This window comes from Dermatophagoides pteronyssinus, unplaced genomic scaffold (genome assembly GCF_027571235.1).
Source record: "Dermatophagoides pteronyssinus isolate colony J.1.1.1.1 unplaced genomic scaffold, Derpt_VIB-CSIC_2022.12 sq0025, whole genome shotgun sequence".
NCBI classification, from domain to species: domain Eukaryota; kingdom Metazoa; phylum Arthropoda; class Arachnida; order Sarcoptiformes; family Pyroglyphidae; genus Dermatophagoides; species Dermatophagoides pteronyssinus.
Genome location: NW_027461549.1, coordinates 1 through 70062, shown reverse-complemented (window position 1 = coordinate 70062; position 70062 = coordinate 1). Strand labels below are relative to the sequence as shown.

General features: G+C 29.0%; 15 protein-coding genes and 1 long non-coding RNA gene across 19 annotated transcripts; 8 read left to right on the top strand and 8 right to left on the bottom strand.

Moving 5' to 3' along the window:
- The first annotated feature begins 128 nt into the window (after positions 1–128).
- LOC113797205 (uncharacterized) lies at positions 129–8780 on the top strand. Its single transcript, XM_027347547.2, has 2 exons — positions 129–888; positions 4409–8780. Exon 2 carries the CDS (start codon positions 4526–4528, stop codon positions 8294–8296), a length of 3771 nt encoding a protein of 1256 aa, XP_027203348.2. The 5' UTR covers positions 129–888; positions 4409–4525; the 3' UTR covers positions 8297–8780.
- Positions 8781–9974: 1194 nt separating this feature from the next.
- On the bottom strand, positions 9975–13994 carry LOC113797188 (solute carrier family 15 member 2-like). Of its 2 annotated transcripts, none has more exons than XM_027347529.2 (5): positions 13835–13994; positions 12545–12668; positions 11886–12466; positions 11740–11820; positions 9975–11681 (listed from the first exon to the last, which is right to left on the bottom strand). In XM_027347529.2, exons 1-5 carry the CDS (start codon positions 13841–13843, stop codon positions 10329–10331), a joined length of 2148 nt encoding a protein of 715 aa, XP_027203330.2. In that variant the 5' UTR covers positions 13844–13994; the 3' UTR covers positions 9975–10328. The 2 variants fall into 2 exon arrangements, with proteins under 2 accessions (XP_027203330.2, XP_027203329.2); XM_027347528.2 differs by lacking the exon at positions 13835–13994 and adding an exon at positions 12740–12981.
- A 522-nt stretch (positions 13995–14516) lies between these two features.
- On the top strand, positions 14517–15319 carry LOC142645849 (uncharacterized). Its single transcript, XR_012846886.1, has 2 exons — positions 14517–14629; positions 14742–15319. It is a non-coding gene; the product is annotated as an uncharacterized LOC142645849 (long non-coding RNA).
- Phb1 (prohibitin 1) lies at positions 15307–16528 on the bottom strand. Its single transcript, XM_027347531.2, has 3 exons — positions 16280–16528; positions 15794–16215; positions 15307–15732 (listed from the first exon to the last, which is right to left on the bottom strand). The coding sequence occupies exons 1-3, from the start codon at positions 16365–16367 to the stop codon at positions 15421–15423; spliced, it is 822 nt and encodes a 273-aa protein (XP_027203332.1). The 5' UTR covers positions 16368–16528; the 3' UTR covers positions 15307–15420.
- Positions 16529–16727: 199 nt separating this feature from the next.
- bchs (WD repeat and FYVE domain containing 3 bchs) lies at positions 16728–29828 on the top strand. The gene is made up of 4 exons (XM_075823263.1): positions 16728–26685; positions 26749–27184; positions 27269–29225; positions 29308–29828. The coding sequence occupies exons 1-4, from the start codon at positions 17800–17802 to the stop codon at positions 29417–29419; spliced, it is 11391 nt and encodes a 3796-aa protein (XP_075679378.1). The 5' UTR covers positions 16728–17799; the 3' UTR covers positions 29420–29828.
- Positions 29829–32455: 2627 nt separating this feature from the next.
- IP3K1 (inositol-trisphosphate 3-kinase-like protein) lies at positions 32456–37508 on the top strand. 2 transcript variants are annotated; one of them, XM_027347539.2, is made up of 4 exons: positions 34855–34879; positions 35422–35627; positions 35750–36562; positions 36619–37508. In XM_027347539.2, the coding sequence occupies exons 1-4, from the start codon at positions 34870–34872 to the stop codon at positions 37021–37023; spliced, it is 1434 nt and encodes a 477-aa protein (XP_027203340.2). In that variant the 5' UTR covers positions 34855–34869; the 3' UTR covers positions 37024–37508. The 2 variants fall into 2 exon arrangements, with proteins under 2 accessions (XP_027203341.1, XP_027203340.2); XM_027347540.2 differs by lacking the exons at positions 34855–34879; positions 35422–35627 and adding an exon at positions 32456–33102.
- LOC113797196 (activin receptor type-1-like) lies at positions 37126–39153 on the bottom strand. Its single transcript, XM_027347538.2, has 3 exons — positions 38923–39153; positions 37541–38866; positions 37126–37465 (listed from the first exon to the last, which is right to left on the bottom strand). The coding sequence occupies exons 1-3, from the start codon at positions 39019–39021 to the stop codon at positions 37298–37300; spliced, it is 1593 nt and encodes a 530-aa protein (XP_027203339.1). The 5' UTR covers positions 39022–39153; the 3' UTR covers positions 37126–37297.
- An 18-nt stretch (positions 39154–39171) lies between these two features.
- veli (L27 and PDZ_signaling domain-containing protein veli) lies at positions 39172–40255 on the top strand. The gene is made up of 2 exons (XM_027347545.2): positions 39172–39401; positions 39468–40255. Exons 1-2 carry the CDS (start codon positions 39304–39306, stop codon positions 39973–39975), a joined length of 606 nt encoding a protein of 201 aa, XP_027203346.2. The 5' UTR covers positions 39172–39303; the 3' UTR covers positions 39976–40255.
- Positions 40143–41400, bottom strand: LOC113797201 (LETM1 domain-containing protein 1). The gene is made up of 2 exons (XM_027347544.2): positions 40421–41400; positions 40143–40347 (listed from the first exon to the last, which is right to left on the bottom strand). The coding sequence occupies exons 1-2, from the start codon at positions 41295–41297 to the stop codon at positions 40262–40264; spliced, it is 963 nt and encodes a 320-aa protein (XP_027203345.2). The 5' UTR covers positions 41298–41400; the 3' UTR covers positions 40143–40261.
- Positions 41401–41451: 51 nt separating this feature from the next.
- On the bottom strand, positions 41452–52471 carry Nf1 (neurofibromin 1). Its single transcript, XM_075823264.1, has 7 exons — positions 51446–52471; positions 51180–51359; positions 50048–51100; positions 42967–49812; positions 42798–42898; positions 42587–42726; positions 41452–42531 (listed from the first exon to the last, which is right to left on the bottom strand). Exons 1-7 carry the CDS (start codon positions 51647–51649, stop codon positions 41993–41995), a joined length of 9063 nt encoding a protein of 3020 aa, XP_075679379.1. The 5' UTR covers positions 51650–52471; the 3' UTR covers positions 41452–41992.
- A 1183-nt stretch (positions 52472–53654) lies between these two features.
- Lis-1 (LisH and WD40 domain-containing Lis-1) lies at positions 53655–56251 on the top strand. Its single transcript, XM_027347541.2, has 6 exons — positions 53655–54427; positions 54507–54585; positions 54664–55314; positions 55372–55542; positions 55600–55855; positions 55922–56251. The coding sequence occupies exons 1-6, from the start codon at positions 54390–54392 to the stop codon at positions 55993–55995; spliced, it is 1269 nt and encodes a 422-aa protein (XP_027203342.1). The 5' UTR covers positions 53655–54389; the 3' UTR covers positions 55996–56251.
- Positions 56252–56629: 378 nt separating this feature from the next.
- RfC4 (replication factor C subunit RfC4) lies at positions 56630–58133 on the top strand. Its single transcript, XM_027347546.2, has one exon. It carries the CDS (start codon positions 56937–56939, stop codon positions 57912–57914), a length of 978 nt encoding a protein of 325 aa, XP_027203347.2. The 5' UTR covers positions 56630–56936; the 3' UTR covers positions 57915–58133.
- Positions 58132–59452, top strand: LOC113797199 (TBC1 domain family member 20). Its single transcript, XM_027347542.2, has one exon. The coding sequence runs from the start codon at positions 58156–58158 to the stop codon at positions 59299–59301; it is 1146 nt and encodes a 381-aa protein (XP_027203343.2). The 5' UTR covers positions 58132–58155; the 3' UTR covers positions 59302–59452.
- On the bottom strand, positions 58809–60702 carry Zip102B (Zinc/iron regulated transporter-related protein 102B). Its single transcript, XM_027347543.2, has 2 exons — positions 59925–60702; positions 58809–59861 (listed from the first exon to the last, which is right to left on the bottom strand). The coding sequence occupies exons 1-2, from the start codon at positions 60487–60489 to the stop codon at positions 59443–59445; spliced, it is 984 nt and encodes a 327-aa protein (XP_027203344.1). The 5' UTR covers positions 60490–60702; the 3' UTR covers positions 58809–59442.
- Positions 60703–60806: 104 nt separating this feature from the next.
- Positions 60807–63844, bottom strand: LOC113797195 (uncharacterized). Of its 2 annotated transcripts, none has more exons than XM_075823265.1 (3): positions 63527–63844; positions 62769–62911; positions 60807–62701 (listed from the first exon to the last, which is right to left on the bottom strand). In XM_075823265.1, exons 1-3 carry the CDS (start codon positions 63718–63720, stop codon positions 60885–60887), a joined length of 2154 nt encoding a protein of 717 aa, XP_075679380.1. In that variant the 5' UTR covers positions 63721–63844; the 3' UTR covers positions 60807–60884. The 2 variants fall into 2 exon arrangements, with proteins under 2 accessions (XP_075679380.1, XP_027203337.2); XM_027347536.2 differs by lacking the exon at positions 63527–63844 and adding an exon at positions 63184–63479.
- A 721-nt stretch (positions 63845–64565) lies between these two features.
- Positions 64566–67295, bottom strand: LOC113797206 (choline O-acetyltransferase-like). Its single transcript, XM_075823266.1, has 6 exons — positions 66947–67295; positions 66704–66876; positions 66481–66646; positions 65402–66415; positions 65161–65223; positions 64566–64998 (listed from the first exon to the last, which is right to left on the bottom strand). Exons 2-6 carry the CDS (start codon positions 66850–66852, stop codon positions 64612–64614), a joined length of 1779 nt encoding a protein of 592 aa, XP_075679381.1. The 5' UTR covers positions 66853–66876; positions 66947–67295; the 3' UTR covers positions 64566–64611.
- Between the last annotated feature and the right edge of the window lie 2767 nt (positions 67296–70062).

The following is a 70062-nucleotide window of genomic DNA, read 5'->3' as shown; positions in this document are numbered from 1 at the left end:
GTGTGCGTTAGTGTCTGTGTTATAGACAACACACATATGAAGATAACAATCAAAGAACCAGAACCAGAGAGAATCACAGAACAGACCAGAATTTCATCATCATCATCATTAGATGAAGAAGATTCTGCGTGCTAAAGGTACCATTCGCCCCCCACAAACACTTTCTCATTCATCAACCAGAATAGATAGAAATGGAAAGACAACCCAACCACCACCACCAAAAAGTTTTAAAAACCAAAATTATCGTGCGCGCCAAGAGAGAGAGAGAGAGAGAGAGAAAACAGCCGATAGCTTATTTTATTTTAGGTATTTTTTTTTCTTTCTTTCTTGATCATGATCGTCATCAACATCAACAAATAATAATAATAACAACAACAACATGAGGATGATGATGATGACGAAAATGACGAAGAAGACGATGTTGATATTGTTGTTTCTGTTTCTTCTGCTGTTGTTGATGATGATGATGATGATGATCTTGGATCGCCGCACACCTTGAACTTGAAAAAAATATATTTTTTTTTCTTCTTGTTTGCAATGATTGTGTGTGTGTGCGATTTTTGTTTCATCATCATCATCATCATGATCATCATGATCAACAACATCAACATTATCAACGTTATAATATTTTTATTTTATTTTATATTTTTCATTCGATTAGATTAGACATGTTATTTTTTTTGGTTATATAATGATCATCATTGAAAGATAGTCAAAAATTCTTCAATCATTTTTGGTCATTCAATGTCTATCGATGTCTTTTGTTTGGTTTGGTCAATCAATGATTCCAAAATAGTTATCCATACACACTAAAGTTATCGAAAGTTGGAATTCCAGGTGACTGAATTTGATCATCATTGAAAAAATCATTTTTTCTTTCTATTGCCGGTAAGTTTGAAATTTTTTTTTCATTTGTTATGTTGCATGCATCTAATTAGTGTTCCATGATGGAATGTTGTAAGGGTCATTTTGGTCATTTAATTTGATCCAATGAAATTTCAGAAAAAAAGCAAGCAAAAACTTTTTCAATGCTTCTTGGTTGAATGGTTGAAAGGCTTGAATAAAATGATGGCCACTTGTTAACTCGATTGATTGATTTGATCAATGAATTCGTTTTATTTTTCCGTTCTTCGTTTTCGTTTTTTAAAGAATTTTTCTCGGGAAAAAAATTCCATTGAAAATTTGTTTTTTTTCAGAAAATATTTTCCATTTCAAAAAAAGTTTTGCAAACAAACGAAAAATTCCCTTGAAAAATAACTGCCCTTGAACTTGAAAAGTAAAATTCCACCGTTTTCTCCCCCAACGAATTCCTGAGCAAAAAAAATCAGGAAAAGGTGAAAGGTTGAATTATTCTGTACAGAATTAACAACAACAAAAATAATGATTTATCTGGAAATTCAAAAAAAAAAAAAATGAAAAAATGAAAACCCAGATTGTTTTTTCTTTTCTGGTTGCAAAATAATGACAAACAAACAAGCAACAGCCAGAGAGAGAGAGAATAATATTTTTCCCAATCCAGAACCTAGAATCAAAAAGAAAATAATAAGAAAAAATACTAAGAAAGAAAGAAAAATCTGAAGAAGAAAAAAAAATACTAAAATGAAAATCGCCAACAAAACAGTGAAAAACAAAAAACAAAAAACACAACCAAAAAAAAAAAAGAAAAAACCAAAGGAATGGCAAATATCTATGGTTCGGTTTAGTTTTGTATTTTTTTTTCTATCTTTCTTTCTTGATTCAGTTCGGTTCGGTTATATAATATTGACGTCAAACAATTCCCGGGAACCGAAACCGAGAAAAAGCAAAACTTGTATATATGATTATTGTATGTACAGTGTGTGTGTGTGTGTTGGTGGTGGTGTCTGCATAGATTATTTTATATAAAACCAGACAGCCAAAACAGAATCGAACAGAATAACAGAATCGCACAGGAGAACTTCGGCTTTAAATCAGGCGAAAAAAGAAAGAAATGATGATATTCAAAGACCGGACAAAACGAGAGAAAAAAAAGTAAAAATTAAGTCGAAAAAAAAGATGAAGAAAGAAAGAAAGATGAAGAAAGAAAAAATTAAATTCTTATGATGACGCCCGTATGAATTTTTTTTGCCCAATTCACATGATGATGATTATAAATCCAGAATCATCATCATTATTATTTAATCTTGTTGTTGTTGTTGTTACATTTAGTGGTTGGTTGGTTGGTTGGATTTTTTCGATTTTTGTTTCTTTTTGGTAGGCGTTTATCGCCTTTTGTAAATATTACATTTGAAACAAAAAAAAACCAGTGAAAAAAAATGAAAGATGTTATTTAGTTTTAGGCGTGTGTATTGATCTATCATTTATCCCATTTATCATTCCATTTATCATTCCATTTGCTTATTTCAATTAGAAATTTCAGCTTTTTTTTACTGGTTACCCCTATTCTCCTCCCATTTGCTTAATTGTATTTGAGTGCATGATATGATGAAAGAGAGAGAGAGAGAGAGAGAGAGAGAGGGAGAGAGAGAGAGAAAGAGAGAGAGAGAAAGAGAGAGCAAAGATCAAATTTGATCTTTGAAAAATTATAGATTCCAAAATAGTGCAATATGATGATGATGATTTTCTAATTCTGATTCTGATAACATAATTATCAAATCACAAAGAATCCAGTGTTGATGAAATTTCAAAAAAAAAAAATTGGCCAATTTTTTTTTTTTTTTTTTTGGGTTCTGGTTGTTGTCTTAATTCAAATGAATCAGGCGCAATTTGCGTCATTACCCATTTTCAAAAAAAAAAAAAAAAAATGATATTTTGTTTTTTTTTTCTTCTGTGTGTGTACCTATTTGGTTATATTGAGAGCACGAGAATCTCATCCTCTCATTTAAAATGATCAAGAAAAAAAAATATTTTTTTCTTTCTTTTCTGGATCATTGATGATTGGATATCACTATGTTTTTTTTTCTGATATTTTTTTTACTGTTTGACGTCATTCGGGAAAAAATATATATTTTTTCTTTTCGGCTACTGATGAATGATGTTGATGGACAAATAATTTTTTTTCCTATCCGGGATTCATCTTCATCAGTGAGTGTGTGAGTGTGTGTGTGGGATTTTATTTTTGGAACATAGACCATATAGTGAACATTAAAACAGTCCCAGAAAACATTGATTCTATATTGGCTTTTTTGTTCATTTGCTTCAGTTGTTGTTGTCGTTTTCGTTGACATATAGAATAACACCCACGCAATAGCGCCCACAGTTGAAATAGTAGTTGGGAAACAAAAAAAAAATCCTAATATGGTGAATGGGAAAAACGTTATTATTTTTCAATGTCAATGTCGAAACAATTTGTTTTTGCTTTTCTCTTCTCGCTTTCATTTTACATTTCCAATGGCAATCCAAAACATTCGCATCAATAACAAATTGATTATGTCCAGATGAAAGAGGGGGCATCTAAATAGGGGGGAATTGGAAGAAAATCAATCAGATCGATTTGCTTACCTTTTGGTTCGAATGATCTTTGATCTTTGACATAAGAATGGTCAAAAATCAAGAAATAAAATCAAATCAGTTTTTTCCCAGAAAAACAAAAACAGAAACACATAGCGAAAACGAAAGATTCAATATTCATTTCTAATTGAATCTATATAGAGATTATTCTATAGATGTATACAAATCATTGATATTTGTATTGCCCTGCAGTGGTTTTCTCTACATCTCTCTCCATCTCTCTCTGTGTGTTTAAAATAAATTATTTTGGCTGAAAATGGCAAACAGAAGAAGAAGAAAAAAAAACGATATCATTGATAATGATGATAATGATGTTGATGATGATGGTAGTTGTGGGTGTAGTGTTAACAAAAAAAAATTTCTTCCACCATTTTTTTTTTAATCATTTCGAATGTTTAAGTGGTTGAATGGTGATTTGACGAACGAATTGCAACCCTGACAGCAAATTGGATTCGAATTTAGCTTTTTTTTTCTTCTTCAAAAATGATATTATCATCATCATTGAATGAATGGTCATAATGAAATTCAAATGCCCGTGGGCAATTATCGTTGGCGGCGGTGGCGGTGGCTGTGGCGGCAGTAAATGTTGTTGGTGGATAAATTTTTGGTTGGTTGGTTGTTTTCGATGTTGTTGTTGTTGAATAAATTTTTTGATGGAAAAAATATAAGATTTGTTGATTGGAGGCAACAACTCGATCTTCTTTTTCAATCGCCATTCCACGGATGTGTTTATGTCGATCATTTTTATCAGCGAAAACAGAAAAACAAAAATTTTTGATGTTTTAATGATGATCATCATTTTTCTCTTGGTGATTCTATTCGAAACGATAAATTCAATTTTTTGTTTAATGAGAAAAATAAAATTATATTTTTTTCCAACTTACCTGATTTTCATGTTTTTTTTCACCTGTAAATACAGGGTATATTTGGCGTGTGAAATTCAAGGAAGATATTTTTCTTTTTTTGTTGGAAAACATTATGACAAGAAGAAAGCAACAACAAAAACAAATTACAAATAGATAGAATTTATAACCAAATGTCGAATCGTGTACCATTATCAAAAACAACAACCAAAACAACCAAAATTAAAACATCGACAACCCAGCAACCACCATTATCATCATCTTTAACCACTATTTCCACTTCCCGTTCTATTTCAACTACCATTAATCCAATTACCTCGATCAATATTTCAACTCAGTCCCCATCATCATCATCATCATCAATACAAACATTCGATTCGACTATTTCGACTTCAGTAGGAATCACACAACCACTATTATCAACAACAACAACAACAATATCCTCTTCAATAATAATGCCTTCATTAGTACATAATACCAAACGTAAACGTTTGGATGCTGTTGTAAATAAACTTTCATTATCAAAAATATTTAATCCATCTACATTATCATTATTATCATCCACATCTTCATCATCATCATCATCATCATCATCGCCAACAACAACAACAGCAATGTCGACAACTATATCGACAGAAGCAGCCACAACAACAACATCAATAATTAATCCATCATCGACTGATATAATCGATTATGATGATGATGACGATTCACCAGAATTAACAACAGCAACAACCATGGAACCAATGATAATTGAAACAAAATCATCATCATCACCATCACCAAAAAAACAATTATCATTAGATTCTGAAATGAGCTTGAATGTTGGTAATTTAAATCTAAATATTTCGAATGAAAAATTTCAAACACAGCCACCAACATCAACAACATTATCATCCTCATCATCATCATCGAACATATCATGTCCATTAAAATATTCAAAATCTGAACAAATTGATAATCAAATGGCTACTTGTTCAACAATAACATTAACATCATTGAAAAATACTCCACCCACAACAACAACAACATTAACAAAATATGCAGGTGAAATTATTGTTTCGGGCAATATTTTTGTTGAAAAAGAAAAATATTTTGATGATAAACAGCAACAGCAACAGAAGAAGAAAAAAGAAGATAATGACCATGAAGTTGTTGGCGGTGATGGTGAACGATCATTTTCAGGACCTAGATCATCAACATCAGGTAGCAACAAGCTACCAGTGATGATCACATCATCGTCGACTACAATCGACTACAGTAGTCGATCAGGTAATTTGTTTTCAACTTTATCATCATCGTCGTCGTCGTCTTCATCTTCTTCGTCTTCTTCATCGTCGACAGCTACAGTCAAAAACTTGAATACGAATGAACAACAACAAAATTATGAACAGGAATCTCAATTAACATCAACAACAACAACAGCAACAGCAACAGAAAAAATTTCATTTAAAAATGAAGAAAAAAATGATAAAGGCAAACTCTTAAGTCACGATTTACAGAGGCCAAAACAACAACAACAACTGCAACAAGAAGAGGCCAAAACTATTGGTGAAAATTCAACTTTGACGTCGTCTTCATCATCATCATCATCATCGACGGCGGCAACGGCAACGGTGGCCAAATTCCAGCAGCAGCAAAAGCAGAAGCAACAGGTGACCGATCATCATCATCATCATCAACAACAGAAGCCATTGCCACCGTCGTTGAAACAACAACAACAACAACAAGAAGGCTGTTTTGATGACGAGAATGAATACCAGCAGCAACAGAAGCAGCAACTAAATCTAAATAAGCAACAGGTCAATGTTGAATCAACAACAACAACATTGGCCATTCAGTCGATTTCGACCGGCGAATCGATCGTATCGACATCGACGATATCACAACCTTCACCATCACAATCATCATCATCATCATCATTAATAAAACCATTTAAATTACCATTATTTGATTGTTTACCATCATTTCAATGTAAATGTCAACATTGTCATCATCAACATCAACAGCAGCAACAACAACAACAACATTCGATTCGAATACCAACAACAACTAGCATAATATCAATGCCAACTAGTTCAACACCATCGACCATCATTATGACGGGTCATCATAATCATCATCATCATCAACAACAACAATATTGGCCACAATCAACATCAACATCAACATCATCATCGGCATTATCATCAACAACAACAACAACATCGGCTTCATCATCATCATCATCAACAGCAATATGGTTTAATAATTTAAAAAAATTTACATCAACCGGTGGTGATGAACGTTCATTATCACCAACCGCATCAACAACAACACCACCAGTTATGTTGGGTAAATGTTTATCACCACCGATATTGGAATCGGCACGTATACCAAATTATAAGAAACAGATTTTATCATCTGCATTAAAACAACAACAACAACAACAACAACAAAAACAATCATTAACATCCTGTATTGATTTAATAATACCACCGGGTAAAAAACGTAGCTATTCTGATTCCGATGTACTAGTCGCTGATTATTTAACAATGAATGCAAAAGCATTAGCTGAAGCTGCCGCAGCAGTTAAAAGTAACACTGCCGTACAACAAGAGGAACCAATTCCATTGATTGGATCCGGTATGACGATGATTCAAGATAAAAAAATACGATCATTGCCAAAACCATTATTATTATCTACTAAAACACCATCAACAACAACAACAACAGCAACATATCAACATCAACATCAACAAGAATGTCCATTAGATTTATCACGTAAAACAATAATAACTAAACATCATCATCCGCATACAATACCATCATTGACAGCTATTTCAACAACAATGCTCAATACTCCTGTAGCAATAGCTACTACTTCTGCTCATTATCTATCATCATCATTATCATCAACATCATCATCATCATCATCAGCAAAAACAACATCATCATCATCATCATCATATACACCGAATATATTTTTTAATGAATCTGATCCTAATACGCCAAATATTTCTTCGATTACATTTCCTTTTCCTTCAACAACATCGACATCGACAACATCCGAATCAGCATCATCATTATTATTGAAATATTCAAATTTATTATTAACAACAGCAACAGCAACAACAACAAAATCATTGACATCATCATCGGTACCATCACTTACATCATCATCATCAACAAATTTACAAATAATATCACCGAAAAAAACTAAATATTCTTCACAAATATTATCATCAACAACATCGACAACATTATCACCACCGATTGGACAATCAATTAAAACATCGAAAACACCGATAACAACAATAGCCGATGATATAATAACAAGTACAACATATCAACGTCAATCAACAAAAAAATCATTCAAATCAAAAAGTACAGAATCATTTTCAATAACAACTGGTTCGACAACAGCTAATATTCCGACCGGATCTTCGAATATTTCTGATAATAAAAGTTATTCATTAACCGATCTTATTGTTGATAATAATAATCAACGTAATCAACGTGGTTCATCATCATCATCATCATTTCAATGTACAATTTGTAATGAAACATTTGCCCAACATGATCGTCTTGCTAAACATATTGCAAGTAGACATAAAAATCGTCAACAATGTGATTCGATAACGAAAAAATATCTATGTGAAATATGTCATCGTTCGTTTGCACGTAGTGATATGTTATCAAGACATGGACGTGTACATACCGGTATTAAACCATATGCATGCGATATTTGTGATCAGGCATTTTCACGATCGGATCATTTGCATACACATTTACGTACACATTCGGGTGAAAAACCATATCGTTGTGAATTTCGTAATTGTGGTTATGCTGCATGTCGTCGTGATATGATTTCTCGTCATATGCGTACACATTTTCGTTATGAAAATACAAATCAACAACAACAACAATCATCATCTTCAGGTGCCACCGGTGATGATATTTAATTGATCCAACAACCAAAAAACAAACAAAAAATCATATCGAAAACCGGAACAGGACCTCAAAATGAAACTAAAATGAAAATCCAAATAATCCACACACAAACACTGTCCACCTAGAAAAATAATTTATTTTTTCATTCAATTTTTGTTTTGTTGTTTTTCCTAAAAAAATTATATATTTTTTTAATGAAATTTGTAATTTGAAACAAACAAAACACTCACAACAAAACCAAATAATGATTATCCAGTGATCTCTCTTTTGAATTGTCGCCATATTTTTCTTCTTTTGCTTTTATTTTTTTAATCCTTTATCCAAATGATGATTATTTTTTTTTAATGAAATGAAACCAATTTTGCCATAAATTTTGTTAATCTGTGTGTTATTAACCCAATATTTCTTTCTTTAATATTTTTTTAATACCTTTTTTATGTTCTTCTTCTTTATATATCATATATAAATGAAATAAAATACAAATTTTGAACGAAATTTTTGTTACAAAATCTTTTTTTGCTCGTTGCCGTACCCGAAAAAAACAACAAGATGAAAGAATTTTGATTGTTATCGTCATCGTCATCATCATGGTACATGGAACAAAAACAACAAAAAAAAAGGTTAAAAGTCAATGATAATCATAGGGCTTTTATATGAACATACTACCATATTTAAATCGATGATGATCATTTTGTTTTGTTACTTTGGTTGAAATATTGAAAAAAAAACAACAACCAAAACTACAAATGAGTGGGTGTTGATGGTGATCAAAGATGATCATTATAATCACCATTATCATCATCATCGTGATTATTACCCTCCGACCAAACACCCTTTATGTTTTGTGTTCGAAATTTTTTAACGTTCGATTGAGAAAAAAAACGACCTATATATAGCAAAATAGTCGATAACCTGTCATTATAGCCATATTTTGTTTTGTTTCAAAACAAAAAAAAAAACATTCGATCGAATGTTTTTTCTTGTTGAAAAAATTCATCAATTTCATTTTCGTTTGAAAATATAATTTCAAATTAAATGAAAGAATTTCTATTTCTTTTGTAATTTTGAAAATTTTTGTTGTTTGGTAAGAAAAAAACAAGATGTCCTCATCGCCCACACGTTCCAAATGTTGTTTTTTTTGTTGTTGTATTTACAAAATAGTCCGAAAAAAATACTTAAATTAATTTTCATTTTTCAAAAACTTTTCGCATTTCATTCTCCGAATCAATCAAAAATTTAATGCAACAAACAAATCAACAGGTAGTTCCATCATCGGGTTTTTTTTCATTTATTCATTTCAATAGATTTATTTTTGGTCAAATACAAAAAAAATTTCGTTTTCACCGAATTGAAGAAAGACCAAGTCAATTAATTTGCATTTAAGATTTTTCGTTCCTCGTTGCTGACTGAAGTGGTATTGACCACCACCGCCTTCACCAATGGCCCATTTTCTATTCATGAAAATCATATCGAAAAAAAAGAAACTAAAAATAGCTAAACAACAATGCCTGCTGGAACCACTAATGGAAATCCTAAGGGCTACCGTATATATGGCCCATAGGCCTTACTGTTAATTTATTTTCCATTTCCATTTTGTTTGTTTGTCGCTGAATGTTTTTTCATTTAATTTTCAATCAATTTGTTTTTCGTTTTTCATTGAATTTCATTATCAAATCTATATAAAAAAAATATTGATGAAAATGAAAAGTTTTTTTTGTGCTTTGTTCAGGAAAAAAAAATTTTCCTTTTTTTTCCTTAACATTATTGGGTTGAAAAATCCTCATCAACATCAAAAGACCACCAAGCTGTTTGTTTGTGTGTATGTATGTATGTGTATTAGGTGACAATTATTCAATTTTAGATTATACAACATAAGTTTTTTTTTCGTTCTCTATTAATAGGATTTTGTTTGGGTTGTTGATTTTGTTGATTAAAAATTTAAATTTTGTTTTCATGTTGATGAATAGGGGCGTTTGTGAAGAATGAATGAATAAAATGAATTGTTGTCGAGGAAAATTAAAAAAAAATTGATTACAAATTAATTCAATCTGTTTTTGTTGTTGTCGAATGAATCTGTTTCATTGATAAATTTTCAGTTGATGGACGTGTTGATGTTGTCGTTGATGAACCACCATCTATCATGTCTAATTGTTGTCGGTCACTAGATCTTTCATCAATATCATCCTCATCATCATCATCACCTTTATATGGTACATAAAAATAGGCCATTACAGCAAATATTAATGAATCGATAAACATAAGACCGAAAAAGAAGAAAACTTCATATGATTGTCGTTCAAATTTTACTAATGTTATAATGGCCACAATAAGATTTCCGAATGCAACTGTCAATAACCATGCTGCTTGCAATACAGATTTCATTGATTTTGGTGCTTGTGAATAGGAAAATTCAAGTCCAGTAATAGAGAATAGGATTTCGGCTGCTGTCATTATAATATATTGAATTAATTGTAAAAATACTGATAATTTATTTGCATCAACAATGCCGGTTATTCGTGATATTGGTTCAGTATTTAGATCACCATCTATTATTTGAATATATGTTGCACCTTCTCCCATCTTCGGATATGTCATTTGTCTATTCTTTCCGATATTTAGGACAATATCTTTGCCAATAATTTCCACTTCGAATTCATTCAAATAACCAATCGTTCGACCATCATTAGTTTGCTGAACAATATTTGTAATTAGATCATCTTTATGACCTATGATTGAAAATTTATCATTATCTTTATCAAAATTTTTCAGATCAAATATAGTAAACAATCTAGCTCCGCTTGTATCCGGTTTTACCAATGTATTGTTCCAGATAAATGTCACTGGTATTTCGGTATCATAATAAAGAACTAATGTTTTACCATCGGTCAAATTTTCTTTTCCAAATTCTGATTCCAACAATGATCGGTTCATATTGTCAATCATTTTGATTTCGTTTGGCATGATTGTAATATTGGATAAAATGGTTAAATTTTGTGGCATATTATTAACGATGGCTAAATGATTATAACCAGGTATCATTGAGACAGGAGCTTCAGCTTCGATTGATCGTTGAAAAAAACCACAAACACAAAATGACAATGATGCTAATAGACCACCAATAACTATTCGTTTCAATGGAGTATAAAGACCAATTTTTTTCATCACTGGATAAACAAGATAATCAAATATTGGTACAAATAATATGACCAATAATGGATTAATAACTTGAATTTGATCTGGTTTTATGATAAAATGTGAAGTAAGTTGACCATTCATTCGAATTGCCTGTAATGTCCATCGAGATGCTTGTTGATCAAACAATGCCCAGAAAACCGGTAATGGTATGTACAGGAATAGTACACGAAGCAATGCTTTCACATCTTTACGTGTTTTATTCTTTGAAAATCAAAAAAAAAAATCAATCAGACCAGAAATCAATAAATTGTTTTCTTACATCAAATTTATCATCAGCATAATCGATCCAATGTTCTTTTTTCGTGGATTTTGATGAAAAAAATCGTCGACTAATTGCTCGCTATAAATGAAATAGAATTGTAAGATGAAATAATTTTGACAAATACAGATTAACAATAAACTTACTCCGATACAGCTAAAAACACGAAATACAACATTATCTTTTTCCGGTGGATTAATAGTATAACCGGATACAAATTTTCCCATTATAAACAATAATAAAGCGACTACCATCAATATGGCCGGTACACCAAATGCTAATGGATAACAATCCGATCGACCAAAACATGAAACATCTTGTCGTAGAATAGGTGTTAAAAATGTTGATACTAAACTACCCGAATTGATGGCAATATAGAATAATGAGAAAAATTTTCTCAATTGTTGTTCTTGACCGGGTTGAAATTGATCACCACCAAATGCTGAAACACATGGTTTTATACCACCGGTACCGATTGCAATCAATGTAAGTCCAATAAATGATGACCATATTGTACCAGTTATTGATGCACCCGATATAATAATATTACCGGCTGCATATAAACATGATATACTTAATATTGTCCAATATTTTCCCAGATATGAATCGGCAAGTATTGCACCAAAAACTGGTGTAAAATAACAGGCCATTACAAATATATGATATATTTGTGTAGCAAAATCATCTTCAAACAATAATACATATTTGAAATAAAGAATCAAAATGGCTAAATATTTTTGGAAGAGAAAAAAACAACATCATTTTTTGAATCCGTTTATCAAAATAATAATAATAAACAACTTACTTCGCATCCCATAAAAGGAGAAACGTTCACAAAATTCATTACCAATAATGAATAGTATCGATTTTGGATATGGAATTTTCTTTTCACCTTCATTCTCTTTATCCACTGCATAGGAATCGGAATTCTGTTTTAGGGAAACAAGAAAAAAAATTTAACATTGAAAATATTTTTATAGTTTTTACCAATTCTACTAACATCCATTTCATTTGGATTTTTCATCTTTTTAACCCACAAAAATTATTATTTTGTTTTTTACAAATCACAAGAAAAAAAATGTACGATTTTCATCAACCAATCAACATTGATAAACAAACAAACAACATTTAAAAGGATTACAAATAAATATAACTTTTTTTAAGAAAGAATGGTCAAAATAGAAATTTCTTAAGTTTTTTCTCTCGACACAAACACACGACGATTACACCAACAAAAAAAAACATTTTGTCATTTGTTTTTATTATTTACAACAATAAATACGGATTTCAAGATTTTTATTTTGTTGCATTTGGTAGATCAAAAAAAAAAGTTGATGAATTAGGTTATAATTATCTTAAAATAAAATAGCCATATAATTGATGATGGCAATCATCATCATTATAAAAATAAAAATAACCGATTGTTGTCGTACGTTTGAGAAACAAAAAAAAAGAATGTGGACAAAAAAAAAATTTTCATGTGATTTAACGGATAAAACCGGCAAATATGCCAAACGAAAAAAAAGAAAGTTGATAATGAAGGTTATCACTTTAGATAATTATTATATGATCATTATCAAATCAAACCAAAAAAAAAAAACTGAATTTTATTTGCATAAAATGTATCTAAAAATCATAAAATAATAATTTTAAAAAAAATTTTCAATGATAATTTCTATGATCATTATGAAATCAAACGCACACAAGCACAAGCATTCATCACTAATAACATTTCGAATGTTTTGAAAAAATAAACATTCGAAATTGGATTTCGGAAATGATTGACTCATCTCATACGTAAACAACGTAACCATATCAATGATTTTTTTTTGATAATTTTCAGATTTAAATTAAAAACAAAAAACAAAAATCAATATCCGAGCAACGGTTAATGATCGATTGATTGATTGATGAGTTTTTTAATTGAAACAATTAAATTAAATTATAACTACCTACACACACACACACATTCTATTTTCCGGATTAATTGATTTGATTTGATTAACTGAAATTAATCTCTAGGATACAATTAATTGATGTTTTTTCACTTGATAACGACAATGTTTTTCAAAGAAAAAAAGCAATTACAACCTACCTTTGTCATTCTCTCGCTTTTCCGTTAATAAATTTGAAATCAAAAAGGATCAATAATTATTGCAAAATGGAAATTCCCGGAAAAAAAACAAAACAAAACAAACAAATTGAAATACCACGTTTTTCACCACCGACACCACCAACCACGAGGAAAAGATAAATTGATGTTGACGGAGGGAAAAAAATCGAATCCAAAAATAGGAATGAAAGAGGGTGTTTGCCAAAATCGAATGGGTGGATTGTTGGATGGTCGGGCTAAGTTGATCGGTTAAAGTCGGTTGGATAAAAATAGACACTGAAAATTCCGGATTCGAAAAAAAAGAATAACATTCGAAACTCGAAACACACATCGAGCTGTGTGTGTGTATGTGTGAATCAAGAATGTCAGAATTGAATTATGATGTGATAATCTTTGTTTGTCTCGTTTTCAGGCTTCTTCAGCATTGAAGATTGAAAGAAAGAAAGAAAAAGAGGTTTGGGAGAAAATCTTCAAGTTTTTAAATAAAAATATCACAACATCAACAAGATGAATGACTAGTGATTTTTTTTCATTTCTTCAATTCAATTCATTTGATGACAACTTATCTTTGCAACAACAACACCGACAACAATAAAAAATAATGATTGATGACCATCTTCGGTTGAATTTTATCTTATTTTTTTTCTCGCAAATCTGACAAAGAGTTCAACGTTCAAAAGAAAATAAGTTTTTTTCCCAAAGTTGTTTAATCTATTAAAACTGAACAAAATAAACATTTGTGGATTTTGTTTTCATCAACGAATGACAAAAAAAATGGTACATCGGATCGTCTGTTTTGCTAACTTTTTGTTAATTAAATTTTCATTTCTGGTTTTGTGAATGATTCGGCTAAAATTTTTTTTCTGTTGAAAAACTAATGAAAATTCAGCCCTTTTTCATTCTCCATTTCAGGTGAATAAATGTAGTCGAATTGGACGAGGTCGAATCCTTCCAATACAATACAATACCAATATCAATATCAAAATCATATGATTAATAATTTTGTCAAACTAAACACCTGGGCGACCAAAAATATGTTGTAATTTGGAATTTTTTTTCACCATTTTTACATTATCCATATTTCCGATTAATAATGTGAACTATCATCAACAAATTTAGCACACACGTGATAATATGTAAATTATTAGACATCCCATGACATCCGACGATCATCATCATTACCTGAAAACCTGTCATTCATCATAATCACCTGGTGTGATTTCTTAATTGAAATTTTGGCTGCTGATGCTGCTGTTCCAAATAGGAAATGATTGTCCAAATAAAAAAAAACTGGAACAAAATATTTTACAATGTCATCAATGTTTTTTGGATGTGCCATTCACATGTGCACTTATCAAGGTTTTATATCAATCATAAGATTTATGGAAAATTTTTTTTAAAAGAAAAATAAATGAATTTATTTAAAAAATTCAATTCAAATAAATTCATTAATATTTTGCTACAGAATTTATTTTTTATTTTCTTATAAATGGCTATTAAAGAAAAATTTTGTAACGGAGGAAAAAAAATTTGACAAATCAAATGGATGACTGGATCCTGAATTGATTTTATATTTGTGGTAAACTTAATAATGTATTTTGACCAGGCGGAAGATAGGCAACATTACGTGAACGTGATAATAATTTAGCAATATCTTCCGCAGCTTCCATACGACGTAATTCAACTAATGCTTCACCACAATCACCAAATGCTTTTGCTAATAATGATGCGGCTTGTGAATCACCTTCAGCACTAATAACGGCTGCTTTTTTCAAATGTTCAGCTTTTTCTACAACAAATCTAGCACGTTCAGCATCTTGTTGTGCAACTTGTTTCATTTCAACAGCAGCAGTAAATTCACGACCAAAACCTAAATGTGTCTATATTAAGAAAAAAAAATAAAAATTAAAAAAAAATTAAACAAATTTTAAATTAATTTACCAATGAAATATCATCAAGCACAAGACCAAAATGTGATGCACGTTCAGTTAAATCTTCACTAACACGATTTGATACAATTTCACGCTGTGTAATCAATTCACCTGCATCAAATTGTGCAACAACAGCTTTCAAAACTTCATTTGTAATTGATGGTAGAACACGTTGATCATAATCTTCACCTAAACTACTATATAATTTAGGTAATTCAGATGGTATTGGACGGAATAATATTCTCAATGTTATATTGACTGTTTGTAAATCTTTACTACCAGTCATAACTGATACAGTTTTTGGTCGTGATCGTATATCATAGATAATGGCACGTTGTACCCATGGAATTAAAAAATGTGTACCTTCACCGACAACATTTTTTTTAATACCAGTAAAACGATCAAAAATAACTGCTCTTGATCCACCATCGACTAATAATTTAAAAAAAACATCAATGATTAAATTGAATAACAACAACAACAATAATTCTTTTACCATTATACAATGAAGTATTGATAACACTTGCACCGATAGCCAAACCGATACCTAAACGACCAAGACTGTTGAGAAGTTGTCCAGCCATATTGTTATTTCAATAAATTTACAGTGAAAAAAATATTCAAATAAGGAAACAAATTGAATCAATGACAATTTGATTTGTTCAAGATTTTAATCAAAATTTTCAAAACGAAAAGAATTCTCACGCAATGTTATTTCATCAAGCATGGCAAAAAAAAATCATATGAAAAAAACGAAGAAAAAAAAAGAACATTCGATCACGTACCGTTCAAAAATGACAGGACAATTGAATTTTTTTATTTTATTCGGAAATTTTTCCAATATTTTCCCAACAAAAAAAAAACAAAAAAAATTCAATTTTAAAATCAAATAAATTTCAATCAAAAACCTTTTTGATATTCAGAAAACAGAAAATTCTTTTGAAACAAAATGAAATAAATTTTCATTCACAAATCATAAATGGAATCTTCCCCCCTTCCCACCACCGCAAACAAAAAACCAAAACAAAAATCCAGAATATAGCAGGCAGCAGCCATCAAACAACAGCAGCAGCTACCACACGAAATGAAGATCATCAACAAAAAAAAAAAAATTCAAAGAAAAATTATATAGCAAAAAAAAACAACAATTTTCAACCATAGAATTCCATAGTTAAACGAACAAAAAACTCTATTTTGTTTTGGTTTTTCGCTAGGTTTCAATGGATGTTTTTCCCATTTTCAATATCATTTTCAATATAGAAAAGAAGAATTCTCTCCATCCCCATTATATATCCATCTATCTTAAACATTGTTTGCCATTTCATTGACATTACAACCGTGTGTGTGTTTTTTATTTGTTTGTTTGTGGTGTTTGTTTAATATCTTTATTAAAAAGAACAAAAAAAAATTACTATTAAATAATGATAATGTTGGCTCAAGATAATCCCAGACAGACAGAAGAAAAGAATCAAAATGTGTGGATAACATAATTTAGTTTTTTTTTGAAATGAAAAAAAAGCTAATTACAAATCAATGATGTTGATGTTAAGCAATAATCAACGAATTTAGCTCAAAAACAAAACAATGTTTACCTTTTTCAAATCATCATCATCACACATCAAATGAGTTTTGTTCATGAATTTTTTTTCCTTCTTCTTTCTGTTTGTGTGTTTGTGTGGGCGGAAAAATAATCAGCTGATATTCTTTATTTTTTTTCAAAAAATGTAAAGAATATTTGTTCGCTTAATCTCTTTCTACTTACTTTCATATCATCAATGAATTTATTGAATAGCCAAATTTTCGACGATTTAAATCAAGTGTCTGTGTTTGTCAAAAATTTGTTTAACTTCACTCCAATCAATCAAATGATTCATCTCTAATCTCTTTGATATTGATTATTACTTCAGATTCTGATCTCATCATAAACAAAAATATGGATCAGGGAACATTGATGATCAACATTGCTTTGATATAGCCAAATGAAAATAAAATAAAACTTGAATATTTACAACAAAAATGGACCAAGATACATTATTATCCATATCACATCTGCATAAACAATTTGCCGATATAAAACAAAATGCACCATCAATTGGTTCATCACAATCGGCAAATGAATTACATGAACAAAAAATTTATAATATTTTACCATTATTTTGTAAAATATTTAACAACAACAACAACAACAACAACAATAATTACTATCAACAACAACAACTGTCGACAACAACAAATTCAAATGAATTATCTACAAATATACCAAATATTGATATATTTGAAACATTTGCCGATGCAACATCATTCACTCAGATGGTATCAAGATTAATGGTAACCGAGATTCGTCGTCGTGCATCCAATAAAACAACCGAATTAGCATCATTAGCAATTGTTGAATTTTTAGAAATTAGTCCTACCGTAACAAATATACCGGCAAATAAAAAAGGATGGATCCTATTATCAACATTGAATATTTTGGTTTCATTCAATTCATCACAATTGATTGCTATTATGACTAATAATTCATTAGCATCAACATTAGTTAAATGTTTATATCTATTTTTTGATCTTCCACCGTTCGATGATAACGATAATAATGATGAAAATAAATTGAAAATCGATAATGATAATGATGATAATAACGATGATAATGATGATTATTATCTATCAAACAATGAACGTCGACAATTATTACAAAAAGTATTTTCACAATTATTAACACGTTTATGTATATCACCAACAGCATTAAATGATTTAACACGTAAAGATGATTTAATATTATTATTTAATGTTATAACATCATGGTGTCCAGAACATAATTCAATGTGGCGTAAGACAGCAGCCGATACAATCATAACGATGGCTAAACATGGAAATCTGAATGTTGATTATTTACATTCGAAAAATTGTATACATTTGTTTGTTGAAAATGTACAAAGAATATTAGAATTAGGTACAGCACCTAATAATGAAATTATATTAATGATACGTACATTTATATTGTTCATGTTAGAATATGTTAATCATTATCAAAATTCGGGTAATACAAATAATTCCAATCTAGCCATACAAATACTACTGGATGATTTTAACGAATGTTTTGGTTATCAATGTTTTGTTGATTTTGGTATTAAATTAGAACAATCTGAAGATTTTAATTTATTAGCTGAATTTATTGATTTGATTGGTTGTTTTACAAAAATCGGTATTGAACAATTAAAACCACGGCCATTATCAGTAAATCAAGTATTTATTATTGAAAATTTTTCCATACCAAAACCATCGTTAAAAAATTCGATAAAAAATCTTAAAGCATTCAGTATTTATGTATCATTATGGCAAAAATCACAAACAATTCCGCTGCAACAAATGATTTTGAATCAAATTCAACAAATTTATCAGGAAGATAAAGCAAATTATTTTCTATTAGAATCACAAAATACATTAAGTTCATTTGCCGATCGTTTGGAAGAAAAAAATGAAACGATACAATCGATATATTATTCGATATTAGAATATATTGTAACCGAATTGAATTATGTTCCATGTAAAGAATTGATTACGATAGGTATGATATTGAAAAAACAACAACAACAACAAAATGATTCAAAAACATCATCCCTATTAGCATTACGATCATTAAATTCAATGTTAAAATTGAATCAAATTTTTAAAGAAGTATTTCGTGAAGTTGGTCTTGTTGATATTATCTGTACAACATATAATTTATTTATTGAAATGCTTGAACAACAACAACAGCAACAAAAATCTGCTGATGATAATGATGGTGATGGTAATGATTTATCACAACAACAAATTGAATCGAATCTAACTGAATTGTTGGAAATTCTTATCCAGCTATTGTTGGGTCAATCGGTAAATCAAAATTGTCAAATTTTTCATGATCTTGATTCAACAACACATACATTTCAATTGATAAAATTATTAAATACTTGTACGACAGGTGGAAATAGTACTTTCAATAATAACGGTAACAATAGCGGAAGAGAATCATCAAGAAGTAATCGTGAATCAAATTCAATAGCCAAATCAATACGTAAACGTGCATTTACATTAATACAACAATTAATATTATCGACTAATAATAGTGAAGAAAATCTATCACAATTATTAGTTTTATTACATAAAGATCGTAATTCATTCAACAGTGTACAGGAAATGTTGAGTTTAAAATTATCAGTTTTAAAATCATTATTGATTGTATTGAGTGAAAATCATCGTGTACGTGCATTATTTCGTAAAATTGGTGGTTTTGTATCGGTTATATCGGTTATTGTTTATATGGAAAATTATTTAAATGAAATACCATCCGTATATGTTATTACTGATAATAGTAGACAAATTTGGAATCTATTACGTTTTGTTTTTGCAACATTAACAACAGCAATGCGTTTTGAACCGGCAAATTCAAAATATTTTGCTCAAGAAATTTGTTCACCAAGTTTTACCGATTCATTACGATTGTTGGGTTGTTTTGATGAAATACAATTTGGTTGGCGAAAATCAACAATGGGGAAAAAAGATGAAACAAATTATGAAAAATTATTTGAATATAATGTTGATGAATTACCATCGAATCGAAAATATACAAAAAATGAATGTTCCTGTGTTCTGATGAGATTATTATATGATATGGCTATGGATTCATTGGATCGAAATAGTGGAAATACTGGATCACAACAACAACTGATAAAATCATCAAATATGGATACAAATATAATCATTTATCCATGCATAATTGATTCAATATTTCAATTATTAAAATTTATTGAATCAGGTCGTTTATGTAGATTTTTAATGGAAAAAATCGGTACATTATTACGATTAGAACGTAATTGTCAAGTGATTTGTGAAACTGGTTTAGTTTCCGAATTAATGCATTCAGCTTATTTGGATATTTTTATGGATGAATCAAATCAATTACATCAATTAATTCGTTATATATTTGAACGATTATCTGCACATCATATACAGGCCAAAGATTTACGTATATTTTTACGTTTATCAAATCCACTCAATTCAATACCATTGGATGAAATTAAACCAAAAATATTTAATCGTGATCGTTCAATACCATTATCAAGAATTAAATCAATAATAAGTATTGCAACACCACGTGATTCACAGGATGATGATAATCGAATAAATGTTCAATGTTCAAATCGTAATCTAACACCACCATTTACTGAATTTGATATGAATCCGGAAGGATTTAGTTGTATATTTATACCATCGATTGCACCTATTTCGACAGCTGGTAATTTTTCTAATGGTCCATCAAGTTTATTAACCGGTGCAATTGTTGGTAATTCTGATTCACCTGTATTAGTTAATGGTGGTATTGGTACTGGTGAACGTGCATTTCCATCACAATCAGGTCTTTCATTTACAAGTTGGATTTTTATTGAACGTTTTGATCAAATTAATGATAATCATACAATCAATGTATTAACATTATATCGTTCAACACAACCAAATGCTGAATATTCATGTCTGAAAGCATATATAAGTTTACAGGAAAAAACAATGACTATTTCCACTCAAGAATTACCAATATTTACAACAATGAATGTGCAAATGAATCTTGATTCAGATCATAATGTTAGATTTCCAGTACCGGAATTAACAACAACAAATTCATGGCATCATATTGTTATTGTATTGAATAGAGCATTATTAAAAAATTCAACAATTTATGTTTATATTGATGGTTGTTTACGTTTATCCAAAAAATTAAGCTATATTTCATCAATTGTTGGTGGTAGTTATGGTATTACAAATACAAGTCCATTATATATAAATGCATTTATTGGTACACCACCACAATATCGTAAACAAGGTTCACAATTAGTTTGGAAACAAGGTCCTTGTCATTTGATTGAAGAAGCATTAGGTCCACCATTTGTTTCATATATTTATATGCTTGGTCCTAATTATATTGGTAGTTTTCAGGCTATTGCATATAAACAACAATCACATCATCATCATCATCAATATCATCATCAACAACAACAACATCTACAGCAACAATTATTATTACCACAACAACAAATTGCTGAAGATAAATTAATATTCGGTTTGAATGCACGTGCAACATCAGTAATGACATTATCAAAAATGCGTCGTGTTTATTCAAAATTTGATTGTAAACAAATTGCTAAAATTATTGGCCTTTCAACACATGAAAATGCAACACCTATTTATGTATTACATAATTCAGCTGGACATTTATGTGGACCAAGTAGACCATTAGGTGGTGTTTTGATTGGTAATATTGGTGCACGATGTTTTGTACCGAAACCAATTACATTGACTGTAGGCGATATTGGTGGTACATATCTATTGTTAGGTTTGGTTGCAAATGCACATGATTCTGAAACATTATATGCAAGTTGTAAAACATTTTTATGTATTATACGAGCAAATCGTGAATTACAACTTGAAATGGATCGTATTAATGGTTATCAAATATTATCAATGTTATTAAAACGTAAAAGATTATCATTAAATGTTCATATTCTTAATTTATTATTTGATTTGGTGGATAATCTTGATGCACGATTAATAATGAATCAGACAATAAATCGTCAAACAATTTATTCATCTGCAACAATTTCAAACGTTGCAAACAGTATCAATTCGATTGGTAATCAAAATAATAATAATAATCATTTAGAATATCCAAGTAATTATCGTGCATTTAAAGAATTATTTATCGATTCTATTGATCTTTGGCTGCAAAGTGAATTACTTAAACCATTATTAGATCGTATAAATGAAATTATAACATCAAGTTCAACTAGTTCAAGTATGGAAAATGCTTTAACAATTGAAACACGTTTAAATGTTTATCATTTACGTAAAATGAATCTATTGACACGTTTATTTTCATTGTTTAAAGATCATCCAGAATTAAAAGATGATGAAAAACTCATACCGATCATAATGATTATTTGTTTTCGTTTATTAAACAAAACTAATCGATCAAAAGATTTACTTTGTTTGGGACAATTTATTGTTTCACTTTTACCGATCAATAATAACGATGATCAACAACAAAAACAACGACAAAATGATCAATCGAAAACAATCGAACAATCGAATACAATGAACGAAACAATCGATTCATCGATTGAATTAATAAATTCTTTATTGAAAATTATTCTACAATTAATGAGCCGTAATTCACCATCAACAAATGGTCAAATGCAAGATGATTTGGTACGATCACTTGGTTTTGATTGGTTTCTGTTGTTTATTGGACAACAAAAACAATTACATCAGGAAACAATAACTATTGGTTTGGTCAATCTAATGTTATTATTATCGAATCCAATACTTTATGCAAAATTTCGTGAAGGTTTAACAAACGGACAATGGTTAAAAGATGCTGATTCATTTATTGAAAATCGTTCGACTGGTTTTCAATTGGCTGGTTTTAATATATCAACAACAAATACGACAACAACAACCGCAGCGAAAAATTCAGTAACAAAAATTCAACGTGATATATTTACATTACCCGGGTTTCAACATTTAAATTGGCTACTTCAATATCATCTATATGAACCGAAAATTTATCTAATTCTATTTCAAACAATATTTGGTTATTTTCGTACATTAACACCAAAAACATTAGAAGATATTGATTCATTTGATCAACTTTCATTGAATAATTTAATCCAAATACTTGTTAATGATCAACGACAATTTAAACAAGAAAAAATTTATGGTAAAGATATTATATTATCGATTATTGTTATGATTAATTCAATTTGTTGTCATTCGATTGGAATCGTTAATAATGAACAAAATCAATTTAAATATAATGAATATCCAATAATATTGATAAATTTTATCAAATATATTTATAATTATAATCGTGATTTTCGTTTTTATTGTCAAACAAATTCTGAATTTCTTCATCATTTATGTCGTTCATTGATTGTAACAGATCAAGATGTTGAATCAACAACAACAACAACAACAGCGACACAATTAATTGATCATCCTGTTTGTCAACTGATATTAGAATTTATAATGGCCATTTTTATCAATATAATCAATACAAATCCATATACATTATCAATGAATCAAACACAACAATCATTATTTACAAATAATAAACCATGTCAATTATTTAATAGTTTATTAAATTATATGGGACAATGTCGTCATGGACAAACAAAAATTATATCATTATTTTTGGATTGTGTTTGTAAATCATTGGATTTTAATATTCAATCATCATCCACTCAGCATAATAACAACAACGAACAACAACAACAAAATATTATTTTAAATTTCCAAAATTCCTATTCTAATATTGTGGTATTAATGTCAGCGATTGTTGATAAATTATGGCAAAATTGTTATATTGATGATCGAAGAAAAATTCTTGATTGTCTTATTCGATTATTGCGAACAAATTCTTCCGTTGATACAGCAACGACGAAACAATCAACAACAAATTCATCATCATTGAAAACATCATTAAAAAATTTAACATCACAAATATCCGAATTGAATCTTCTCTATAAATCAATTAATCGTACAATTTTATTTCTAATATCACGATCACATGAAACAATATCGGATCGTATACAATTATTTGAAATATTACAATTAATACATTGTAATAGTCAATTATTAATATGTTCCAAATGTAATAATGATCATGAATTTTTTGCATGTTTAACATATTGTTTGCTGCAATTGGTACAAAACGAAACAATTAATTTAACACCAACAACGTCATCATCTTCAGGAACAAATATTAAAAATGATCGATCAACATCACAAACAACTTGGTATATTGATAGTAATCGTAGTAATAATAATTCGCTAGATCAAACTGATCAAACTGATGAAGGTACATTATTAATAATATCAACAGTGAAAAAAATTTGGCAAGAAATTTATTTATCCAAGAAAAATTTCCTAGAAGAAACATTGAAGATTTCATTAACAATAAATAATTCTGCATTTGGCATTGAATCAAATGATTTAATAAAATTTCGTGATTTACTTTATGAACCTACGCAAAAATTTTGGTCAAATTATATTGACCAAGAACAGCAACGTTTGAAAAGAAAACCACCACCACAAACATCATCATCATTATCATTTGATTATCTACCATTATCAAATACAACGAATGTTTTATCGGAAAAATTTACAAATATTAATAAATTAAATAATTTAGTAACCAAATCGGCTGGTGGTTTTGTATCGAAAATTGTTGGCGGTACATCGGGTGTTGTTGGTTCAGCTATATCATCCGCAGTCGGTACAACACGTAAAGAAGTATTTCGTTCAAGTTTAAGTTCAGATTCAGCACATTTAACATCACATTCAACTATAGTGCCAACATGGACTTTGATGACAAAAAATGAAATTATTTATTGGACATCGATACATGAATTGATTGTTAAAAATTTTGTCAATTTTCAAGCCAAACAAAAACGTACATTAGATTATAATCTACGTAAATATGTTTATAGTGAATGGCAAAATAATGAATATGAATTTTTAACACGTGAACGTACAATATGGGGTCCATTATATGGTTCAAAACGTTTTGATAAATGGATGTTGGATATGACTGAAGGACCAAATCGTATGCGTAAAAAAATGATACGTAATGATGAATTTTATCAAAATTATCCATTCCGACCGGAATTAGAGAATATAAAATCACCAAAATTTCGTTCACCAATATCATTAGATTCAAAAGATTATTATCGTAGAATTTATTCGGAAAAATATTTTCATTTGGATAAAGATGATGATATACAATCGTTTGAATATGAAATTGATGAATTACCATGTGCATCGATTAGTGATTCAAATGAAACATCAAAAGGTTCGGATTCAAATCGACCAAAAACATCATTATCAAATACTGATGATGATTATCAAGAATTTATTGGTGATCCATCCGATTCAATTGATATATTTGAATCAGAACAAACAATTAGTGAACAACAAATTAATAGTGGTGATAATAATACTAACGTTAAACAACAACAACAAACATCAACAAAAACAATATCTAAAGATATTATAATGCATGAAGATAATAATAATAATGAAATGCAAACAATATTAAGATTATTGGAAGAAGGTGAAAAAATTTCACATATGTTTCGAGTGGCTCGTGTACAAGGATTAGATTCATATGAAGGTCTTTTATTATTTGGTAATGAACATTTTTATCTTATCGATGGTTTTACCTTATTAAAAACAAAAGAAATTCGTGATATTGATTCATTACCACCGGGTGTTTATGATTCAATCATACCAAATACACCAAGTTCAAGTTCCGTATCTGTTTATACTGGGAAAAAAGTATGTAATAAATTTGCATATGAAGATATACGTGAAGTACATAAACGTCGTTATCTATTACAACCAATTGCATTGGAAATATTTTCAATGGATGGTCGTAATTCATTAATGGTATTACCAAGAAATTTACGTAATAAAGTTTATGCAAGATTTTTATCTGTTGCTGTTCATATTACGGATAATGCACAAGATTCATTGATGGGACAAAAACGTAATGTTAATGTTGAAACAGGTGGTCTATTAAGTAATCTGATTGGTGAAACTTCTGTCACACAACGTTGGATTCGTGGTGAAATATCAAATTTTCAATATCTAATGAATCTAAATACATTAGCTGGCCGTTCATATAATGATCTAATGCAATATCCAGTATTTCCATGGATTGTAGCTGATTATCAAAGTTATGAATTAGATTTGAATAATCCGGCTTCGTTTCGTGATCTAAGTAGACCGATGGGTGCACAAACACCGGAACGTTTGGAACAATTTCGAAAACGTTTTAGTGAATGGGATACTGATACAAATATTAAAGGGGTATGTTGTTATTTTTTTTCCTTAAATTTTAGATTTTTAAACATTTTTTTTGTTGTTGTAAAGGGTGATGAACTTATACAAGGTGCATATCATTATGGAACATTTTATTCAAGTGCAATGATTGTTGCTTCATATTTGGTACGAATTGAACCATTTACACAACATTTTCTACGATTACAAGGTGGTCATTTTGATTTAGCTGATCGTATGTTTCATTCGATTGGTGATGCATGGCTTTCAGCATCAAAACATAATATGGCCGATTTGAAAGAATTAATTCCAGAATTTTTTTATCTACCTGAATTTCTTATAAATTCAAATCGTTATGATTTTGGTTGTAAACAAAATGGTACACGTTTAAATGATGTTATATTACCTAATTGGGCTAAAAATGATCCACGTGAATTTATTCGTGTACATCGTGCTGCATTAGAATCGGATTATGTTTCAGCACATTTACATGAATGGATTGATCTGATATTTGGTTATAAACAAAATGGTTTGTATTCAATTATTATTCTGTTTTTTTGAAATTGATTTTTAAATAAATTGATAATGTTTGCTTTATTTAATAAATAAATAGGTCCGCCAGCAATTGAAGCAGTAAATGTATTTCATCATTTATTCTATGAAGGAAATGCCGATATCTATAATATTGATGATCCATTGAAAAAGAATGCAACCATTGGTTTTATAAATAATTTTGGTCAAGTACCAATGCAATTATTTAAAAAACCACATCCACAAAAGAAAACATATCAAAATTCAGTATCAACACCATTAATATCATCATTACCACCATTATTATCATCAGTAAATTTAAGTGGTTCGAATACTGCAAGCAAAGTATTCATACATAATTTAGAATATTTAAAACCGATGATGAATCCAATCAAAGAACTTAAAGGTGCTGTTGGTCAAATTGTTCAACAAGAAAAAACAATATTGGCTGTTGAACAGAATAAAGTATTGATACCACCATTATATAATCGTTGTGTTGCATGGGGTTTTGCTGATCATAGTTTTCGTATCGGACCTTATGAATCGGATCGTGCACTTTATGTTTGGGAAAGTGAACTATTTCCACCGAATGGTGAAATTCTTTGTACAACTGTACCGAATTCTCGTATTATTATTACGGCTGGAACTAATTCAGTTATTTATGTTTGGCGTGTAAAAACTAAATCATTAACATTATCTTTGCATCAGAAATTATATGGTCATACTGAAGCGGTTACATGTTTAGCATCATCATCAGCATATGGAATTATTGTTTCTGGTTCACGTGATAAAACCTGTATTATTTGGGATCTTAATCGTTTTGTTTTTATACGACAATTAGGTGGTGGTATTGAATTAGTTCATCGATCACCAATTGCAGCAGCCGCTATTAATGATCTAACAGGTGATATTGCTACATGTTGTTCAACAATGTTATATCTTTGGTCAATTAATGGTGATCTTGTTGCACAAGTTAATACACTTGATTGTTCACCATTATCATCATCATCATTAAATTCACCACAAAATTCAGCACAAATATTATGTTTAGCATTTTCATCATATAATGAATGGGATGCAGATAATGTTATATTGACTGGATCATCAGATGGTGTTGTAAAAATGTGGGCATTACGTTATGTTCAAGAACGATTAGAAACAACAGATGAATCGAAAGAAAAAACACCATCTTCATTATCATCATCATCATCGTCGTCGTCGTCGTCATCATCTTCATCATCATCATCAACCGAATCACCTGTATCAGAAGAATTGAAAAATTCTATTTCATTAAATCCATCAAAAGATGAAATTGTTCGTCGATTATCGATAGTATCGACAAAAAATGAAAATGAAGATTCTGAAGAGAATACAGCTGATTCAACAACACCTGTTGATGATGAAGGTAATGATTTAAATGATTGGAATCGATCAAATAATCAACAACAACAACAACAACAATCGCATGTTATTCGTCCACATCCGACTATTTCATTAATACATTCAGAATCATTTACCGAATCAAAACCTGAACAAAAATTATTCAAAAATAATGAACCAAAATCATCAACAAAATTATTAGGAAATTCATTACAAACCGGTGGCACTGGTGGATCAATTCGTAATTCAAAATCCGATACAGCTTTAGCTGAATCATTATTGAAAACTGCTAATAAACCACCAAATCAATTACCACAACAAAATGATGATAAAGATCCATGTCTTAAGATTGGTTATCGTTGGACAACAAAATTAGTATTTTGTTCAAAATTAACAATGCATACAGCATATGAACGTAAAGATAATAAAGATCCGGCTGCAATTACCTGTATAGCAATATCGAAAGATCATCGTAATCTTTTTGTTGGTGATGCACGTGGACGTATATTTTGTTGGGCTGTAAATGAGAATAAAAATCTTGCCGCTGATCATTGGATTAAAGATGATGTTGCAACTAATTGTACAAGTTGTTCAATAAAATTTTCAATTACCGAACGTAAACATCATTGTCGTAATTGTGGTAAAGTTTTTTGTGCAAGGTAAATTTTTTTGTTTGAATTTTTAAACCAGAATTTTTCTATTTAAAACTGTATTTTTTTCTTCTATTTATTTATTACTTAGATGTTCAAGATTTGAAGCAGCAATTATACGATTAAAAATAATGAAACCGGTACGTGTTTGTCAAAATTGTTTCATCTTTTTACAACAACAACAGCCAAAATCAACCGGTTAAACAAAAAAATCTAGTCAAATCAAATCACCAAAAAAAAAGTATTTTTTGCTGCTGTTCTTCAAAATCAATCATCCTATTTTTTTCCGCCACATTTGTGATATTTGTTTGGGAACAAAATCAATTACTTATCAAATAATTATCGATTGTATCGATTGAAGATCAGAAAACAATTCCACTTTTTTTTCCAAAACTTGAATCATCAAATTGTTATCATATGACACATTTTATCATCATTATTGCATGCATTTGTTTATCTGGATATTATTATTTTTTTCTTAAATTTTATTTTTTTAAAGTTTTTTTTCTCTCGGTTCATTGATTAATAATTTTTTCAAAAAAAAAAATTTTGTTGTTTTTTGATAATAATTATCAAATACAGTGTCAATTGATTCGACTCAGATCGAATATTTTTTTTCTCCACGTTCGATTCGAATTTCGAACATCTTTCTTTTAGTTAATGAATTTGTAAAATTTGGATTTTTTTATTGTGTTTAAAAATTTGTAGAATTTGAAATTTTGTTTGTTTGTTTTTTTTGTCTCAATGAAAAATATTAAAAATGATGATTTTCAAAAATTTGTTTTAAAAAAGGTTAATGTTGTAAAAAGGATTTCATTCATTTTTCATCAACTAAAAAAATCTGATCAACAACAACAACATGTGATGATTGTCGATGATCATAGGATAATGGATCCAGGTGGATTTTCCGGCAAATTGTTTTGTGTCAAAACTAAACAATCGATAATATAGATAAATGGCCATCGATTTTTTCAAAAAAAAAAAAAATGAATGATTAATCATTTTGAAAATCAATTTTCTATTTTCATGACTGGGATTTTTCGATCGATCAAACAGAAAAAAACAAAAGAAGAAAAAAAAATCGATAATAAATTGAATAAACAAATGACGACAACGACAATTGCAAAAAAACGATCTAGATATCGATTGTCATAATTTGGATTTTGTCAACAAAAAAAAAAAATTAATTATTTTGGATTAATTAATCAAAAACAACAACAACAAAAACAAACAAACAAAAATTTCGCAATCAAAATGAGATAAAGACGTGACTAAATCCAAGTTTATTCCTAAATCTATCTATTGGGTGAAAACAACAAACAAACAAAACGAAAAAAACAAGGCCAACGGATATTCAAACGATGATAATGATGATGATCAGACATCAGATCCTATGTCATGTATTGAATGATGAAGGAAATCGTCTTTTTTTATTTGTTTTGCTTGCTTTTCACATGATAATCATTCAATAGGAAATCATTATTTTTTTTTGATCATGGTCAATGAGTTTTGCTTGATGTGAAATTGACCTTTAGTTGGCGATGATCATTACAGGTTTACCTTGATTATTTATCGGAATTTTATTGAAGAAAATAATAAAAAATCAAGGCGATCCAGTGCAGAATCGCTCAAAACTTTTTTTTTCCTCATTTACCATTTTAGCATATTAACACCGAGAGAGCGAAAATGGGAAAAAAATTGAGCAATTTTTTTTTGGTGGCGGAATTTGGTTGGATTAGAATTTCGTTTTTCTGGCTATTTTTACAGTTTGACATCGATATTTGTATATAGGAACCAACAACAAAAGGACTCCACCTTTTATTTATAGCCAAACACATTTTTTTTTTTTGGCTGTCTCTTTTGTTTATTCTTTTTTTTTTATTATGGCGCATTTGATTCTGATGTGATGTATGTTTGTTTGTTTGTTTGATCATATAATGTTTATTCTGTCGTGATTTATTTCAAATGATCATTCACGAATCTTCGAAATATTTTCAAGCGAAAAAAAAGTATGTATTGATCACGAAATTGGAGAGAATTTTTTCTGTTTGTTTGTTTGATCAATTGCTAAAAAGCACATCTCCTTTTTGTTGTTTTTGTTGTTGTTGTTATTGGCCATCATCATTATCATCGAAAATGATGGCCTTTTTCTTATTGATTTCTGTCAAATCAATCGTCATCATTTATCATAAATGATAAAACGAAGAAAGTTTTGATGATTTTTCTTTGCTTGAAAAAATAAGCGGATAACATATGAAAAAAAACCCTTGTTGTTGTTTTCGTACATCCAAACACTTGAGTAAGAGCGAGAAAAAATTCCCATATTGAATTTGTTTTGACAAATTTGATATCCATTGTTTTTTTGTTGTTGTTGTTTCAATGACCATTATCATCATCATTGACCATAACAACCAACAATGAAAATCTAAAAATGTTGATGAATTTATTTATTTTTTGGTTGGTCAGTTGATAAAAATATCACATGTTATTTCTCGTTGTTGAATAGGTTTGATTTTTATTTATTTTCAAATTTCTAATCTTAAATGTTTTTCACGTTTTAAAAGTTTTAAAAAACAAACATTCGAATTATCATTCGATTGTTTTGTGATGATGAGGAATAATCGATAATATCGATAGGCTATCCTTCGAATTTTCCTTTCCTTTCCTTTATCCTGTTTCCTGTATCGAATGTTGTTGTTGTTCGAATGAATTTTCGAACAAACATCGATTAAAGACGAAAGCAAAAAAAAAAAATTCTGATAATTTTTCTGTGTTAATCGAGTCGATTAAACTAAAAAATTTTTTTCAAAAATTGTTTTTTTTTAAATGTGAAATAAAGATAATTTCTTCAACACTCGATTATCATCATCCGTTTTAGCAAAAAGTAAATAATGTGAAAAGTAATCATTTCTGTTGCTACTGGCTGGCTAGCTAGCTAGCTGAGATTATTTAATCACTTGATTTTATTCAATTTTTAAAAAAGAAAAACGAAATGAAAGAATGAAAATTAAGCACATTGAGCAATTATCAAATTTTGGAAATATAATTATCATAATTTTTTGTTTTCTTCTTCTCTTCCAATTCCCTCCCTCAATTTACTTCAACATCATCATCATCATCATCATCATCATCATTGTCGTCATTCGTTTTTGTTTAAAAATTTGTGATTTCTTGCCCCTTTTTCCTTTCGTGATTATTATCCACCCATTTATCAGCAACGAAAAAAAAAAATAATAATTCAATATCGTCCACGAGAAATTACTGTAGTGTGTGGATAAAAAAGTCTAGTCAAATTTCAATTCATTTTGGCTACTGATTGAATCAAGAAAAAACGTTCTCCATTCATTTTATCATCAAATTAAAGTGAAAATAGAATAAACAAATAAGTGGCTGCATATATAATCATCAATTTGGATATATTTTTAAAAAGATGATGAAAAAATTTCCGTGAAATTAGAGACTAAAATCCATCCAAAACATCAATTATTTGATAATAATTATCATCCATCATAATCATCATCATCATTGGTGATGATGATTATGCTAATCTAGTCAACCGTATAGTTCATATTTCGAAGAAAAAAAAATGAAAAAAATTTCAAAAATGCAACCAAAAAAAAAGAAAAAATTCATCGAATCATAATGAATTGTGTCGCAGTTATTGAAAATTTTGTTTTGTAGATTTTTTTTTCACTTCAACAATCCAAATTTGTAATTAATTTTTCTGTGTTTGTGTGTGTGTGTGTGTATCTTCACTGTTAATCCATTCTTGCAACCAAAAAAAGTAATCAATCAATCAATCAATTTTTGGGTAGAAAAAATGATTAAATTAACTGAATTTCCACCGGTCACCTATAGTTCATCATTTGTATCATACATTATACAGGTATGTTTGTTTTTCATTCATATTTTTTTTACTTGTTTTAATTGGATTTTTTTTCTCAATCAACCATAAACAATAACATTTATTAAACAAAATATCGATTGCAACATTTTTTAAAAATAATATTTCAATCGAATCTAATTTTAACATAATAATGTTTGTTTGAAGGTATTTTATTTATTTGTCAATCAATGTGATTGATCGACGGCAACATAATCAAACATTTATGATTGAAAATAAAAAAAATTCAATTGATTGACGTAATCTATTCATGATAATAAATAGAGGTGCTATGGCAATTAAATTTATTTTATTTTTTCTTTTTGAAAATTTTATATTTAGTTTGTCTGAAATAAAAGTAATAGAAATTCTCTTTCTCTCTCTCATTTTCACTCAATCATTGTCTTTTTGGTTGTTACCACATTAGACATTATCAACATTATATAAATTTGGTCTGTCAATCAAAAAAAAACAATAAATAAACATATGAACAAATAACTCTTTTTTTTATTTGGTTAAAAAAACTGTGTGTTTGTATATGTCGATTTCATTAAATTATTATTATGATCAATTTTTATTGATTTTTTCACCAATGGAGATGAAAATAGTTCACATTTATTATCATATAATATTGGATATAATTTTTTTCCAATTATCTTTTAATCATCAATCATTATTTGTATTCAATTTAGTGTAGGTGGTGTATAATGATGGTTCTTCTTTGGTTATTATTATTGTTCGAAGGACAATTTGTTATGTTTGTGATAAGTTGTCAAAAAAAAAAAAAAAAAAATTTCATTTCATTTCGTTTTGTTTTGTTTCATTCTATCTCTATTTCCTCCCCCCATATCGATTTATTCATTGACGTAATAATTCATCATCATAAACAACATCATTTTATTTCAATTTTATTTATTTATCTAATTAATTCACATTATCGGTAAATATTATTGACATTATTTCATTTAGACATCGTCATAAATATATACTGCTTTAATAGATTGTAATACATGAAGTATGTTGTATATATTTTTTTTTCTTCTTCTTCATTTTCTTGTTTGTTTGTTGCATAAAAGTTCAGTGTACATGCAATATATATTAATGTCATACCTTGCAACAATTTTTTTTATACATAAACCATGTGTAAATGACTAATTTTTTCATGATGAACCTTTACAAAAAAAGCTTTCCTTCATGATTAAAATGAATTTTAAAAAGAAACATGCAAAAAGTCATGTTCGCTGTTCTCATTCATTTCGATACAAATTTTTTTTTGTTGTCGATTTCTTTCGAAGGTTAAAATGACCATTAAAATCTATTTATTTTTTTTTCGTCTGTAATCGGCGTATCCTAAATATTATTTGATTCAATCACATAACAACAACAACCAGCCGTTATACTGATTATTAAATTAATATTGGTCATCATCATTTTCATTTGAAAAAAAAATACATTACATACCACCTCATTCAAACAAACATTCACTTTGCTGTTGAAATATTGCTGTTGTGTAAACGTGATCATCATCAATGGATAATATATCCAGAGATGTTGAACCTGATCATACTTTTTTTTTCTATTTGAATAAATTAGAAAAATTCGTCTTTCGTCATCAAAAAAAATTGAATGTTTTTTACTTGAATCTTTTTTGAAAAATTATTTTGATCTTTATGATTATTTCATTTTTATTCGTCGATGATGTATGATGTTGTTGATTATGTTTGTTTGTCTTTTTGAAAAATAAATTTCATTCTTTAGTACAAAACAAAAATGAAAAGATGTAATAAAGCTTGTTATAGATATTGATGATGATGATAATAAATACATATATACAGTCTCTAGTCACGTAATTCTCTTTCTCTTTTTTCTCAAAAATTTTATTTTTTATTTTTTATTTTTCATTGAATTTGATTTTCAAGTTTTTCATCATAACATTATTGTCGTTTCGTTTCTTTCAATTTTATTCATGTGAGATAAACTTGTGGTTGATGTTCTGTTCTGTCTTTTTTGCTTACTTGCTTGCAATGTCTATTGTGTGTGTTTGTTTTTTGTGAATATTGTTGTTTCACGTTTGCGGAATTCGATCATCGTCATCGTTAAATTATCACATCGAACAATCAATTTCAATTTATTGAAATCGTTTATTTCATTTTTTTTACATCTGTATTGAATAATGTGAAACAGGAAGATTCTAATTTTTTTTCCGAAGAAATTTTATTTTATTTTTTACTTTTCTCCCTCTTGTTTTTTGTTTTCTCTCTAATTGAAAAAACAATTCTGCGAAAAAATAATATTCCTTGATAATAAAACCAACAACTACAGCCAGTAACAAAATTGAAACAATGATGATCGTACAGCATTGTCAACCTACACAGATTAAAACAAAATCATCATCATCATCATCGTCATCAAAATTAGTTATTACAGAATCTAATTGTGAAATGACAACTGCAGCTGCAGCTGCAGCAGCAGCTGCTGTTGCTATAGCTACATGGTCGAATCATTGTTCATTATTACATAATTTTATGGTATTAATTTTTTTTTAATGAACAAATATTTTTGAACATCGATTTTTTTGACAAAATTTTTTTATTTAAATGTTACATATTGTTTAATCCATTCGATATTTTTGTTTCTCTTTCTATTTTAGAATACCAATAATGATAATGATCGATGTGATGATAATGTAATAACAAATGGCCATAATCATCTTCATCATCTTAATCTTAATCATCATCATCATAAAAGATCTAATCATTCAATACGGTTACGTTGGCAACAATTGGCTCGTGATGCATTTCAATATTCTTTACAAGAACAACAACGTAAAAAACAACAACAACAGCAACAACAACAATTACAGCAGCAAAAACAAAATAATAATCAATTGCAAATGTCGAATAATTTTGATATAATCGATAATCATCATCATCAACCGAATAAATTCGATATATTGCAACAGAATCTTATTGATCTCATTGCATTCAATTCGACCGGTTTAAATCCAGATTTATTTGATCATCAATGGATACAATTGTCTGGTCATGAAGATTCATTTGCATTAGCCGGACCCGGTACTATATGGAAAAAACATTCACCCGATTCAACAGAAATTGATGTTTATGAAGCATTAAGTGTTGAACCGATCGCTGAAATGATACCCAAATTTTATCGCAATGTTCAATACAAAGGCGATAATTTTATCGAAATTGAAGATCTCCTATATCCATTCAAAGATGCATCTATAATGGATATCAAAATGGGTACACGAACATTTCTTGAATCTGAAGTAAATAATTCAAAAGCAAGAAGTGATTTATATGAAAAAATGTTACGATTAGATCCTAGCCAATTGACTGCCGAAGAACATGAAACAAAATCTGTTACTAAACTAAGATATATGATGTTTCGTGAGAATCTTAGTTCATCGTCTAATCTTGGTTTTAGAATAGAAGGATATAAGGTGAATATCAGGATTTTTAAAATGTGAATGACTTTAATTAATTATTTGATTTCCAGGTGGGCAACAATGTTAAACACAATAAAAATCTACACACAATCAAAACCGAATCGGACGTACAGACAATATTGGAATCATTTTTTCAATCAAAAAAATCAGTTTGTCGTGAAATTCTTGTTCGTTTACGATTATTACGAAAATATTTTGAATCATCGCCATTTTTTCGTCGCCATGAAATTATTGGATCATCATTATTGATAATTTATACGGCTGATCGTGCCGGTGTATGGATGATTGATTTTGCCAAAACATCACGAATTCCTGAACATTGTCAGATAAATCATAGAGATTCTTGGCAACCTGGTAATCATGAAGATGGTTATCTATTCGGTCTCGATAACCTTATCCACATATTGACAAAAGTTTTGGATCATTCAAAAAATCATCAGTCGCAATCATGTTGACCATGATTTTTAAAAAAACAATAAACACCATAACATACCTCAATATACATACAGCATATAATTTTCATGGCAGTATTTTTATATTTTACCATATACACGAAAAAAAGACATCAAAATTTTTTTTTGTATATAAAAAGAAATAATGAAAAAAAATGATTGAATGAATTTGTACATATAGGTCAATTTTTTAAATTTTTTTGCTTTTCATTCACATCATGATTATAAAATGATCAATACGTTCATTTTTAATGGCAGATTTGTTCGTTACGATCACTTATTGATTGATACTGTTTTCACTATTATTATCATTAACGTTGTTGGTCATTTTTGTAGACATAAGATTAATCAAAGATTTTTTGATACGTAATGCGTTCAATCGTGATGATGGATTCTTTAACCACGATTCTCGTATAATTTTACATATTGATTGTAATGATGGCATCTGTTTGTTTGTATGAAATTCAATAAAAAAAAATTCAAGTTTATTTGATTTGTTTTCTTTTAAATATCAACATACCTCAGCATTCATTTCTAAATGCAATGGAATTTCTGGTCGAAATTGTTCGACACAAACAATTTTACGCATATCATCAAAACTTGGATCTGAAGGTACTTGATATTGATATGGTACCTCATAATTTGATAATGGTGGTTGATCAGAACGGCGTAAAATTTCCCATAATACTAAGGAAAATGAATAGATATCGGCACGTGTATAGGCAGCAAAATCATCTTTACCAAATGAATCATCCAATACTTCGGGTGCCATATAACGTTTTGTACCAACACGATAATTATTACGACCAACATCTAATAGACCGGTTTTTTGTTTCGTAACAGCTAAACCAAAATCAGCAATACAACAAACCGATCGTGTTTTCATCAATATATTTTTTGATTTAATATCTCGATGGGCGATGGCAACTTTTTTTTGGGTACCAAAATTTTCCGTATGTAAATATGTAAGACCAGATGCAATCGATGTCATTATAGAAAGCATATCGGTCAATGTAAGAAAATTTTGGCTAAGAAAATCAAATAATGAACCAAGTTCATGATAAGCAGTGACAAGCCATAAACGTGTACAGGAATTTTCCGATGTAACATCCGCACAAATAAATGCAAGAATATTTTCATGTTTATTTAGATTTGAAAGTGTATAGATTTCAATTTCACGATTAAATGATGCTTCATCACGTGATAGAAATTTTTTAACAGCAACAGCTTCATAATGGAAAAGACCTTTCCATACTTCACCATATCGACCTTTACCAACACATTGAATTAATGTTATTTGTTTGGCAACAGTACGTTGTGTGAGAACTGATTGACCCCAACCAGATCCAGATGAACATGATTGTTCAACAGCTCTTAATGTACTATCACCTGGTAATGATATTTTCAATTCAGGTGATCGATATTGTGAATTTAATGTTTGTTGTTGACGATGATTATCATTATTAAGATGCATTTTTTCCATCAAATCCAGATCATCATTTCCATTCGATATCGATTTTTTACGTCGTCTTGTTCGAATGTAACAAAATGTTAAAAATGCCATAAAACCGATAGATAAAATGGTCATAATGATAATTATAAATGTTGAAAAATGTAATGATTCATTTGTTTCGAATTCATTATAACTATCATTATCGATTTCAAATTTATCATCATTACAGTATTGTTGTGAACAACATTTTATATAAGCATCAATATCATTGCTAATATGATGAAGACGATTTTTATCATCCGTTTGTGGTCGTGGTAAACAGGAAAGATCATCTTGAACACAACCACGTTTATAATTGGTAAATTCATCATGAAGATCGACCGATGTAAAACACTGTAGAAATCGATATTTATTTATTTGTCAGCTAAAAATTTCGAAAATAATCTTACCTTGCCCACTTTACTAATACAAAAATGTTCTCGATTTAAAGCAATTTGTTCATCAAAACAATCATCATCTTCACAAAAATGACATTTAATTAGATACATATTTCAATCATCAAATCAATCAAGTCGAAAATAAAAACAAAGCAACAGGCTAATCATTATTTGACAAGAGCAGCAGGTATTAAAAATAAGGCTCATCATTCATTCCAGATCTACCCTATTCCTGAACACTGATTGGTTGAATCCGATATTATCTGTGTCATGTGCTTTATGAATAGGCCAAACATTCCAAAACACAGAATAATTTTGTTTGATGTTTTGAGCTTGTTTTTTTTTCTTGGTTGCTGGCTTCTGTTGCAATCAATTAATTTTTGACAATTTACAATGGCTTCAGATCATTTAAATCTGGAGAATGATATTAAAAAAGCTTGTGAATTAATTGATAAATTACAAAAAGTTGAATATAATGCCTGGCTTTCAAGGTTTGTATCAATTTTTTACTTCAAATTGCGAAAAATTCATATTTTTGTTTTGTTTTTATTTTTTAGCAATTCATCACCAGAAAAATTGGTTACATTAAAGAAAATATTTGAAAGTGATTTTTTCAATGCCGTACGTGAAGTTTATGAACGTGTATATGAAACGGTTGATATAACCGGTAGTCCAGATATACGAGCTTCAGCAACAGCAAAAGCAACTATTGCCGTATTTGCTGCTTCCGAAGGTCATGCACATCCAAGAATTGTTGAACTACCTAAAACCGATGAAGGACTTGGTTTCAATGTAATGGGTGGCCGTGAACAAAATACACCTATTTATATATCACGTATTATACCTGATGGTGTTGCCGATCGTCATGGTGGCCTAAAACGTGGTGATCAATTAATATCAGTAAATGGTGTTAATGTTGAAAATGAATCACATGAAAAAGTTGTCGAATTATTAAAATCAGCAATCGATAAGGTAACATTAGTAGTAAGATATTCACCTAAAGTATTGGAAGAAATGGAAATGCGTTTCGATAAACAACGAATTCGTCATCGTAAATTTAAATAATAATTTATATCTTATAAATGAATTCCAATTTCAATAATGTTCATCATTTTTTTCTCTCTATTGTAATTGTTTCACTTATTCGTCCATCTCACCAAACAACAATCACTATCAATTTTTTTTTCTTTTCAAATTTTTATTAACTCTATATTTAATTTTATTATATTGAATTGAATTTACACGAATTTTCATATATAATAACCAGGGATTTTAGAAAAACAAAACAAAACAAAAAAAAATTTACAATCACTTTTACAATAACAAATTTTTTTTCAAATGATTATCATTATTATAATGAATAAATCAGACGCCAATTGGATGGATGATTATAGGCCAAAAATAATGGTGTATGTAACAATAAGGAAATGGTATGATCTGTTTGTTTGTTTGGGAAAAGAGAAAAAATGAAAATCCAGTGAAAATCATGAATGAATGAATGAAAACATACCGTCAACATTTTTTGATATCTGTTGCCATTGTTGTAACCAATCAAACATTTCTTGTTGTGTTAGATTGATTGGATTTAGACCACGTAGAAAACAAGCTTGTCGTAATTGTTCGAATGAAAGGTCGCTATCGAATAAATGTGAATCCATTGCCTGTATGAATGTTATATGTTGAAAAAGACTACGTCGTTTGAATAGAAATAAACGTCGAAGACCATGTGTTCGACAAAGATGGACTAGATGTTGTTGTGATAATGAACGAAGACCAAATGGTTGTTCAATGAATAATGGTTTTAAATGTATAATATCATCAACATTTGGATGTGTACCACTGCCTAATCGTGTAAAAACGTATCGACATTTTCCCCGTAAATAAGGTGATTCGATTGAATCAAGACGTTTTTGTAGACTACGAAATAATGGCCGATAATGATATAGTTTACGACGATGATCATCGATAGAAAATTTTGTTCGCTGTTGAATTGTCCAATAATGTGATGATAATAATTGTTTAGGAAATGTAAATGCTAATGGTATGCTAACATATTGTGCTAATGGTAAGGCTGTAATCAATAGAAATGGTGTCATTTTACGTATATCTTTTGGTGTTTTCATATAAATCATCAATTCCTTATAGGTAAGATCTTGAACAGATTTATCGATAGCCAAATCTTTGGATATTCGCATATATTCAAAAACATCATAAGAAAATTCTTTAGTACCGACTGTAAACATCTGTAACATTCGATAAGTAGATGGAAAATTTGTCAACATTAATCGTTCATAACGATTGATTAATAAACGAATTTTATCAAGTAAATAACGTCTGAAACCACTTAACGGTTTAATCACAGATGATGATTTTGTTAATTTAGACATTTTTTTAAACTAATAATTTTAAAAAAAACAGAATCCAAAAAGACTAGAAAATTTTTTTTTTCAAACATGATTGCATCACATGTCGATGCAGATGATTCGATTTTTTCGAGGACAATTTTTTTTCAACCAAGTGCTTCCATCTTTCATCATAAAATTTCAATTTTTTGAAAAAATTTTATTTCATTTCAAAAAAGAAAATAGGAAAAAATAATAAAATAATTATAATAATCATCATGAAAGAATGAAAATAAATTTTGAATGATTAACAAATAATTCCTGTCAAGATGATGATGATAATAATAATAGTGGTATCAAATATGATTCGATCAAATATTGGTGTGGCTGTATGGCTTCAATTGTTTTGTCTTTTTGTATTGAATATACACAAATCAATGGAATTATTTATAGGTATTTTGTAGTCAAAAAATAATATTCAAATTGATAAAAAATAATAACAGAGTCTGTGTAAGAAAACAACAGGAGATTTCAAGAGAGAGAGAAAAAAAAGAACATTAACATTAACAAACAAACAAACATCAACAAACCAAAACAACATTGAAGAAAAAAAAATAATATCATATAAATCGAATGGCATTTTGATTGTCATTTTCGACAAATAAAGAATGAATGAATGAAAGAAAGTTGAGATTACATCAAAAAATACACATCATTATCCATCACACACAGTAGTGGATTTATCGTTTACCTGATTTAAATTTAAAACTATTCTGTGGTGAAAGTGTATTTGTTAATGATGTTGTTGATGAATTATGCTTAATTATTGTTGTCGATGATGATGATGATGTCGTCGGTTCTTTACGATTATTTATTGATAAATTATTAAATGAATTAGCTGTAGCAAGTATTTGTTGTTGCGTTACAGCCGATGTCGTTGTCAATGTTGATGATAATGTAGTGGTCATTATTAAAGTATTATTTATATCACAAATATTATTTGGCATATTATTTTGATGATTATGATGATAATCATTTTCATCTTTTGGTGATGTAACCGATGATATTGATGAACTTAAATTCATTGTTGATGTTAAACTTAATGTACTTGAATATTCACTTAAATATTCATTATTAATATCATTTTCATTTTCATCAACAGTTAAACATGTTTCAACCATTGCTTCTAAACAATTAACAAATAATTCAGCATTATCTAGATTGGATTCGGATTTAAGAAATGGTCCGGCAAATCTCCATAGTCCACCAAAACCGAATGCTAATTTAAAAAAACAGAAATTAAAATGTGTGAAACAATAACGGAAATAACATACTTTGTAAACAATGTGATTGTTGTTGTGGTTCTTCATTACAAAGTACCATATTATGTATAATACATTGTACAGCACTTAATATAACTTTATCATGACATAATGATAATACGCTTGTAATTTTTGAATCCAATAATGAATGTCTATTTAAAATTGAATGAAATTTAGTAATAATTCTTAACAAACAAAAAAAAAATCCAAAAAATAAACTTACATCACAGGAAAAACTTTAGGAAAAACAACCGATGCTTCAGCCAAATATTCATATAATATACGCATCTCTGATTCATCTGTAGTGTTTCGTACCAATGTTGCCTTGTTGGATTTACAAAATAAATTTTTTTCAATTCAATTTTACAAAACAAAAAAACAAATGAACTTACCAAAATGGTTAATATAAGTGCTTGATTTTGAAAATCAATCAATACATCCGGATCTAAAAGTATATTATTTTCATTCGATACGGATAATCTTGATTTACGATTTGTTGTTGTTTGTTGTTTTTGATCATGTTTTACAATAGCAGTATTATTATGTAATTCATTAACAATATGATGTTTATTTTGTTGATGATCATTTGATTTTTGTTCAGATGAATCTTTTATCGATTGTTGTTGTTGTTGATGTTGTTGATCATCACCACAAGTATTATCATCAAATGATTCTGAACCATTTTTATTATTAATTTTTGGTGATGGCATTGAACTACTACGTTGTGTACGAAATAATGGCCTATATACTGATGTTATTGATTCACTATCTAAACTTTTCCAATGTTTATCATCAACATTTAATGATTGAGAATTTGAATTGACATTTGAATTTGATGTTGTTGCTGTTGTTGTTGTTGTTGTTGTTGATGATGATGAATAAACGGCAATATTATTTGAAAGATTTGGTTTTAATGGTGTTTTTGTAATTATTTTTGTACCGGTTGTAGTATTAGTTATTGTATTTGTTGTTGATGTATTATTACCAATTGTTAATGTTGATTGTTGATTTGTATAGAATGTTGTTGTTGATGTTGTTATTGAATTTGAATCAATTGATTTTTGTCTAATACTTGTCGGTGTATTTGGATTCGATGATATCGATGAATTTGTATAATATTGTGTATGTGTTTGAGCAAACATTACTTTATGTGGTTGTGTTATATAACTGCTTAATGGTAAATTCATTAATGTTGATGGTGATGATAATGGACTTGGTGCTAATGTTTGTACAGTCATTGTTGCTGGTGATGATATATTTGTTGTATTCAATAATTTTGTATTATTAGTACCATTAATATTTGTTGATTGTTGTGTAGATGAATTTGTTGTTGGATTTTGTAATTCATTTGTTGTTGTTGTTGTATAATTTTTCGATGATGTACGATCCAAAATCATTCGACTAACACGATGTCGAAGATGAACTCTACTTTGAACTTCTTCAGTAACCGGTAATAATGCAGCTAAATATGGTACTGATTCAAGATTAACTTCAAATTTATCACGTTTATGTGGTTTAGCAACAATTTCCAATAACATATTTAATACACGTGTTGTACGTGAAACGGTTGTTGGTGTTGGATGACGAAAACCTTTTATTAAATGTCCAACTAATGCACAATGAAAATTTGATTTAAAACTAAGACCAACCGAATGATCAAGTTGTTTAAAATGCCATTCTAATGGTTCACGTGTAGCCATCATTACTGATTTTAATGTATTCATTTCAAATGTTGATGATGAATCAAGTGTATGAAGATTTTGTTCAAGTAATGCTAAACCTGATGCATATAATGATATTTCATCTAATTGTAATACTGATATGGCAATCCAAAATAATGCACGATGTATACGAGATTCTGGATTCAATAATGGCTGTAATCGTGTTAAACACATTATAATCGATTCAATTAATTGAAGATCTTGAAATGATTCTAATGCTTTCACTAGGATTCTTAGCAAACCAAGAATTTCTTTATCGGTTGTAAATTTTGAAATACAACCCAATACAATAATCGAACGTGGTTGTAATGCAGGATTATATCTGAATGCAAATGATCTTGACATTTCGGTCCAACGTTGTAACCAATCACAACCGGGTATATTTTTCATACAAGCTTCCATTATTTCTAATAATGCATCAGTAATTGTTTCTAATGAATTTAATGGTAATCGATCATAATTTTCATTCATAGCAGCAATAGCACGATCTTGTGTAAGATTATTATAATGACGATCAGTACAATAATGACGATTATAATTTAAAGTTGGATGTGTACGAAATGCAGTGACAGCTGCTGATTTAACATCACTAATACCGAATAATAGATAAAATTTCGGTAGACTAAATTCATCTAAACTTAATCTTAATACACGTTGTGTTTCACCACTGAATGATGGTTTTGTACATGTACATAATGAATGAATAATATTGATAACTAAACCATGAATCGATGCACGTAATGATATTGGTCCAATATGAACTAATAATGTAACAATATGAAATAAATATGGTAGATGATTGGCAACGTCTAAACAATTATTAAATGATAACATTAATAAATAACGACCAAGAATAGCAATATCATCCCACATTAAATGTTGTTCCAATGTTGATGTTGGTGATGTACAGGTTTTTTCAATTACACGACATAATCGACTAATTACTTTCATTGCAACTAATTGTACGTTTGAAGATGCAAGCGCAACAGCTGTATCGGCCATAATTTCTGCTTGTGAACTACCAAGACCACCAGTTACTGATCGTTTCAAGAAACTATCTAATGTAAGATCCAAAAGATCGGATATCTGTCCAATATTACCCCAGATTTTTGCCTGTATTGATGGATACATTTCTACTTCTTCAATGGTTAATGTAATAAGTTTATCCAATATGGTTGCAACACGTTGACGTTTATTATCATCAGTTTGTTTACAGAATCTAGTTAGATTAGGTAACCATGGTGTCATATATTCAAGACAAAGATGTTTAAGTTCAATATTTGATGATCGAAAACCTTGTATACATTCTTCAAGAAATTCCAGTGTTAAATGTGATGCATTCATAGCTAATTTTTCACTAATTTGTTTAATAAAAATTGTATTATTTGATGGAATACAAAGACCGGCTGTTTCAAGTAATTGTCCTTCAATTTTCAAATCAAATGTACCGGTCAATGCACATAATAAATTATATGCAGCAGTACGAAGATTTGGATCAGCACTACCAAGATTTAATAAAGCCATATTAAGCAATGTACCCGGTACATCTTTTGGTCGTATTTTAGTATGAACAGTAACCGAATCTGGTTGTGATAATTCCCATCTAGTACGAATATGTATAATAGCCTGTACAATACTATCACAATCATTATGTATAAATGATAATGGACCACTTTCATTTGCAATAGTTAATGTAAATTGATTATCATCAACAAGACAAACTTCTTCAATTTCAGATGCATAATAAACATCATTTAAATATACAGGTATACCTAAAACTTTTGTCTTTTCAGCCGATGTAATCTGTATGGCAGTTGGACCAACTTTTATTGATACTTTTGTATCTTTATGTGATAATTTTAATGCATTATTAAATACTTTAAGATCTTCTTCTAATGATAATGTTGCACCAGGTAATCTTTGTTGTTCAATATCAATATATTCACTTAATTTTTGTGCACTTTCAACAAATATTAATTTTCGACTACCTTTTAATGGCATTAATAAACGATCATGATATTTGGAATATTCTCTTACCCAACTATTACAATTATAAATATAAGTAGCGACAATTTTTTCATATGCAATTTCCGGTAATACAACAAACCATTTTTGTAAAAATTCTGTACGATAACGATGATCAGCACAAGTATGTGTAAAATCGATAACCAATTCAAATGGTTTATGACAGAATGGTTTTAATGTTAATATAACATGATATATTAGAAGATCACCATTTGTTTCACCAATTTTATATCGTCTGGCAATATAATAAAAAACTGGATTACCAGCTTTTGATGTACCAGCATGATAGAAAATATTCAATGATTTTATCGATTTAAATTCATCTTTTTCATGCATATTATGTTTGGCCATTATTTCTTCGAATTTTGTTGATGTCATTTCCATTGAATTCCATTGTGATTCACTTATAGTTTTATGTTCCGGTGGACCAAGATATGCTAATAATGTTGCCATTTTATCAAATGGTCGACGACCCATTGCTTTATTATCACGTGAACTAGATAAATAATCACCAATTTTTTCCTGATGATTCCATAATAAACGATGTAATGCATGAACATTTGCATCACTTATAAATGATATATTATGATTAGATTGATATTCAACTATTTCAACTTCGGATGCAATCTGATAGATCCATCGTTTTCCAGCATCAAAATTTGTACGAAGAAAATCATTAAAACATAACATATGTTGTTCTTTACTAAATTCAACATGATTAGCAATGTTTTGTAGAATTTTCGATACCAACATTAGACCACGTTTAATTTTTGGTGCCGGTTGTTTTTCAATAATTCCCAATTCAAATGGTGATACAATAGCTGGATTTATGAAACGTAAAAATACAACCGTACCGACAGCACTAATATTATGTGGAAAATTTGGAAATCGTTTATTCAATACTTGATATAAACAATGACACATTAATTTTAATTGTGATGGAAATTTATCCGCAGATGAAATAATTGCATTGAAAATTTTCTGTGTTAATGCCATTAGATTATTACGATTTGTTTCAACATTATCAGTATCATCGAATCTTGCTGAATCTACTTCATAACTAGTATTTGGTGCTGAATCCAATAACGGTTTGATTAATGGTTCCAATAAATTTTTCAGATATGTACTACCATAGATTTTAAAACAGAATGCCATTATTTTACTACCAAGGCTACTACCACGAAATAATGTTGTCATACAATCAGATACTTCAACTTCTTTATAAAACATATTCCATAATAATGATGATAACATATGTTTAGCATCGAATAATGTAACAAATACACGTGCCAATTCTTCCATTTGTGGTGTAACAACAACTGTTGATAATGCCATTGCAATTGGTAATTCACCTTTTTCACCAATCATTGTTACTAATTGAACTAGTTGTTCATAACGATCGGCCAATACAGTTTCGGCTAACATATCAAATTCGGTACCTTGTTGTAGAATTTTTGTTAAAACTTCCATAAATGCAGCACGTGTTTGAAGATCTTTATGATAACCAAGACCAATGGAATGCATTAAACCTGAATCAATGTTAGCACTCAATAAATTTGACATAGCTTGTATTGTATATGTTCGTAATTCGCTTAATTTTGTTGATGTTGATGATTGAAAACGTGCAGCAGCAACTGTACAACGTGTTGCTTCACCTGAATTATTTGAAACACTATCTTCCGTAGAAAGAACTTCACTACATTCATTCAATAGATTCATAAATAAGCTAAAATATTTAAGAAAAAGTTGTGATTTTGCTTCCATTAAATCACCACGATCAGATTCTTCTGGTTGAAGTGGTAGACCACGTAATAATGCAGCAACAGCTTGCATACAAGATTGATCTAAATCTCTTAATAATGATGTTAAATCAGTATAAACAGTTGGTTGCATTTGATGTGAATTTCCCATAACCCAATCGGTTAAATATTCAACAAGTTTATTACGAAATTTCATTTCTTGTCTAAATGATAAATCATCACGACGAGCCATCATTGCTTCAACTAATTGACAAACTTTATTCTTGATATGTATATGATGATTATTATTTGAATCTAAATGACGAACATAACGTACAATTGCCAACATTATCTGTTCAATACTGGTTGTTTGTCCAAGATTTTCTGTTGTATGTTCGGCATTATTTTCAAATATTGATTTCTTAATGAATATGATATGTTCAATGAATTGGGTATTCGTATCGGTTACAATTACCTGACCATTTGAATCGAAAAATTTTTCAATCAATATTTTTATCTGATCAAATAATATTGGATATAACATTGGTGACATTTCATGTGCCAATAAATCTTTTACATGTTTTTGTATTTGTGTACCAAATTTTTCATTATGACAAACAAGTAATTTCAATACAACACCAACAAATTGTGTAACCGGACAATATTGTAATGAATCATGAACATTTGGTAGCACCAGATTTTTCTTATTCGAATCCGGTATAATATTTACAGCAAATGATGATGCTTTACTGGCAGATTTTCTAAAACAAACACCACCTAATGCACATAGAAATCCAGTCATATTTGCCCATTCATTTATTTGATCTTCTAATTCATGTTCAGTACTTTGATGTGATGCACGACGTTTTGAAACATTTCGATGTAAACTATCTGATTGTTCAGAATCACCTAATTTACTTTTTGGATAACTAACTAAAAATTTAGTTGTTGAATCCCAATTTAAAAATGTATCTTCCCATGCTTGTGAACAACCTTGTGTACAATTTTCAATTTTACGTAATAGTGCCATAATACGTTTCTGTAATGCAGCACGACCAGTTGTAAGAATTGTACTTGCACTAGCTAATTCAAGATAAACATGATAATTTGGTAATAGATAAGTAGCCGTAAGATCATCTTGACCACAACGTATATCAGCTTCTTCAGTTAATAATGCAAAACAAGACATAGCAACCAAAACACATTCAATATCAATCGACCATAAATAGATAAATAATACAACTTCAAGTTTGATATGTGCTTGTTTACAAATAGCAACATGACTACCAAGATTTGCATAATCTTTATGCCGTAATAAGAAATAATTTCGTTGTTTCAATATATCACGTAACCATTTTAATATTTCTGTATAATTAACAATTTGATGTTGAATTAATTTTTGTGAAATTGAAAACAGAACCTGTGATGAAACATCCCAAAATGTATTGATTGGTGCTTCAGGATTCCATAGTTCAATGTTTTCAGGTCGATGTAGAACAAGTAATGCTTCCATTGCTTCTTGTGCAATATCAGGCATTGATGGTTGATGAACCAACGATACAAGACCATTGATTAATTCAAGTGTATTACTTTGAATTTCATGACCAGCTTTTCCTTGATTATTTAACATTAATATTGGATTCACACGAATCAAACGAACCATCCATAATAAAAGATTTTTAAAATTTAATCCTTCTTCCGAAGATTTATCTTTAAATTTTAATGTAGTAACTTTTTCTTTTAATGTAAAACTCTAAAATGAATAATAAAAAAAGCGAGGATTTTTTTAATAATGAAAAACATTTTTAAAAAGAAAAATCAAACCTGACAAAGCTATCAGAAATTTCAAAGATATAATGAAGAAAAAGAATCAAAGCAGAGAATGAAATGGAAAGAAGAAAAGAATGAAATGGAAAAGAAACTTATTAGCAAACAAGAAATAGAGAATAGAGAATTTTTTCATTTTAAAAATTAAAAAAAAAAATTACCTGTATCATTCGTAATGGTGTATGTGATATACATCCTTGTGTTGCTTTAATCAATGTTTCTGTAAACATAAATCGTAATTCAGGTGCTTTATTATAAATAATATCAATTTTTGGCCACCATGATAATCTTGGTTGTACAATAATACGAAATAATGAACAAACAAGTACATAATGATACATTGATGGACCATTTGGATTTAAACAAACTTTCAATGCTTCATTATTATGTGGTGTTATACGAAATATTGATACAAAACATTCAATCATTAATTCAACATCATTATATATATTTGATGGACTACGTATTAATGGTTTAATATTGAATAATAATAATTTAAGATCATTTATAACTGATTGTACTAATGTAAATATAACATTATTACTATCCAATATATTTATATATGTTGATGCTTTACATAATTTTACACATGTTATAGCAGCCGATTCAGTTAATTGTTTACTTGAACTATGTGGTACTAATGATTTTTTAACATTTTCAATAAAATTTCTTTTTCTTTGATGACGAGATGAAAATGGTGCACCACTATCAGCATTAACAATTTCTTCCAATATTTTTGGACAAAGTAATAATAATAATATTTGTAATGGCCAAACATAATTTTTTCTTTTATTATTATTTTCAGCATATAAATCTAAATGTTCAAATAATTTATCACAACAATCGCTTAGCTCTTCAGTTGGTCTACATTGATATTCCATAAATTCTTGTGGATATGTTTCAATCCAATTCCAAATTGCTTTTTCAACATTATTCAATAAAATATAATGTGCATTCTTTTTCAATGAACGAAATTTTAGATTAATTTCCAATAATAATTTCAATAAACGATTTATATCAACATTAATATATTGTATTAATTCAATATCAATAAAATCCATATTTTCTTCCGATGTATTGGATAATTCTTGTAATCGAGCCGATATACGACTAAAAACAGCATTAAAATTATTTAAACTAAGTGAAAATAGTACTTTTGATGCTAAAACTTTAAGCTGTGCAGCCATTATATTATCATTTGATGATTCAATAAACTAGAATTTTTTGTTTTTCAAATGAAATTATTATTATTATTAAACTTTTTTTTTTGTTGAATAACTTCACATTACTTACATGACAAATTTCTTTTAATAATGCCTTAACATTCATTGTTTCATCATAACGTGTTGTTTCTTTTGGCTGTATACTTAAACATTTTTCCAATGTATCCAATAATAATAATTGTGATTCATAAAAATTTCTTTCAAATTCTGGCTGTATTGGACCATGTATTTGAGATCGTTGTGAAATGAACTATTTTTGGAAAAAAGTGGACAAAAAACAAAAAACATTAGACATTTGATTTAAAATCATTTCATTTTGTTTCTTTTGTTGATTACCATTTCATTAACAGTATGTAATGTTTTAGTTAAACCAGAAATAACTAATGAAAATTTCGTTTTTGAAATTTGTATTAATGTTTCTTTAATTTGTTCAACATTAACTTTTGTTTGGCTTGTTTGTGGACCACTTCTATATGGTAATTGTTCTTCAAATCTTGATAATAGGGATGTAACCCATTCGACTGGTTTTTGATTGGCCATTTTTTTGTTATTTCAACAACTTTTTTAAGCGAAGTGAAGTGAAGTGAAGAAAATTACGAAGAAAATTGATTTCAAAAGACGATAAATAAAATAAAAAATTCGGATTGAGATTCAAAAACAACAGCAACAACAACAACAAAAATTCGCTTTATAAATAGATCAGGAAATGTAAATATTCATAATGATCATGATGACCATCATCATCATAATCGTTATTTGAATTTTGATTCGATTCATATTCGATGATCATTATTTGCTGACATGATGACAGTTTCAATCAAATGATTTATTTGGAGAGAGATAGTTAGAGAGAGAGAGGAAAATTGACGATATGGAGGATGACAGAATATTCGATTGAAAGAAGTAGTGAAGAATAGAACAACAACAACAACAATCCAGAAATTGGGCCAACTATATCACAACCGTTATCCGGATTCTGGAATTTTTGATGCTATCCAGAGAAAATTTTTGTTGGAATATGTCGATTTTGTTTGTTTTATTCTTCACACACTCAACATATACAGAATCCTTTAACAACAACAACAACAACAAATATCCAAAACAACAACCAGAAGAAAAAAAACGAAAGCAGAAATTAAAAAAAAACCGATCAAATGATGAATGGATCGACCAAAGAATCACACTGTGCTACTACCACCACCACCACCACCATTGACAATTCAAAGAAGATTAAAAAAAAACCGAACTAAAGAAAGAACCTGAAGACCGAAGATATTGTGAAATGGAAGAAGAAGAAATAAAAAAAAAAATGGCAGCAGCAATGATTATCGTTCGACCATTAACGACGACGACGACAACAACAGATGATTTTTTTTACCATCGTTGTTGTTGTTATCATCATCAGAAGGATATGTGACGAAAGAATCTTCACTCTCCCTCTCTCTCTACGTTGTTCTTATTCTTCTACTTTTTTTTCCACCCACTTTCCCTCCCACCAAATAGAATATATAGAATGTGGGTGCATGATACCATACTCTACTATATCATTGACTACTACTACCCATCCATACCCTGTATTCACATAAAGATTCCAATTGGAAGAAAGATTTTGGTTTTCTTCGAGACATTTTTCTTTGGTTTTTGTTTCTGGAACAAAAAAATATATTTTGGTAGTGGTTGAAACTGACTGGGACCTATATAGATATTACGGTCGTCTTTGTTGTTGTTGTTTTGTTTTTTTTCGACAACAGTTTGTTTTTCATTCATAAATTTTACTTCTTTTTTCTTTTTCTGTTAGTTCCAGTTTCAACATGTTTTTTTTGCGCGCGCAAATTTTCAAAAAAAAATAGTTTTGTTTCATTTGTGTATCCATGGTGGTTTGATGAAACACAGATTACCATTTTTTATATCTGAAAAATTCCATGTCAATTTTCAAATGAAAAAAAAACATTGATTGCATTTTTTCTCAATGAAAAATGCGTGTGTTTTTTTGAAATTTTTCAAAAAAATTTTGGAGCAAACAAAAACAAATCGCCCATCAATGTGTCGGCGACTTACGGGATCTGACAAAACAAATCCGGAAAACTTAGGATCTGTTTTTGGCTGGCTGAGTCATTCAGAAAAAAAATTACGACAATTGAAAAAATAGCAATAGTCACAATGCAAAAATCAGTTTGTTCGAAAAAATGAACATAACATTTGCAAACATAGAAAATAAAAGAAAAAACAATCATAATGAAAAAGTCTGAATGAAAAGATAAAAATTTCGTTCGATTATTGTGACTTTAACCATATCTGTTCATTCATTCATTTTTTTCCCATATAGCAAAACAATGAAGAGCCGCTATGCAGTAATGAAATGAGAAGAAGAAGAAAAAAAATATAATGATTTTGCGGCAATAAATAAAAGGTAGTAGCATTATTTAATGATGATTCAAGAGATGAAAAAAAAAGAACAAGAAGAAGCTTCAATGAGTGTTTCGAATCATTTCATATACTGTTTTCGTTAAATGTATTGTACGTGTGTTTGATGATGTGATTGATTGCGATTGGTTTTTTTCAACAAACAAACAAACAAACAGCAGAAATAATATTAAAAAAAACACGACAAGGAGAACGCGAAACGAAACAACGAATTCAACGAAATGAAATGAAAAAAAATAACAACAACATCAGCAAGAAAAAGATGTGATTATTTTCTAATGATGATGATAATTTTATTGAAATAATTTATAAATTGATCAACTCTTTCTCTCTCTCTTTCTATATCAAGAATGATGAATAATTTTATTTTGTTTTTTCTATTAAATTAACACCAACAAACGAGGAGCTAATTTGTGGTTTCGATTGATCATTCTGTTGTTACAAGTGTCTGTAATTTTTTTTTTGCCTACTTAATCTGATTGATCAATGATTGATTCATTGAATATCAACAAAAAAAGAAACTAATCAACACAACATCGTCATCAAATATATTTGTTAATTCGAATTTGTGTTAATTAGAAAAGAAAAAAAAATACAAATGTTTTTCGAGTGATAAGATTATTATTATTGTTGTTGTTGTTGTTTGGAGTTGTGGGTGACAAACTACAAGAAATTTTGTTTGTTTGTTTCATCCATTCATCACATTTTGTTTCCTGAAATTTTGTTTGTTTGTTTCATCCATTCATCACATTTTGTTTCCTGAAATTTTTTTTTTAATTTAAATCATCTTTTCAATTTCGAAACACCTCATCCTCATCCTTATCATCATTAATATTAAAATCATTTATTTTCAAACATGATAATGGTGTTAACACCTCGTCAAAAACAAGAATTGTATGTTTAGATTTTTTTTTGTAAATTGTTATTCATTTATTAAATTTGTTTTTTTTTGTTGTAAATAATTTTCAAACAGAGAATATGCAATTGCCGATTATCTAGAAAATAATGGTTATAATGATGCATTCGAAGCATTTAAAAAAGATGCCAATATTGTAATTGAAAATTTACATTATTATTTTTTTTTGCTTTATAAAGTAATTTCAAATTTTTTTTCTTGATAAAAAACATAGCAAAAAGATCCGGATAAAGGACCATCAGGAATATTGGAAAAGAAATGGATATCGGTTGCAAGATTATCGAAAAAAGTCAATGAATTAGAAGATAAATGTCGTGAATTAGAAAAAGAATATGTTATTGGTGCACCATTAAGAGATAAACGTTCACCAACTGAATGGATACCAAGACCACCTGAACGTTGTACATTGGATGGCCATACAGCACCAATAACACGTGTATTATTTCATCCAATATTTGTTTGTGTTGTATCAGCAAGTGAAGATGGTACAATAAAAACATGGGATTATGAAACCGGTACATATGAAAAAACATTAAAAGGTCATACAAATGCCGTACAAGATTTGGCATTTTCACCTAATGGCAAATTACTTGCATCATGTTCGGCTGATTTAAGTGTAAAATTATGGGATTTTCAAAATTATATCTGCATTAAAACATTATATGGACATGATCATAATGTATCATCAGTTACATTTGTACCATCGGGTGATTATGTATTAAGTTGTTCACGTGATAAAACAATTAAAATGTGGGAAATATCAACCGGTTATTGTGTAAGCACATTTACTGGACATCGTGAATGGGTTAAAATGGTTCGTGTTAATAATGATGGATCATTAATGGCAACCTGTTCAAAAGATCATGTATGTTACTTTTTTACAACAAAAAATGTATCTCATTAATATTTTTTGTTTTTGTAGACGATTATTGTCTGGAATTTGATCAATGCTAATCAACATATGAATAGTGGTGGTGGTGGTGGTAGTAATAATGATATTAAAATTATGTTACGTGAACATGATCATACTGTTGAATGTATATCATGGGCACCTAATACTGCCAATAAATCTATATCGGAAGCATTCGAAGAGGTAATTTTTTCAAGAGAAATTTTAAAGCATTAATTTAATGATCTTCATCAACTATAGAAGAGAAAAGAATTACAAGGTCCATATCTGGTTAGCGGTTCGCGTGATAATACATTAAAATTATGGGATATTGGTACAGGTGTTTGTCTATTCACATTTATTGGCCATGATAGCTGGGTACGTGATGTTAGTTGGCATCCAGCCGGTAAATTTTTCATTTCAGCATCTGATGATAAAACGATTCGTGTTTGGGATGTTGTTAATAAAAGGCTAACTAAAACACTTGAATCACATAAACATTTTTGTTCATGTATAGGTTTGTTGCATTAAATAGTATTTTAAAATTGAAATTTTTTAATTTTTTTTGAAAATTAATTTACAGATTTTCATCAACGTGCACCATATGTTGTAAGCGGTAGTGTCGATCTAACGGTTAAAATTTGGGAATGTCGTTAAATTATTATCTTTATTATTATTTGAATCGAAAAAAAATATATATAAATGGACTGTTGTTGGAAAATTAATCCTGGATTAGAAGATACAGTTTAAAAAAAAAATTAGACAAAATTTATAATTAAATTAAACAAAAACAAACAATTATTAATAACACACAACGATGATATCAAACATTGAATACCACCAATCAAACAAAACAAAACAAAAAAACAGGAAAAAAATTGCCTCTTTGGTCATCATTGAATACATTCATTCATCAATCCATCCATTCATCGTCATCAATCATCATTTAGGGAAACCATCATTGTTTGTTTTTTTTCCTAATCAATCAATTTATTCGTAAAATTGAACTTTTTTTATAAGAAAGAAAAAAAATTTGATGAAATTACACTTTTGAGATATATATTTTTTCTTTTTTTTGATGTGATTATCATTTGCTCTCTTTCACTCTATATTTACATCAACAAACAAACAAACATAAATTTTCTTTTTTTCAAATTTTCATTCTTCATTTGTCTCTGATTTGATTCTTACTTTCTTTTCTTTTCGTTTCTTTAGTTATCTATTTTCTTTATTTAGTTATTAATTAAAACAAACAAACAAAGGAAGAAAATTTCATTGATTTGATTGTCGTTTCTTACTACTATTGCAAGAAAACAAACAAATTGTCAATGAATAACTTTGAGATCCTTTTAAATCCTTTTTCTTTTTTTCCAGTGATCATACACCACACACACAAACACTTAATTAATTTGATAAAATAAATTGAATGAATGTAAATAATTTTGAAAAATTAAAATTTTTTTTGTTTTTTACTTTCGAAAAAATGATCCAATAGATGGCAGTCATCCGTTGATTGATCACATGTTTGATGTATATTTTGCGCCATAATTATCTTCAATTGTGTTTGACAGTTTTTTTTATTAAAAAAAAAGAAAAAAATGAATCAAAAACGTGTACCATGGTTAGAAAAATATCGACCAAATCAATTGGATGATATTGTTGGTAATGATGGTGTGATTGAAAAATTCAAAATATTTAGCCGTACTGGTAATATACCGAATTTTATTCTAAGTGGTCCACCTGGTATTGGTAAAACAACAACCATTCTATGTTTGGCACATCAATTATTGGGCGATCATTTTAAAGATGCTGTACTTGAATTGAATGCATCGAATGAACGTGGTATTGATGTTGTTCGTAATAAGATAAAAATGTTTGCTCAAAGTCGTATGACATTGGAACCACATCAACATAAAATTGTTATTCTTGATGAAGCCGATAGTATGACTGATGGTGCCCAACAAGCATTAAGACGTACGATGGAAATTTTTTCTACAACAACACGATTTGCATTAGCTTGTAATACATCCGAAAAGATAATCGAACCGATACAATCAAGATGTGCGGTTATTCGTTTTGGAAAATTACCGGATGAAAAAATTGCCAAAAAATTGATTGAAATCTGTAAAAAAGAACAACTTGATTATGATGAAGAAGGTATCGAAGCTATTGTATTCACTGCTCAAGGTGATCTTCGTCAGGCTATTAATAATCTACAATCAGTTGCTGATGGTTATGATGGAAAAATTACTAGCGTAAACGTTTTTAAAATATGTGATGAACCACATCCATTGTATATAAAAGAAATGTTTAAATTATGTTTGGAAGAAAAATTCGATTCAGCATATGCTATTGTTGCAAATCTTTGCAATCTTGGCTATTCAGCCGATGATATTATTGCCAATATTTTACGTGTTTGTAAACGATATCCTATGCCTGAATATTTAAAATTGGAATTTATTCGTGAAATCGGTTTTACACAGCTACGTATTCATCAAGGTATTCATTCGCCGATACAATTTGCCGGATTAATTGCTCGTCTTGTTAAAAAACAAAAAATTATGGCCAATCATTGAATGCAACAAAAAAAAAATTATAATTTTGAAAATTTTTTATCACTTCTAACTATTTTTACATTCACATTATGGATAGATTGAAATAGGAAATATTTGTTTCCATTTTTTTTTCAATATTTATTTTTTTATTCATTCGAAATTTATTGATTAATTTATCTTCACTCTTTGAACAATGAAAAATGATTAAACAATCTTTTTTTATGTTAATGAAACGAAAAATTACAATTACTGTACTTTAATCATGATTGATAATAAAAAGGATGTAATCATGGTGAATGGTGAGCCAGTGATGGCCAAAACCAACAAAAATCACGATGATGATATTCTTTTTACCGAATTCAAAGCGAATCAAATCAAAAAATATCTTCAACAAAATGATCGATTAGCATTGAAAACATTGGCCTGTTCGAATGGTGGATTTGTTACAAATAAACTTCGTGTAAAAGTTTGGTGCCGTTTAGCTTATGTTGATAATGATGATGATGATGATAATGATGATATTTCTGATGACCAAAATGACATTCCTGACAATATTCAACGTAATGATAATTATCGACAAGTTATACTTGATGTTGAACGATCATTGAAAAGATTTCCACCCAGTGTTAAAGAAGTGCAAAGAATTGCCTATCAGGATAAATTGACCGAAATAATCATTCGAATATTGGATCATAATCCTGATATGTATTATTATCAAGGCTATCATGATGTTTGTCTTACGTTTCTATTAGTAATGAATGAACATCAAGCTTTTCGTTTGATCAATGCAATATCACGATCACATTTACGATTCTATATGGAACGTACAATGAATACAACAAGTAATTTACTTGAAATTATCTATCTAATCATACGAGATGAAGATGATGAACTACATGATCATCTTATACGATCCGAAGTTGGCACAATATTTTCATTAAGTTGGGTGATTACCTGGTTCAGTCATGTACTCAATGATTTGGATGATATACTTCGTTTATTTGATCTATTCATATCAACACATTATCTGATGCCAATCTATATGACAGTGGCCATTTTAATGTGGAAAAAATCAGACATTCTACTTGTCGACTGTGATATGGCTAGTATGCATAAATTCCTTACAGCAATTCCTATTGAAAATTCATCATTACCAATTGATCGATTAGTTCGAGATACTCTTGAATTATCTGTACGCTATCCACCGGAAGATACGCTTGAACGACAAAAACAAATCGAAACAAATGCTTTAAACGATGATGATGATCATCATCATCGAAATGATCATGGCCAATCGATAATTAAATTTTCAATACAATTTTTAAGGAGAAATATTTTTTCCTTTACATTCATCGGTTTCATATCGATTATGATTCACCAATTCTGTTATGATTATCTTTATTCATGATTACTAGACCATTTTTGTTTGTGTTTTGTTTTTTTGCTTTCAACTTTTCTTTCTTTTCTTTTTTTTAAAAAAAAGGAATTTAATTTTATTTATTATTTACATCAATCACAATTAATCAATTAATTAATAAATAAAAATCAATCAATGATGATGTTTAATAGTCAATAATGAAGGCAAAAATGAGCCACCAATTAAAAGAAATAATTCTTTAATTTTTAAACGACGATGTTGAGTAATTTCGGGCAATACATGTACAGCTGCAACATATAAAAATGTTCCGGCACTAAATAATAATGAAATACCGGTAGCATTATATTCATGAAATGTTTGTTGTGATGATGAATTGATACCAAAATATGTTAAAAATGAAGCGGTTGGTGCACTGATTGAAAACCAAAATAAATGTCTTTTAGCACGATTACGATCAAGACCTTCATGTAGAAGAAATGTAACAAGACCAAATGCAGCCGGTGCTTTATGTAATAATATGGCTAAAAAAACAATCATTTCAACATCGGCATGTGATGTTGTAGCTGCTGCTCCCAATGCAATACCATCGGCTATTGATAATACAAACAAAAATTATTCAAACTTACACATCAAACAAAAATATTTCTACATACCAGCCGAATGAACAATTAATCCAATGGTTGCTGTTAATTTTGATGTACTTTTTTTATTGGAATGATTAGATTCTGATTCGATTGCAATTGAGCTATCAGTGGCGGTTAATTGACTATATCCATGCGATCCACCACCACCACCAGCTGTATTGGTCATTCCAGTAGAAAATTGATCAACAATTAACATTGTTACAAAACCAAATAATAATGTTAAACCAATGATTGTATGTGGATCATTATATTGTTCATTAACATTATTATTATTTGAATCATTTTCTATTGCATTAATTATTGATGAATTATGTGTTAATGATCGTCGATCAACATTATTATTATGATGATGATTATGATGATGTTGTTGTTGTTGTCCTGATTGATATATACTGCTAATACCTTCAGGTATAATCACACAAAGTGCAGCACCAATCAATATACCGGCACCAAATACACTGAATAATCTTACTTTTGATTCGGATAGATAAAATAATATCGGTATTGTACCGGCAATATAACTACCAAAACCGATCGAACAATTTAATAAAATTAAAAAAAATAATTGATCCATGATTGGATTTTGATATCAAAAAAAAGGTTAAAAATGGACAGAATATTTAACACAAGAAAAAAAATTCCGATGATATTTCATCATCTAATTATGATTGATTTCATAATTATCGCGTGCAAATTAAACACGTATACAATATGTAACAATAACAACAATCAAACTTATCAATCAAAAATTTTTTAGAAATGAGAAAAAAACAACAAAACAATAATAAAATAGAACTCGTCATTATTTATGAAAATCATATGATTTTTTAAAATTCGATATATCGAATTTATGAATAGCTCATCAGCTGACAATTCCAACAACAAAAAAAAAAGAATTTATAAAATATTTATTTTCAAGTAAATCTTCGAAATGAATTACAATATTTAAAAAAATTTTAAAAATTCTCATCATCTATGATAATGTCGTCTAGATCGTGATCGTGATTTGGATCTTGATCTTGATCTTGACCGCGATGACAATGATGAAGATTTTTGTGATGATGAACGATGATGATTTCGTTTAGATTTGTTGGAACTTCGATGATGATGATGATGTGATGATCGATGATAATCATGAGATTTGGATCGAGATCTTGATTTTTTACGAGAATGTTTTGAATGATGTCGAATTTTGTGACGGCTTGAATGTTTATGTCGTCTATCCAAAGAAAATGATCTTGATCGTGATTTTCTTCGCCGCCGATGTTCATCATCATCATCATCATCATCTGAGCTTCGATATCGTTTCGGTGGTGAACAATCATCAATTACAATATCGTAATTTCTTAATGGTGATTGATCGGTCTCAATGGATGATTTAGTTTTATCGACAACTGGATTCTGATCACATTCATCTGAATCACTGGAATCTCGCATTTGTGGTAATGGTGATGTAACCCTTTCAATTGTAGGAGATAATTCTACATTGGCCGATGATGGTAGATATGGTCCAAATGTAACGGGGTTATCAGCCAATCGATTTTGATTACGTAAAAATTTTAAAAATTCTTGAGCTTTTCTTTTACGAAATTCTTGTAATCGTTTTTCTTGAGCTGAAACATTTTTCACAACCTGTTTCGATTCTAATAGATCATCATTATGGCTTTGATCACCATCATCATTGTTCGGTTCGTTGGTTAAATTCTTACGAACATGATCATCAGTTACAACAACAAGACGAGATTTTTTCGAATCTTCTTTCTTTTTACCGGTCATCGAAAACGTTATAGAAGAAGTTGATGGTGATGATGATTTTTCCAATCTAGATTGATGTTGTTTTTCTATTCGTTCTTTTTGTTTTTGACGAGCTATAAAATGAATTTTTCGTTGAACATAATGTGCATTAAAACGATGTCCATTGTTGAGGAAATCAAATTTAGGATTATTCAATTCACGAATAGATGTTTCAAAATTTTCACCATTCTGTGCAACATGTTCGGCCAGTTTATCGATTATTAATTCAATATCAGCCGATGGTTTAGGTATTAATGGACATTTATTGCTTGTAGCATTAGCAACAGCAGCAGCAGAATCTTGTATAACTTGTGGCATTTCAGTAGATTTTTTCTCATTAGATTCCGGTTCAATATCATCACCATATTTATCTTTAAAATTTTTTACCAATTTTGAATAAGCTAATTCCTGTTCATTATTATAATTCTGTATAAATAAACTTGGAATCTGAACTTTTTCCATAGTTTGTGTGGTAGTTGTTGTTTTGGCCAATAAACTTGGATGAAGATAATTATCATCATCATCATCATCATTTTCATCATCGTCATCATCATCATTATTATTATCGTTAGTATCATTGTTGTTTGATTTAGATTGTTGTTCATTGGAATCATCAAATCGATAACGTCCAGATTTCAATTCTATTAATAAATGTTTATAATATGGATGAAGATTTGAATCAATCGAAAGAAATTCAAAATTTGAATTCGCGGCTTGTTTAGTTTTCAATAAAATTTCCATTTGTAAACCTTGTGTAGAAACAAATGATGCTGTTTTTGCAATGATTTGATGTAATTTCATACTTGTTGGTAATTGCATATTATCCGGTACGGTTAGACCATTAGGTATTTGATAATCATTATCATTATCTTCATCACCATCACCATTATGGTTTTGATTATCATCAGATTTTCCATCACCAGTATTTGAATCATATGAAAATCCAACATTTGAATATTCACCCTTCGTTTCTTTGCCGGTTTTTTTATCATCTATTATTCAATGATTCAATAAATCATCAGCAAAAAAAAAAGTTTATTTGCAACAAATTTAACATACCGGTTTGATTTTCTTCATCACAAAGATAACGAAAACGTTCACGATTCAATTCCATTTCAAATTTTTCATCATCATTTGATCTCACCAATGTTTGACGATCATTTAGATCGGAAAGATCGTGCAGATACCCACGTACATCATATCTAGGAGGGGAAAATTGGAAATTCGGTTGGAAAATAGAGGAATTTTTGGGAAAAGTTGGAAAAAATTTTGTTGGACAACCAGAATTAGATACATTTTACATTCGAAATAAAATTGATTGATAAGATGTCAACAACAACAATAACAACATAAACAAAGTACAAGTAAAAAATGTACAAAGGAAGACAAGAAATATAATTTTTTTTTCTCATTCTCACTATTCTCATTTTTTTCTGTTTGTTAAAATTGATTTTTTTTTTCGTAGAAATCATACCCGTTATTTGATTAAAGAGAAAGTTTTTGGTCATTTTTTTCTTTATAATTTTTCTTTCTCCGATTCTCTCCAAGCCATTCGAAAATTATGATTCGAATCCATGATTACGATGATCACCTTGTTGATTGGAAATTCGTTGAACAATTTCAGCACAACAAAATTAAGCTTGTTTTTTCAAAAATTGCTAATTTGAATAATTTTTTTTTTGAAAATCATTTATAATTATGAAGAGGATGTATGTGTATGTTTACAATAATTATTATTCAATAAAATATTTGATTACAATGTTTTTTTTTCAATTATTAAATTTTGAATGTCGAAAAAAACAAAAACAAAAACAAACCTGTCAATAAGAATATTATGATCACCAATCCATGGTATTAAATGTTTTCCATTATTAATCCAACGTGATTTTTCATCATCACGATATAATTTACATTGATAACCAAATATAAATAATTGATCATCATTTTGATCATTCGAATGTTTTTGATGTTTTAATCGATTTCTATTCCATTGAATATTTTCGTTTTCCATTCATAAAATTCTTGTTGTTTTGTTTTTGACATCGATCATTTGAACAAAAATGTTGAAAAGACCAAAATTCGGTAATTCGGGAAAAATAAAAACAAAAAACAACGTGAGCAACACAAAAAAATATTTACCCATCACCATGTGTTTCCATCTAGCGATCGAATAATGGAAACTTGAAATGATTCGAATTCGAATACCCGCCACATTCGAAAAATTCCAAAAAAACAAAAAACAAAATTCATTTTTTCAAGAATTTCTCTTTTCAAAATTTCACTATAAACAACAGAATATATTTTATCTTTTTCTTTAAAATTAAAAACATTTAACAATTAAAAATTTTTTCCGGTAAAATCAACAACAAATAAATAAATTAGATAATTTATAACAAGAAGAAAAAAAATATAAAGATTCTCTCTTCGAATCGACAAGGAAAAAAAACTAAAATCTCTAAAATAAGATGATTGTCATGATGATGATGATGATGAGACTAGATGATTGACTACAATGAATGAATGAATGAATCCAATCAATTGAAGGAATTGGAACAGCAAAAATAATGGTCACAACCTTATTTTGAGTGAGTGATTTAATCGATTTGATGATATAATATGATGGGTTTTTCGTTTGTTTGTTTGTTTGTGTCTGTGTGTGTATTAATGGAAAGATAAAATTTACTAATAAAGATTTCTTTTACTATAAAATTAAAGATAAGTGGGATATGTTTTTTACTGTTTGAATCACAATGAATATTTTTGTTTTGTTTTGTTTGTTTTTTTGTTGTTTCACACCAAAAACGTTATTTATTGAACACAGTCAGGTTTTTTTCCCGTTTGTTTGATCACCGGTGATTTTGTCGATTTTTTTTTTTTTGTTTTGTTTTTGTCATTTTTGTTATTATATATCCGGTGTTCGAGCTGAAAATGTTGCCGATGATCCATTTGCATTCATTCGTAAACATAATTCACGCATTTGTAATAAACTTCCTTCTAAACTAAGTGCAAAAAAATCTGAACTTGTTTCATCCGAACTATAAAATGATGATACACAAAATATAATATGATCTTTTTTTGGTGTATATGCACAACCATAACCATCCGGAACAACAGGACCATAACCAATAATTATATCAATATCCGTTGGTAATTGACTAGTTGATAGACGATAATTTCCATATTCACCAAATGATTTTTCACGAAATATTGCTGGTATTGTATTGAAATTTTTCTTTGATAATTCACGTAATGCACGAAGATGATTTTCTGGTCCATGGCCATTCATTGTCTGTTGTTGTTGTGGAGAATCAAAAAGGAAAAAATCAAAAAAGAATAACAACAATCATGGTTCAATGAACAAAACAGGAAGAAAAACAAAAATTCTCTATTTTCATCTCGTTTCAATTCATCAATTTAATCATCATCATCATCATCTTGTATTTATACTTACATAGTGCATAATTTCCACTTGTTTTTGAATTGCTCGTTTGAAGAGTTTGATTTTTTGGTCCTCCTTTGTGTTTGTTCGTATTCGGTAATCAAAATTGATTGAAAAGATAAATATTAGAATTAAGTGAAAGAGAAGAGGAAAAGAAAACAGAAAAAAGTTAATCAAAAAATTGCTCGAAGCTAAATTTCGGTTGTTACTCGTGTTTCGAATTCATTTCATTTTCAATTTCAAGAATTGTTACCTCAACATCCTCTACGATCAAGTTGTTCGATGTCGTTGTTGTTGTTGTTGTCAATGTTGATGTTGGCTGTGGACACATACTTTTAGCCCAATCTCTTGCTTCTTTTGTTGATGATCGTATTGTATCAACACGACCATTTTGAAAATGTCTTATGGAACAACTTTCATATGATGATACAATATAACGATGTAATTTAAAAAATGTTAATTGTAATGATAGCTGTATATATGCATCTGGAGAGATTTTTTGCTGTTTAATAAAATCACTACCATATTCATTAAATTTTAATACATAAAAATCTAAATCATTTATAGATTTATCAGCATGTTTTTCTGCTTGTTTTATATGTTTATCTAAATCTAATGTTATATTCCATCGTAATGGTAATGATTTTAATATTGTTGTTGTTGTTGTTGTTGATTGTTTTAACAAATCATCTTGACCATGATTAGCATCAATAATTGTGGCCGATGATGATGTGGTTGATGTGGCCGATGATGGATGATAATTTTGTTGATAAAAATTAAGAAATTTTTTCAAAAAATTTATCATTGTAATTCCTTCGGATGCAGAATGTTCCATAATACAACCACAAATACCTTCTTTTGAAACAATAATCTGTAAGAATTTATCCCACCAACGATTCGCTGTATGTATTTGACTACCACCACCATGTAATAACATTGTTGACATATATGATTGATCCATTTTTGCAATCTGTATTGAATTACGATAACCCGAACGTTGATTTGTTTTTGGTAATATAAAATCATCTAAACAAAGTATAAATAATGATGTTTCTATTAAATGAATACTTTCAACATTTGTTTTATCTTCAATCAATTCGGTACGAATTTTTGCCCAAATTTTACGATTTTCCGTTGTTAATATACCAATGTTTGGTTGTTGAAATTGTAATGGTATTTTTGATCGATTCCATATGTTTGATAAACATTGTTCCAATTCATCAATACTAGGTATTGTTGTTGATTGTTCCAGATAGACAACGGTAAACTTTTTCAAATGAAAAAAAGAACGATAATTATTCATTCAACATAGTCAATGGCATTTTATTTTACCTGATTAAAAGCTGCAACAATAAAATGTTGACAACTACCTGGTTGATGTTTATGAATATAAAGTTCATCTTTATCTTCACCCGGTATACGACATGCAGTAAAAAAATGTTGATATGTTTTCATACATAATTTTCGACCACGCATTGTATCTTGTTTTAATGTTTGGCTACGAAAATTTACAAAATCAATAAAAACATATAGAGAAAGCAGATTGACATCATACTTATCGATTTGTTCTTTAAATATCAAAGCAAATTTAGTAAAATATGCTGCAAAATTTATCAGATCCGATGTACGACGAAATGTTTGTCGTGGTAATAGAAAAAATGGATTCGAATTAATCAATAATGGTAATGGATTTGTTAGATACATATCATCCAGCCAAAAATCAGTTGACTATTAAGTTTTGAAAAAAAAACAAAAATTAAAATTCTGAAATAATTCTTGCAAATTCAAAATCAAATACATTTCAAGATGTGTCATCAAAAACCATATTGTTGTTGTTGTTGAATGAGGGATTTCTTTCTCTCTCGATTCTCCCATATAAAAAAAATTTTTGGGACACATTTGCAACATTATCTGACATTTCATATGAAATGATTAAAAATGTTAATACACAGCTGAGCTCAAATCAATCTATTTATTTATTCATTCATCCGGTGCTGGTTGTTGTTTTCATAAACATTTTTGGATTTTGCATTCAATTCATTTACCACACAACACACAACACACACACATAATAATAATAATATTCACCAAGAGAATTCGAATGAATTTAGCTTGTCAATTTCTGGGGAAATATTCATTCACTGTGTTCGTCGGTACATTCGTCGTAGAGTTTTTTGGAAAAATTATTCACCAAAACCGAACCGAGAAAAAAGAAAAATAATGACTCATATGCAGAGTGTTTGTGTGTTCAGCCACATTAATTAGATTTAGGAAATATTTTAAGGTTTTTTTTGTTTCGTAAAAAAACTATATTTAGGATATATTTTATTTTTTTCCTGTTTTCGCGAAAATTATGAATTTTGTTTGTTGTTTTTCTTCATCTTGTTCACCCCAAAACCATTAATTTCCCCTTCCTATCATCGAAAAAATCTATATCACCATCATCATCAGGTAATTGATAAACCTGTCAAATGTTTTCAAATGTGTTTCTCCTTTGATATTCATTGATCAATGATGAAACGATGAAAGAAAAATTGTGAAAAAGAATCTTTTTTCTTTCGGTTGTCAATATTGTTGTTATCGAAAGAAATAACAATTTTTTCAGCATTTCTTTTCAGCTACTGAATTTCTAAGTATGATGAAAATTATTATCAAAGTGAAAATAGTAAAATTTTTCATTTGAAAATCGAACCAAAAACCAAATGATGATGATGATGATAATAAAATGAAAAATAAAAATTTCAACCAGAAAAATAAAATAAAAAATCGATCGATAGATCGATCTATCTCGGAAAAACTCGAATGGAATAATTTTCGGTCATCAGCAGCAGCAGCCAAAAAAACCGAATTGAGCGAAAAAACCGAAACATTCGATTCTGTCAGTAGTTGATTCTTACCATCTCTACATTTTTTCTGTTTTGTTTCGTGGATCGATCTTTTCGATCTTTTTGAATATTTTTTTATTATTATCATTATTATTCTACCATCTTTTCTTTTTTTTGGTTTTCGTTTGACAATCAATTCGTTGTCTTTTACTTTCATTCACTATTTCAGTCTGTCTGTTTGTGAAATGAAATAAAATGAATCAGTAGCAAACGAACGAACGAAAAACGAAAACGAAAACGAAAAAACAAAGCTTGAACAGATTCTAAAATTCACATAGAAAAAAATATTTTCTTTTTGTTTGACAGTTAGACAGAATTTGAGAATTACGTTGTGAGAAAAAATAGTTATTGTAAACGAAAAACCAAAACCGACATACACAACAATCAATGTAGTGGTGGAAAGGGAGCAGGTGGTATAATTTCCTATGACCGGAGAAACAAAAAACAAAATAAAAAAAGATCATTTTGGTCCATGATGATGATGATCATTGATGATGGTCGTTGATCCTATAGTTATTTTCTTTCTTTCGTTCGTTTTTTGATTCTGTCATTCACATTCGATTCAGATATTTCCACCCACACGACCAGCACTCAACTATTTCGACTCAATAAATGATTGATTTTTTAAATTCAAAAACTTTAAAATTGCGTGATTGTTTAATTTGTTTTTGAATGAAAGAAAAGATTTTCAAAGTTTTCAAGGAATATTGCGTGTACCAATAATTCTGTGTAACCAAAAAAAAAGAAGCTCGTGTGTAATCCCTACCACTACACATCAATCAAATGAATTATAATGATGTGATGATATTTCTAATTATCATTGTTGCTTTCCCGTAAATAACTAATGTCCGAAAGATTTTTTTCAAAACAATTCTCAACAAGAATATACGCGTTTGGATCATTACGAAAACAAATGCTTATCTCTTTTTTGGTTTCTGATCAAAATAAATCGTTTTTGACCATCTCTCTCTTGACCGACCAATAGATTTGATAATGAAAAATATTTGGTTTTACTGACCAACCCAATTCATGTTCATGTGCCAATTATATTCAGCAAAAGAAACAAGAAAAACTTGAAAACAAATTTACACAATATTTCGATTGATTGGTTTCATTTGTTGTTGTTTTTTCATTCAAATGTGGGCGGCATTGAATGAATAAGGTGTCATTATACAACAAACAGCAAAAGTCGAACACAGATGATGCTTAATTTTGAAAAAAATTTTGTTTGTTTTTATCGGGGGGAGTGGAGAGAATGAATTGTACCAAATTCATGACCCTTATATTATTCTCTCCTCTGCTCTTCATTTGGTATTTATTTTATTCATTTATTAGTCCGGTTATTCTGTCGGTTATTATTGTTCCCGTCGTTGTTTGGGTTGTTTGCTGTTCGACAATCTATTTATACCGTTCGGTACCAGTAAGTCGGCATGTACCCGTGAACACAAACGAACGAACGAACGAAGGAAAAAAGTTTTGTTTTTTTTCGGTTATTTTTCATTTGATCATTCAAATTGGAACTGGGGAGATTTTCTTGTTGTTGTTGATGTTGTTGCTGTTATTCCCCCTCTGCAGAATTTGTTATTGTAACAAGGGATAAAGCCAATTAGATTCAACAACAACAACAGCAAAACAAACGAAAGAAAAAATAACAAGCAAAAAAAAATCTTTTCATTTACAAAACAACAAACACCACCATCCACCAACCACCGCCACCAAATACTAACTAACAAACAAACTGCAAGGCCAATAATCATCATCATTAAATCAAATGATAGGTAATAGGGTAGATATAGTCAATGATGATTAGCAACAAGAATATAATGATTAATGTTAAAATAGACGGAAAAAAGTTTGTTATTGATGAAATATTCTCTCTCTCTCTCTCTCTCTCTCTCTCTCTCTCTCTCTCTCTCTCTCTCTCTCTCTCTCTCTCTCTCTCTTTTATCTCTCTTTCTCGATTTTTTCCTTGTTTGAAAATCTAAACACCGTTTCATCATCATCATCATCGACAAGGATCTTTTCATTC

Coding starts and splice junctions, on each gene's coding strand:
- LOC113797205 (XM_027347547.2), top strand. CDS start 4,526: ATGTCGAATCGTGTACCATTATCAAAAACAACAACCAAAACAACCAAA.
- LOC113797188 (XM_027347528.2), bottom strand. CDS start 12,763: ATGAAAAATCCAAATGAAATGGAT. Junction 12,467..12,544: donor CTCCTTTTATGGGATGCGAA/GTAAGTTGTTTA, acceptor AAAAATATTTAG/CCATTTTGATTCTTTATTTC. Junction 11,821..11,885: donor GTGTTTTTAGCTGTATCGGA/GTAAGTTTATTG, acceptor TTTCATTTATAG/CGAGCAATTAGTCGACGATT.
- Phb1 (XM_027347531.2), bottom strand. CDS start 16,367: ATGGCTGGACAACTTCTCAACAGTCTTGGTCGTTTAGGTATCGGTTTG. Junction 16,216..16,279: donor CAATACTTCATTGTATAATG/GTAAAAGAATTA, acceptor TTAAATTATTAG/TCGATGGTGGATCAAGAGCA. Junction 15,733..15,793: donor TGCTTGATGATATTTCATTG/GTAAATTAATTT, acceptor TTCTTAATATAG/ACACATTTAGGTTTTGGTCG.
- bchs (XM_075823263.1), top strand. CDS start 17,800: ATGGACCAAGATACATTATTATCCATATCACATCTGCATAAACAATTT. Junction 26,686..26,748: donor CTGATACAAATATTAAAGGG/GTATGTTGTTAT, acceptor GTTGTTGTAAAG/GGTGATGAACTTATACAAGG. Junction 29,226..29,307: donor GGTAAAGTTTTTTGTGCAAG/GTAAATTTTTTT, acceptor TTTATTACTTAG/ATGTTCAAGATTTGAAGCAG.
- IP3K1 (XM_027347539.2), top strand. Junction 35,628..35,749: donor CATTATTACATAATTTTATG/GTATTAATTTTT, acceptor TTTCTATTTTAG/AATACCAATAATGATAATGA. Junction 36,563..36,618: donor TTAGAATAGAAGGATATAAG/GTGAATATCAGG, acceptor TTTGATTTCCAG/GTGGGCAACAATGTTAAACA.
- LOC113797196 (XM_027347538.2), bottom strand. CDS start 39,021: ATGTATCTAATTAAATGTCATTTTTGTGAAGATGATGATTGTTTTGAT. Junction 38,867..38,922: donor GTATTAGTAAAGTGGGCAAG/GTAAGATTATTT, acceptor CGATTTCTACAG/TGTTTTACATCGGTCGATCT. Junction 37,466..37,540: donor ATTTAGAAATGAATGCTGAG/GTATGTTGATAT, acceptor ACAAACAAACAG/ATGCCATCATTACAATCAAT.
- veli (XM_027347545.2), top strand. CDS start 39,304: ATGGCTTCAGATCATTTAAATCTGGAGAATGATATTAAAAAAGCTTGT. Junction 39,402..39,467: donor TATAATGCCTGGCTTTCAAG/GTTTGTATCAAT, acceptor TTTATTTTTTAG/CAATTCATCACCAGAAAAAT.
- LOC113797201 (XM_027347544.2), bottom strand. CDS start 41,297: ATGTCTAAATTAACAAAATCATCATCTGTGATTAAACCGTTAAGTGGT. Junction 40,348..40,420: donor GATATCAAAAAATGTTGACG/GTATGTTTTCAT, acceptor ACAAACAAACAG/ATCATACCATTTCCTTATTG.
- Nf1 (XM_075823264.1), bottom strand. CDS start 51,649: ATGGCCAATCAAAAACCAGTCGAATGGGTTACATCCCTATTATCAAGA. Junction 42,727..42,797: donor CCTAAAGTTTTTCCTGTGAT/GTAAGTTTATTT, acceptor AATTTTAAATAG/ACATTCATTATTGGATTCAA. Junction 42,532..42,586: donor ACAATCACATTGTTTACAAA/GTATGTTATTTC, acceptor TTTTTAAATTAG/CATTCGGTTTTGGTGGACTA.
- Lis-1 (XM_027347541.2), top strand. CDS start 54,390: ATGATAATGGTGTTAACACCTCGTCAAAAACAAGAATT. Junction 54,586..54,663: donor TTAAAAAAGATGCCAATATT/GTAATTGAAAAT, acceptor TAAAAAACATAG/CAAAAAGATCCGGATAAAGG. Junction 55,543..55,599: donor TATCGGAAGCATTCGAAGAG/GTAATTTTTTCA, acceptor CATCAACTATAG/AAGAGAAAAGAATTACAAGG.
- RfC4 (XM_027347546.2), top strand. CDS start 56,937: ATGAATCAAAAACGTGTACCATGGTTAGAAAAATATCGACCAAATCAA.
- LOC113797199 (XM_027347542.2), top strand. CDS start 58,156: ATGATTGATAATAAAAAGGATGTAATCATGGTGAATGGTGAGCCAGTG.
- Zip102B (XM_027347543.2), bottom strand. CDS start 60,489: ATGGATCAATTATTTTTTTTAATTTTATTAAATTGTTCGATCGGTTTT. Junction 59,862..59,924: donor ATTAATTGTTCATTCGGCTG/GTATGTAGAAAT, acceptor TATTATCAATAG/CCGATGGTATTGCATTGGGA.
- LOC113797195 (XM_075823265.1), bottom strand. CDS start 63,720: ATGGAAAACGAAAATATTCAATGGAATAGAAATCGATTAAAACATCAA. Junction 62,912..63,526: donor CATAATATTCTTATTGACAG/GTTTGTTTTTGT, acceptor TTCCCCTCCTAG/ATATGATGTACGTGGGTATC. Junction 62,702..62,768: donor TGATGAAGAAAATCAAACCG/GTATGTTAAATT, acceptor ATTGAATAATAG/ATGATAAAAAAACCGGCAAA.
- LOC113797206 (XM_075823266.1), bottom strand. CDS start 66,852: ATGTATCTAACAAATCCATTACCATTATTGATTAATTCGAATCCATTT. Junction 66,647..66,703: donor TTTAAAGAACAAATCGATAA/GTATGATGTCAA, acceptor AAATTTTCGTAG/CCAAACATTAAAACAAGATA. Junction 66,416..66,480: donor TTGTTGCAGCTTTTAATCAG/GTAAAATAAAAT, acceptor CATTTGAAAAAG/TTTACCGTTGTCTATCTGGA.